Here is a 60,146-nt window from a genome sequence, read left to right on the forward strand (position 1 = left end):
GCTTCGCTTTAGGCCCAGGCAAGGGGCCCCTAGCTCCTGGGACTGCCAGCTTCGACCGTGCCCAGCTCCCATCACTGGCTCCACCCCTACTTCCTGCTATCACTGGCCAGGGCGGAAAAGGCACCTGATTCTCCGATCATGGCTGGGGGGCAGGGCAAAGGCGGCCCCAGGGCCGCCTTTGCCCTGCCCCCCAGCTCTTAGCTCCCCCCTGGGTTTCCGATCACTGTCAGTGGCAGGGGGCTTCTTCCTGCTTTCCCTTTCGCCTCCCTGCATTGTGCCTACATATGCAAATTAGCCGCCATCTTGTTGGCAGTTAACTGCCAATCTTAGTTGGCAGTTAACTGCCAATCTTAGTTGGCAGTTAATTTGCATATAGCCCTGATTAGCCAATGAAAAGGGTATCATCGTACGCCAATTACCATTTTTCTCTTTTATTAGTATAGACTAGGGGCCCAGTGCACAAATTTGTGCACCTTGAAAGGAACCGTGGGCCATGAGGCTGCAGTAGGGACAGGGGCAGGTCTGGGCCCATCCTCTGAGCCCCTGTCCAGCCCCTCCTGCTGCAGCCCCACCCTTCCTAGTCACCTGTCTGCCAGCAGACCCGCTCCCGCTGCCACCGCTCCCACGCTCTGATGGCACTGGCCCTGCTCGCACCTGCTGAAGGCATGAAGCAATTGGGGCCGGCGGGTGCAAGTGGGGCCAGCACTGTCAGCGGGTGCAAGTGGCAGCTGCTGCTCCAATCACCCCGCTTGCAACCACTGATGGCGCCAAGAGATTGGGACCAGTGCCGGGCACTGGCAGCAGGTGCGAGTGGTGGCTCTGGTGCCAGCTGCAGGTGTGAGCAGGGCTGGTGCTGGCAGTGGGTGTGAGCGGCAGCTCTGGCGCCGGCAGCGGGTGCGAGCAGGGCCAGTGCCAGCATCAGGTGCAAGCACCGAGCAGGACTGTGGCGCACGGGAGCAAAGAATTTAATCACCAGAGGCTCACCCCAATGACAGCGACCAGTGCCCCGCCTTGGTCTGGTGCCCCCATTCACCTGCTACACCAACCCGCCATGGCCAATGCCCGCCATGTTCCACACACGCCCCCTGGTGGTCAGCACACATCATAGCAACCAGTTGTTAGATTGTTCAGTTGTTCTACCGTTCAGTCTATTTGCATATTAGCCTTTTATTATATAGATAAAATATTGTACAAAAGAAGGAACTTTAATTATGGAAATGTTGATGGCACAGTTCTACCAAAACTCATATACATTTCACTACTTAATGTATATATTGTCGCGGTGGAAAAAAAATTTGTCTTTACTCTTTCAGTTTCCTTAAGCAAAAGTCTGTATAATTCCAGAGGGATATCACCAAGATGTTACACAGATTGTGGTGGAACCTTGAACCTTGGTGGAACTCTGACTTGAACTTTGCCAATTTCATGCAGATGTAATATGCATCTGATGTGCTCTTTGCTCAGGTCAAATCTATAGTCAAGATGCTTCAAAGATTCTAAGAAATTATTTGAAAACAATCTTAACAAAACGTGTATTGGGTCATGCCCACGGTCCATCCAAACTGTATTCTGTCTCTGACTGAGAAAGGTTATAGACTTTATGATAACTCCAAAAGGGGTTGGGTAATACCCCCAACTGACCCCAGCCCCATTACCCCAGCTTCCCTTAATAACCCAGACAAATTAATCATTGGTGTATTTATTCACAACTTTTTATAACTTACTTATACCTCAAACTGATTCATATGTGGGATCATTAATTTATTAAATGTACTGCCTGGATGTAGAGGGGTATTTTCTTTATTCCAAATATCTTATTCAAACAATTAAGAGAAGCATTTAGAAAAGCATTTCAGAGATCAAGAGGTTCCCTTAAAACATGAAGAAATACTAAAATTGGGTTACAAAAATATGATGCATTTAAATATTTACATTAAACCACTATTTAACCCAAATATATACAATATAATCTAATTCTGCAACTTTCAAAAGTTTTATAAAAAATGCAACAGTGTATGGATTAAAGTGGTGTGGTATAGTCTTTCTCTCCTGTATTTCTGTGACTATAGATTTTACTTCCTTTGGAGAAGACCTCAAAAGGTTATCCTGAGGCTCTTCGTGAATGTGAGGCTCAAGCCAAGAGGCCCTCCTGGCCTCCTGGATAAACTCTGACATCTCGTTTCTAATAATCTGAGATTTGGTGACACAGCCTCTGTTATCCTGATATTTGCTTTATATTTGATTCAGATTTTCCATAAATGGTAATAATTAAACTAGTCAGGCTAAGTTCAAGAACAGGGAGAGTGGGAGATAGCAGGATGCAAATGAGAGATTTACTTCATGGATCGGCTGTGTTTCCCTGGAAGTAAGCTGGTTGGGTAAACGCCAGGATACTAGGCAAGCTTAAAAAGCAGCAAAGTAGCAAAAGCGTGGCACAGTGTGAGGCAATGTAGACAGTTTGTGTTGCAGCTAAACTATTACAGGAATATCTATATGTCTATATCTGTATCTCCCCATATCTTCATTATTCAGAAAGTTTACTTTTAAAAAGGCTACTGAACTGGCCTTACCCTACCTTTAATGTCATTCACTGGTCCACGAGGGACCATAGCTTAGAACAAGCAGCTGTGCTGGCTGATTTCTTGAGGCTTCTGAGACAAGATATCTGGACCTCTGACTTGAGCTTTGCCAATTTCATGCAGATGTAATGTGCATCTGATGTGCTCTTTGTATTGACCATTTAAGTCCTAGCCAGTAGCCAAGTCCTTAGAGTGGGAAGATTCTTCTCCAGCCACTTAATATTTTTGGATATGGTTTCCAGAACAGTTTGAAAAATATCCAGATGTAATCCTTGAGCTTTAAGAGAGTCAAAGAACAGTTTCACCTGAAAAAATAAGCAAGAAAAGAATTACATGGTTAAAAAACACTTTCTCGCCGAAACCCGTTTGGCTCAGTGGATAGAGCATCGGCCTGGGGACTGAAAGGTCCCAGGTTCGATTCCGGTCAAGGGCATGTACCTGGGTTGCGGGCACATCCCCAGTGGGAGATGTGCAGGAGGCAGCCGATCGATGTTTCTCTCTCATCGATGTTTCTAACTCTCTCTCTCTCTCTCTCTCCCTTCCTCTCTGTAAAAAATCAATAAAATATATATTTAAAAAAAAACAAAAAAAACCACTTTCTCTTCCAAAGGGTTTCAAACAGCTTGTGAATTATAGACACAGGTGCAAGCATTCCTTCGCCAATCTCTAAAAGGTTATTTTCTTCTTCTCTTCTGCTTTCTTTCTTTCTTTTTCTTTTCTTTCTTTTTTTTTTTGCATAGTTAGTACTTCACTTTATCTTCAAACAATAAATAAAGACAGGAATGATAAATCCTTATCTTACAAGTGAGCACACTGTGAGTAAAAAGTTGTGATTAAGCCAAGTCATTGAGTTTGTAGTGAGCTGGATTAAGTTCTAGAATTCTGAGTTTGCGTAAAGTGTAAATAAATTCAGGATTTATTGTGGAAAGAAGATGTAAAACACCAGAATTCTTCAAAAAAAAAAAAAAAAAAGACAAGTAGAATTGCCAACAATAGGAGTTGTTAAAAACCTTTAAGAACTCTTTCAAACTTCAATATAATCATTCATGATGATACAATAATGAACAAAATAACACAAAAGGACTCATCTCTCAAGGGTAATTTTCATTTTGAATGCTATGTATTTTAAAATGTTCTAGGTTCTAGTCCTTTGCCTTCCATTTACTTGCTACATGACATTGGAAAAATAAATTATTTTCTTTTAATAAAATGAGAACTCCAAACAAGATTGTACCTGTTTACTTTCAATTCCACCACTTGAACATTTATTTTTAAACTAGAGGCCTGGTGCACAGATTCGTGCACCAGTGGGGTCCCTTGGCCTGGTCTGCGGGGATCAGGCCAAAACTGGCTCTCCGACATCCCCCAAGGGGTCCCGGATTGCGAGAGGGTGCAGGCCATGCCAAGGGACCCCACCGGTGCATGATCAGGGCCAGGGAGGGACCCCGGCCCCTCTTGCCCAGTCCGGATCTGCTAGACCCCAGCAGCAAGCTAACCTACCAGTCAGAGCATCTGCCCCCTGGTGGTCAGTGTGCATCATAGCTACTGGCCAAATGGTCAAATGGTCAGAGGGACAATTAGGATATTAGGCTTCTACATATATAGATTGGTAGCAATAGTCACAAACCTCTTGTAACTCATCCTTGGAAGAAAAGTGAGACGTTGTGCCAGAGATGATTATTCTCACATCAAATGAGCCCAAGCCAAATCTGAAAATAAAAGCAATTTAAGTAATAGAAATACTGGCCTTATGTTTATTATATCATACACTTTTTAAATGTATATCATTAATAGCTATATGACAAGCTTGTATACTTACAATAGGCAGTATTAATCACCATAAGAATAACTGATATTCACCCAGTAAAATCCCCAAGGTATGAAATTTATCAAATTTGACCATAAAATTAAAATGTAGATAAAGCTGTCCTGGACAGCGTAGCTCAGTTGATTGGAGTGCCGTCTGCATACCAAAAGGTCTCGGGTTCAATTGCAGGTCGGGGTACATACCCAGGTTGCCGATTCCCCAGTGTGTGTGTTTTCTGGGGGTGGGGGGACATGTGGGAAACAATTGATCGATGTTTCATTCTCACATCAATGTTTCTCTGTCTCTCTCTCCCTCCCTCTCCCTTTCTCTCTCTCTCAAATCAATAAAAATTTGTTTTAATGTAGATAAAGCTATTTTAGGAAATATGACTATCATATTCAGCAATGCTTATATTTAAATTTATGTTTAAAGCAGCATTCTCTACATTTCTTTTTTTTTTTTTGGCTATGCACCCCATCAGTAAAGGTTCTTGGACCAATAACTTCCCAAATTACATTTTACATATGAGTTAGATGCACCAAAGGCCAAACAAATAAAATTTAAATGGCATAATAAATAATATATGTGGTGATATTTTCTTCTTGCACTCCAATGTATTATCTTACTTCCCCAGCCCATTTTGGATACCACTGTGCTTACACATTGTATTTATTAGGGCAATGTTAGTTGGTTGAGTTCTCATTTGCAGCCACAGACTGCATCCTTCAGCTGGTGTCTTATACAGAGAATTCATACCACAGGCCAAAGGGATTCATGCTGGAAAGCAGAGCACAGATACATCTAAGAAACGGTTCCAAGTCTAGGCTCTGCACATGGTCAGGCAGGAGGATAATTTCCAGTTACAAAGGAAATCTACAGCATTGCAGAACAAGTCTGATCATTTCAGGAGGGAACTGACAGTCATGCGAACATAACCAATGGTTCCAATAGGGTTTTTATGGAAACACTTTTCCCCCCCCAGCATTTTCTAACTGTTTGGTTTCAGGTGGATGTCAACCCCTCCCTTGAAGGTCTGGGAGAAGGGTGTAAAAAGGACTTTTTGCTTACGCATAGCTGTGAGGACTCTGCGTCTTTTATGGCTAAGAAATGACAGATAAGAGGAACTGGGGGTAACTGACATCAGAGACGCTAACTGACACTGTTTATCTTAAAACAGAGAAAATTCCACAGCTCTTTCATACTGAGTATTTTCCTTACAGTATTTCATAAGTGACATTTTGGATGTGGATGAGGAAATGGCTGAACACCTTAGCAGGGGGTTTGTTGTGAGAGAAAGCAATGCCATTCTGTACATTCCTATGAAATGCAATTATTACTGTGTGTCCCCCCTAGCCCCCCACCACCCCTGGGAATATGTTAGGCCCAGGAGCATACTGGAGTGAGCTCTGGTTCTCCCAAAAATTGAAGCCCCAGAATAGACACAGAACCAATCCAAAACACTTCTAATCAGATTTCTTTCAGCCACTCTACATTCCCTGCTGTGCCGCCTTTACAGGTGAACTGAGGGTGGGGATTAGCTCTCATCAAAATTCCCCCAGAACAAAAAGCAAGCCAAATATGTTTGATGCACAATATACAGATTCACTGAAGTCCTCTGGGCTGGTGCAACAGCCAGGAGTTGGGGGGATGAGGCTGATTTAACTCAACTAGTGTTCGCTCCCAGCAATTCTTTGCCTGGGATGAATAAGAGAAATCTGTTTCCCATTCCCTTCTGCTCATTCCTCTCCCTTACACCTGGACAGAGTAATTTGTGCTAGTTAGTCTTAAACCCAATAGACTTCATTGAACCATTTGTGTGAAATGGAATCATTTATACGCTTTGGGGGACACTCGATTACAGTTGGTGTTAGGCAACTGAGACAGCTGGGTGAAAGAACACACAATGGAGATAAGCCAATACCAACTTTTTTAGGATATGGGTCCAATTTTCTCTTACAAAATTCCAGGCTAATTTCTGTCCCTCTGGACTTCTAGCAATTGCATGAAGAAGAGATGCCAAGTCCTGTGTCTTGATAATCTTTCCTTCCATTCCTAGTTCAATTAATCTGAAGAAATAAAAACCACATGAATTTTCATGGCATGTGTTATGTAATGATAATTAACTCACACTACCAATATATTAAAAGAATAGGAGAGAAAGAAGCATGATAAAAAATAATTGACCAAAAAAATAATAAATTCTCTACTGGCTAACATTTTTAATGTTCTAGTTAAACTTTTACTTTTTTCTAGCAGTAATTTTATTCACTTATTATTTCAAATAACTTTGATAAGATTGAAGTATCTCATATACAGGAATGTAGTTTTGTAATAATTTTCCTCCAAGGTTCTATAAGTAAAACTATATCAATCACATGTTTAATAACTACATTTTGCTATCTACATTTTGACAATATGTTTTTTTAAGTCAAAGCAATTAAAATCTTGACTTAATTAACATATGCCTTTAAAAGTGGTGGCTAAAATTTTAGCGACTTCACTAAATTTGTATCAGTTTACTTTTAACAACTTAGTTAAAGTAATGCACTTACTTCATTAACTTTTCCTGGTGTTTGCTGGTTGACAATGCATACAGAATTTTGTTTTTTTCAGCACCTGACATTGACAGTTCATATTGCTCCAAAAGGTAATTCCATCCTGGTGTTGTCTGAGCACCCACGGAATACACAATCTTTAAAACATCTGTTGGGATACTGCGATATTAAGCACAAAGGTAAAGAAAAAAGCTTTATGAAAGAAAATTTTTTCTTATGATTTAAAATTGCTATAACAGAATCACCCCTGACTTATTCCCAGTAACTAGGATACTAAACCTTTTTTTCTGCCAAACTTTTATAAAATTATTTTATGTAATTTTACTTTGCAGATTATTTGTATGTTTTCCTACTGATAATAAAATGTTAGCAGGAAAAATAATCATAAAATTTTAACCTGCACAGAGGAATGAATAAATTAAAGAGATGATTTCTGAAATATAAGAGCACTGGCTTATACTGAATTCTGTCATTAAATAACCTGTATTGGTGCTATATAATTTTTATAAACATGATTACTTGCTGCTTTGAAGTCACATTAAGAGTGTATTCTAATAGGCCTATCTGGAGGTCATTTTACAATTCTGTAAAAGTGATCAGATGCAATAATATTATTTTCTATCCACCTAAAGAAGACACTATACTTTTGGGGTTTTATTATCCTATGGGATATTAACTAGTTTTAACTTTAATTCATTCTATGATTTTTAATTCCAAAAATAGTTAGATCAATAATATCTGATATTCATAGTGATGGCTTGGAAAAACCACAACACAGAGATGTTGGGATGAGGCTGGAAATTTGCATTTATCACACAGCAATCATATAGTAGAGATTGCACTAGTCTTTGTACACTTTATATAACTGTCAAAGCTACCCAGTGAGATGGTGATCCTAATTTTTAAAAAGTGGAAATAAGCTTAGAAAGGTTAAATAGCTTGCGTAAAGGTGATATAACTAGCTATTTTGGAGATAGGTTCTAAACCTGTGATTCTAATGCTTGTGGAATTCCCACTAGACATACTTAAATATCCCAAGTGCCATTTGAATCATAAAACAAAGATTAAGTAATTAAATTCTAATCCACATTGCTATGATTCTAGTGTACTTGTCTGTATAATTTTATGAAAATTGGTAATGAATACATTTTAAGTTCCTTGTAGATGGGACACATAGTAGTTGTGTCCACTACTCTGTCCTTAACACTTACAGCAGTGCCTGGCACATAGGTGAAATGCAAAGTATTATATTCTTTATTCATGAATGAATGAATGAATGAATAAATTAATTAATCTATATAGGGAATTCGTCATTAGGATTAATACTAATGGTCTTAAAGTTTAGAAAAAACCCCCCAAAAAACAAACCCTACAAAATTTAATTATGTGTTCTTGATTCTAAGCATAAATGAGCTTTACCCAGAATATTTTCACAGGCATAGCATCCTACTCAACATGTGGAACCATCATATCTCTTGCACCTGGGCTATGTGAGTGGGGTCATCCCTCTTATGCCTAGCACAAACACAATAGTATTCTGTTATGTTATGGGGCAGCAGGATGCTTACATTTTACTTATAACAACCTTACTCATAACAACCAATCAAAAAGAAGAGAAAAATAGAGCTAAAGATTTTAGGATTCAATCATAAAGAGCAGAAAAGTCTCAAAAGGAGAAAACTGGAATTGCTTTTTTTTTTTTTAAGGAATAATTTGCCCAGCCGGCTTGGCTCAGTGGTTGTGTGTTGACCTATTAACCAGGAGGTCATGGTTCAATTCCTGGTCAGGGCACATGCCCAGGTTTCAGGCTCCATCCCCAGTGTGGGGCGTGCAGGAGGCAGCCAATCAATGATTCTCTCTCATCATTGATGTTTCTATCTCCCTCTCCCTTCCTTTCTGAAATCAAAAAATATATTTTTGAAAAGGAATAATTCAAGAAAATATTTCAAAAACTTGCTGAGATTTAGTTACATGGAGAGCAGTTATGATAGTATATCATAGCAATTTTATACAGGAAAAAATGACATCATTTCATTACATGGTACTAAAATGGTGAATTTTTTCTTCTATTTTTTTTAAAAAATGAATCTCCTTTAATTTACATAAAGATTTGATTTCTTAAAACATCCAACTCCAGAGTCAGAGTTTTAACAATAACAATATAAAATCATGTGTTGGTCAGAAATCAAGGCTGGCATTGAAATGATCGCAGGCAGAGTCCGTTAGTGCCTATGAGTTGCAGCCATATAATTGAAGTGCAATATAATCCACTTGATCACGGGGCATCTTTCTCATTTCTACTAACCATGGAATCAATTTTGCTACCATGTACATTCTTTAAATGGCTCAATTCATTAGTTTCCCATCAAAGTGGAAACTTGGGGCCAAGGCTTGGTCTGTGGTATTGGTTAATGAGGAAGTAAACACATTTTTTAAAAGGCACCCCCCCCTTTTCTTTCACAAGTTTCCTCAAATGATCACTGAGGTTTCAATTGCATATACATTTTACATTGCTTTTTATCTTTAAAGGGCACCATTTTTGGAGATGGGTGTCCCTCTGCTTCCACAGTCTGGCTATCTTTCTGGTGCCATGTCAATGTTTATTTTGCTCTCCCCTATAGAAACTTAAACCTCACTTTCCACAAAATCTATTGACCACTTACTATGTGAGAGCATGAAACGAGAGTATATAATTCTCAGCATGTTTTTTTCTACCTTTACTAAAAGGTTTTAGCTCTATTGTTCTGCACGATCAAAGACTTTTACATTAGTGGAAGGGACAACCTGGCTTGGCTGGCATGGCTCAGTGGTTGAGCATTGACCTATGAACCAGGAGATTATGGTTCGATTCCCAGTCAGGGCACATGCCTGGGTTGTGAGCTCCATCCCCAGTGGCGGGGGGTGAGGGGCTTGATTCTCTCTCGTTATTAATGTCTCTCTCTCTCTCTCCCCCTCTCCTTTCTTCTCTGGAATCAATAACAAAATATATTTTTTAAGTGGAAGAAACAAAGAATAGGACAGAAGTCTAGATCTACTTTAATTTCCCACTGGATTCCATCCACTGAGAGAAGAGGTCCGTTGCCTTCTGAATGCAAGGAGCATGGTTCAGGTCACAGGCCAGCTTCAACAGGGTGGAGCGGAGCATACTGTCCCAGACGGAGCCCTCGTCGCTCCAGCTTTGCGTGTCAATCACTGGCTTGAAATACCGGAGAAGGTAATGCTGCAGAAAGCACAGGCTGGTTTACAGAGAGGCTAAATTTAGTTCTTAACACAGCTCTGACCCATCCAAAGGCTCAACGCTAAACTATCTGCATGGACCTTTCCCAAAACACAGAACTACTTACATTTCTCTTCTCTTTTTTTCTGGCTCCAACTCACCATGCTTAAGAAACAAAGTTCATTTCTCCATTAAAAATATGATTTAATTTCCTCTTTGAGAGGAAACTATCAGTTGATATGAGATAAAATCACCTTAGGAGGGATGTTTTGCTCATGACCCTGGTACGACTCTTAGAATGGTGATGACAAGAAAGAAGGGGCATCCACCCATCAGGCACTGTGGTGTTAATTGTGCGATCAGCCCGTGTCCTCAGCTTCTCAAAAATTTAACCCCAAGAGTCCACACAAAACAGACCAAGTCTCACTGATCCTCCAGACCAGGGGTCCTCAAACTTTTTAAACAGGGGGCCAGTTCACTGTCCCTCAGACAGTTGGAGGGCCGGACTACAGTTTAAAAAAAACTATGAACAAATGCCTATGCACACTGCACATATCTTATTTTAAAGTAAAAAAACAAAATGGGAACAAATACAATATTTGTATTTGCATGTGGCCCGCGGGCCGCAGTTTGAGGACCCCTGCTCCAGACACTGTGTATTTACTTAATGAATTTTCCGAACGTCATACAAACCTTGAGGTTTTCAGTGACATCTGAGATATTCCTTCTGTCTATCATGTGGTAAAACAATTCTAAGTATCCCAGACCTTTGAGGAGTGCAAGGCTGCTTGTTTCATGTTGGAGATAACGGGTCAGGTCGAGAGCTTTATCTAGGGTCAACCTTCCTGCACTGAGAAATAAAACAAATGTCGGTGGTTTGTGTATATCTTTCAGTTCTTAATATTAAGCATGATATAGAGAGCCATAACAGAAGTTCATTATAGCCGGTCCATTTGGTTTAAATCCTAGCTGGGCCACTCACTAGCTGTGTGATCTTGGAAAAATTACCTAACCTCTCCGGGATTCAATTGCCTTCCTTATACAATGGGGGGAACAATAGTATCTTCTTTTATTGTTGTAAGGATTAAATAAGTTAATATATGGAAAGCACTTAGAATAATGCTTAGCATATAGTAGGAGCATTATAAATGAAATAAATACTAGCTAACATTAATATTTAGTACCAAATAACATCAAAGTGTTGATATGTTATGTCATTCTCTCATTGTTTAATTTGTGGCTTTAACTTGTTCCTCCAAGTGAATTTGGAACTTTGAGGACAGATGTCAGGACTTTTCTTTTTTTGATGTTCTTCCTAGAGCCTAACAGAGAAGCAGTAATTATTATTGCAGAACAAGTATTTCCAGCTTATACTATAATCTATTTAGATTCTAAAGTTATATAACTTCTCTACACTTTCTTTTAATGATAAAAACAAGAACAGCAAAACTATTATTCTGAATACCAAAGTGGTAGGGTCTCTCCCATGAGGAAACGCATCACTGCAACAGCACTTCTGTGAAGTGGTTCTCACCTGTGTTTCTGAGAGGACTTGTGTGCCCACGGGGTCTAGACCCCATTCTTGCCAGCATCAGGCTCCCAGACTTAGCAAAACAGTTTGAGATGGTAAAAAAGATTTCGGAACCAAGGATGGCTGTTGAATTTTTCATTAACATAATGCCCTACATCCTTTGGGTTTTAAGATTTTTAAATTCTGATCTAAAAAGAGGGAACTGAAACTAGAAAGAAATGAAATTAAAGGGAACCAACTTCTGTTGTGACTTCACTCTTCTGACATGCTGCTTTAAATAAACTAATGGAAAGTTTCCCCAAATTTTTGTCTAAAGACAGAGGGCTGGACCATATAGTCTGCTGTATTTTATAAAACACAAATGCACATAATGTCATTATTTCTTTTAACACGTATAAGCATCATCATATAGAGTGCAGTTCATACCCTTGAGCATCAGCAATAGAAAGAAACTGGCTATTATTTTCTATGATCACAGTTTTATAAAGAATGTTTAACACATAAAAAATTACTTTATATTAATCCTGTTTTTCTTTTTGGCCAAGACTACTTTATTTTTCACTAAGACAAATACCATTATTAGAAAACTTTTTATATGCCTACATTAAAAAAAAATCTTAATATTCATTTAAGAGATTCCTTTTCTTTTTATACAGTAATCTATATATATAAAAGCCTAAGTGACCGTTACGACCAAATGACTGGAATGACTGGAAGACCAGGCGACCAGTTGCTATGACGCACACTGACCACCAAGGGGCAGATGCTCAGTGCAGGAGCTGCCCCCTAGTGGTCAGTGAACTCCCACAGCCAACCTCCCGCAGCCGGCCAATCTCCCACTGAACCTCCACTCAGCCGGCCAGCCTCCATCGGCCCCTGGTGCTAAACCATTCATAGAGACCTGCTTCTGGGTCAGGGTTTCATACATAGCAGAGCAGCTCCCTCTCTGTGATCTATTGAAAGTCAGCCCTTGACACAAGGGTTTGTCTCGCTTCCATCCTCTCCCTTCTCCAGAGGCCGCCCACCTGCCATAGTGGCAACAAGGCGATGAGGAAGGAAGGAGAGGGGGAGGTGGGGAACCACCCAATGGCAGGGTGATGTCAGCATCTGGTGTCTGTTCCTTCCACACCCCAGCCCAGTGTTTGTCACCTCCTCTCTGGACCCTGCCTGGGGCCTTCGGGCCCGGGCTGGGACAGGAAACTGGGGTGGGTGGTGGTGGATGCGGCCCCTTTCCCAGGGGTCTGAGGGCTGGCTCCCTCCTCGGAGCCACCGGCCAACCTCTCACGGTTCCTCCACCCCACCCCCGAGTGCACAAATTCATGCACTGGGCCTCTAGTTGTTTAATAAAAATCCGGCTCCTCACCATCTGCACAAAATGTTATCTGAATGTTTGTTTACCTTAAAGATTAAACACATGTATAAGCATACACTCAACCCAACAGGAAAAATCTGTATCTACTTAATTGTATATAGCTTCAGCTAAATGGTATCTTTGTGGAAATACAACCGTATTCCTATGGAAGCAATTTGGGGCAAGTTTTTTTTAAGGTGTGGGGCTAAGAGAAACAAATAGTTTTTCTGTAAGGAAATTAAAATTGTCATTTTAATTCCACTCAACTCAGATGAGATCAAAGTCTTAAATTATGTTTATAAAGTATGAAAATCCAATTAAAATACATATCTATTCATGGGTCAAATTTTTTCTCCAAACTAAAAGTGATCACTGATTACTTCCTTTAACTCTTAAATAGATATTTTATAGAATAGGGAAGGAAGAGATATATATCACCAAGGGAGTCTAGCAAGTAACAATGTTTAGACTTACTATGAGAGTTTTAAATTGCCTCCTTATACAATTAATTTTATTATTATAAAAGTAATATAAAAATTTACAAAATAATTGGAAATCAGTGAAGAGGGGAGAAATACTTAAAATTTCACTACCCTACACATTTACTAACAGCACTGGAATATATCCTTCTGGGTGTTTTTGTTTTGTTTTGTTTTGTTTTTCCTCTCTCCACATTTAGCTTATTTTTTTCCTATGTAGTTAAAAGGATAACAATACACAAACACATATTTTAAATGCATTTTTTCAACTTCACATTATTTGAAATGCATTTTTCTATGCTGTCACCTCCTCTTCCTATTCAACACATGATCTTTTAAACAATGTATATTAGATAACACTAATAATGATAACAGCTGACATTTATTGGGCAGGTACTGTGCTTGGTGTTTTATCTGCCTTATTGTATGCAATCTTCAAAATACCTGTGCAATAGATATTATTACTTAAATCTGGAGTTTTAAAGACTAGAAAATTTAGGCTTAACACAGTTAAATAACTTGCTCATGTTAAACAATAAGTGAGAAGGTAGTACTTGAATTCGTCTGTTTTAAACCAAAATTTGTACTCTTAAATTAACTTCATTAACCTGTTCATTTAGTGAAGAAAAGATCATTGCTTCTCCATTGATGCATCAGTAACTATAGTGTTCTTTCTGCTAAATTTAGGCTACCCAAATAGCTATAGGTTAGAAACAGCAAAAAAGACTTAGCTACTAACGGAAAGATCGGCCTTCATTTGCTGAATTGTCAATATTCTTCATCCTTTCTAGTCTTAAATTTTTAATCTACTTTTGTGCAATCTGTGAGTCTCTCCTTTGAGCAGACAAACCTTCAACTAACAAGAAATAGCCTACTAGTCTGTTATGCATCTACTCAAATGAAGGATGGTGCTTTCTTCTAATCCTAGCCTTCGATGTGCTATGATGCTGTGATGTTCCTGAGACCCATGGGGCTGAGGATTGAGCACTCAGTCCTCTCTATTTTCTAACTCAGGAAGTCAGTTGTATGGAGAAGAAGCTTTGTCTGAGAAATGTCCTGCTGGTTGTTTTTACTCAAGTTGACCTAAATAAACATCTTAAAGGAAATAATATGTCACAAAGTAAAATGAGTAATTCTCAGAATAGGAAAAGTTACAATGCACAACACTTCACCTGATCCCTACATTTCTTTCCCATTGGCCATCTTATGATCTGATTTTTTCTACATATTATTCATGGAGGATAAATGGGAAAGGAAAGGAAATACTTTGTCGTTCCAGGAAAGTCTAAAGAGAAATAAACATAAGAAGCCAATTCTCCCTTTATTTCCCTTCCAATTTTACATTGATTTCTCTAATTGGGCAAAGTAATGAATGGATTATTGTACTAAACTAAAATCTCATTTATAATTGTAAAGGTTAAGACTATATTTATACTTTTTGTCCAGCAGATTACATAGGTATTTGGTGAAATAGCAAGCTACTGGCATAAACGAATTTTAAATCTGGGGTTAAAAGCGTAAGTGCCTAGAGGTTTCACCTAAGTGAATGAATCAAGTCATTCATGTGTACTGTCTGGGACTTGGGCATATGGAAGAGTGCAGGCCTGGCCTACAGGGATCTTCCTACTGCACCCTCCTCTAAGGTTGCCCTGTGAGAATGATGGTCCAAAGCTGCCAAATCTTCTCATTGTTAAAGAGATTCCAGAAGTCAGGATTTTTATATCAAATTCTTCACATTTTAAAATAGTGGATTAAACATCTAAGCATGTGTGTGCCGAAATACCTTATCAGTGGGTAGGCTTTGGCCTAATGGCCAGTATTTGGCTTCTGTTCAGGTCCATATCATATGAATGATAAAACACTGAATGTTTGATTTTGAAATCAGTTATTTCCTGTGAAATCAGATAACATTTTACATTACCTTACTAGCTGGAACGCATCATGGATCAGACTTGTTCTGTCCTTAGGTCTGAGGAGTGTGTGGTTCTGATTCAGCTGTTGAATGAGTTGGTCCCATCCCTGCCCCTCGTAGTGAACAATATAGTAGCCATTTGAGTTCACATTGAATTTCACCCAGCTGGTATCTTCAGGTAAATCCAGAACATCTGAGAGGAGGAAATTGGCATAGGCATTTCATTATCAGCATACATGCCAGGAACATCTCCAAAACAAAAAAATTAGTTTCTACGCTATTATTAATAAATCAATAAGAAGATAAAGTTTTGGAAGAGTTATGATGATACTGATTTTCATAGTCTACTGGATGGTTTCTGCTGGAAATAATGGTCTTATTAAATGAATAAATAAACTAATTCGTATGAAAAAGACTGCTAACTTTGTTCTCAAAAACAGTCTATGCAGGTCTAAGAGGCATACAAGGGTCCAATGAACCAGATGATGAGCATGCCTGGAATTTGGCTTGATTTATTGGTGGCCATGTCTCCAGGTTTAGTTACTAGCCATTGAAATATGTGTATGTAAATAGTTGATCCACTAGTTCAGTCCTTATTTGGAGTGAAATAAGGACTCCAGGTTGAATATGATGTTCTGATGGATACTCTCTCAAATTTCAGTGAAGTGTTTAAGGAAAAATTGAAATATTAAGTGTTTTTAATATGACAGACATTATACTTGGTGATAAAATAGCATCATATTATCTTAATAACTGAGGGCTAGTCCTCATTTAAACTAAGATGAAAAAATTGAAGTTCAGGAAGTGTTAAACATTTTTCTTAAGGCCACACATCTAATAGATGACAGAATGATGGTATGAATCCACAGACAATAAATTCCTAAGTGTATGCTTTTTTCTACTATACATGTTTGCCTCGTGGTTTCACAGCTGGATTAGTAAGTATTAAAAGACAAGACAGGATGCCATCATTTCTTGATATAAATAAAACTTATTTCTGAATGCTAAAAGCACAAGAGAACCACCCACTGAATGAAAATTTTACTTCCTAGCTAAAATGTCCTTTCTGTAACTAGTATATGGATAAATAAGAAATTTCTCAGACTTAAACTTTTATTAGTAGTATCTTTCCTCCAAATAGTTCAGAACGTATTTAATTTCAGAGTTGAAACACATGTTTGGCTAATCAGTTCATTACCTCTCTTTGATTTTAAAATGTGTCTGTGAATCACATTAGAGGAACTCGTGGTGTAGGTCAATGGGATGTGCCAAAGGTACCTATGTTAGAAAGTAAAGACCGTTACAAATTAAATAAATGACTATTTCAATTTTCACTGTCAGATTCAGATAAACTGTAAAAGGCACTTAACCACCCATCCTTTACATTATCAGGAACCTTATAAATTTTATTGGCTAAGACTAGCAGACCCTTGGGCATGCAATAATTCTTCCAAGGTGAAGAATTGAAGGTGTAGCAACATATACCTAGTTGAATTCTGTCACAATTACCTGTGCCATTTGCTGTATAAATCTCATACCACAATAAGTTCTGTTCATTGTTTTCTATAAAGAAGAAAAAGAAATCCAATCTTCCTTTCATATTTCCAAAAACTCAGACAGCCTGATACTAATGCAAATAACTGAATCAAAGCTGTAGGAAAAAGCCTTAAAAAGTCTAGATCTTATTCCAGTATGACCTTCCACTTACCCTTTTGCTCAACAAAGCTAACCACATCCAACCACCCATCGGCTAAGTGACTGTAAGTGGCCAACAGTTTAGAAACTGCAGGTCAGCAAGTCCAGAGAGCAGAAAAGAGGCATGGATAGAAGCCGCAGTTACTTTCCAATGGTCTTACTATGTTAAATAACAGAAACTGGCTATTTTTTTCCTCAGTGACTTTTTAGAAACTTCCAGAATTTACTTCTTTTACCACATTAAGCCATATTAACCATAGTAATCCAGCACATGTAAAAGTATGGGTTTGAAAACACTAATAGGTATACAATGGAAAGGAGAAAGTCCTCAAAATATATAAAATTAAAGGAAACAATATACACAGACTCCATCTAGGAAAGGGTCAGAAAGGAATTATCTACCTGCTAACCCACAAAGAGTACAGATAATTAACAAAGCAATTGAAATATTTACACAAAAAAGTAAAAATGGACATATAGATATTGCCAAGACTTAATGGAATGATTCCTGGATGAAATCTTAGCTCTGGAAGAAAGGGATATTTCCAGATAAACATATCTGGGGATAAAAAGAGGGAGATTAGCATTTCACAAGTTTGAATAGGCATGAACTAGAGAATAATAATTTTAAAACAGTAATCTGAAAGCTGCCACAGGAAGAGGGAAAATATAGGTCATTGTAGATCTTTGTAATTCTGGACCATCCACACTATTGAACTCTCTCGTGACATTTTGATAAGTTACAAAATTGTGAGTCCTGCTTTCCCAATGATGAATCAAACATAAAAATTTCCAGGCTGTGTTGCCAAGTTATAAATCGTCCAAGCTCTTTGAAGTTCAGACTTCAGAAGAACATACAGAAAAACAGAAAACTGTGTCTCAGAGAAGTAGCATAAACGTTGCTGTTGGGCTGGGAATAGGTAACTGATGAAACAAAAGGAGGAAACATTCACTTTCTATGTGCTATTCTACCTGGTACATGCTAAAGCCCTTGAATTTGCTTCTGATTCTCAGAAAAATTCTAGAATTGTTATTAGACAGCTAGATCTTTAGAAAAAAAAGAAATAACAATCATAAGAGGCAGCACAGATTCACTTGGATTGTTTCATTTTAAACTAACCTAATTCCTCTTGTTAATAGGCTAATAGATCAGAGAACAGTGTTGTGTTTCCTCAGGATAGGCTGGTGAACAAGACTGTGTGGTTAATTGGATTTGCTTTGGTTATTACCAAGGACAGCATATATTTTAAGACATTACATTTATAGTCTATTAGTGAAAATAAAAAGGCAACAGGAGGTCTTAGCATTTAATTTATCACATGGGGAATATCTCTTCTCTTCTGATGATTTGTATAGCTGTAATAATACTTCCTAGGTATAGGCCAGTCACACAACTTATTAAGGCCCAGAAATCTAGTGTTGAAAGAGTCAGGAGATATTATAATGGAAATAAAATCGACCACCTCTGCATCAGAACTGAGTTTCTAAAGGTGGCTGCAGAAGTACTTGGAACGCAACTGTGAACAACACCGTCTGGGCCACCTGCAGCTCTTTAAATGTGATCAGGGCTAGTTTAGGCCTTCATTCCTGTGAGAGACAGCATCCCGCGGTCTCCAGAGAAGCTGAAAGAAAATTAATGCCACAACAAGCAAACTGAGATGAGGTCCATTAGACCGACAGGAGACAAGCAGCCACCTTTCCTGCAGGGCCCTCCAGCCAGGGTCCTCTTTGAACACCCCGCTCAGGAAGCGCTCCTGTCGCAGTCTGAGCGCACGTCCTTCTCGTTCAACCACCACGAGGGGGATTCCTTTCTGCAGAGTCCACGTAGCCATCATCTCTTTGACCTCCACATCTTCCCCCTGAAAGGTGAGCTGAAAGGACAAGTGTCTGTGGTTAAGTCAACACCGAGGAGAGAAAAGCAAGAGAGATGAGAAACTTAGGGCCCCTGGGATGCCAGAAACAAGGCTGGGGGAAGAGGGCGGACTCGGACTCGGGCTGCCTCTGGGCGGAGCAATGCGGGGACTGGACAGGGCTGCTCTCTGCAAGGACTGGACAGGGCTGCTCTCTGCAAGGTACCAGAGGGAGGGATGTGAGTGGGAGCTTGAGGTTAACACACACAGGGCAGGGAAAGCCAAGAGGAAGGGTTTGAGATGGAGCCCTCCTCCTGCTCCCTTTCAAAACAACAAGAAAAGGAACACCTCTCCCTTTTGGTCATGGTGGAGCCCAGGGCGGGTGGCCTAGGAGAGAAAGGGCTTCCTTCAAGGGAAGCTTTAAATGTTCCAACAGAACCATGTATCAACCGAAGTATATTAAATGGAGAACAAAACCTCTAGCTTCTAGCATAGCTTTCTGAAAATTGGATGATCCAGAATCTTCCTTTAGAATCCATCATTTATGGATTATCATGACTCTGTTAAAAAAGAGTTTGCTTTTTTGTTGTTTATGATGACTTTTTCTCTCTCTCTCCTAAAGTGCTCCAGTAACTTCCCAGAAGTAAACAAAAAGACAAGCCCTCAAGAAAGCCAAAAGCCATTTGCTCTATTTCCAAACCTAACATACCCTGTTTGGCAGTTTTCAGAGCCTAGAGGATGCCAGCGCCTCGGTAAGCACTCAGCGGCATTTAAAGCTGAGATATTCTTAGCTAGCCGTGGGCCTGTGGGAAAGCTGAATTATAACAACAAAAATGTGGCAGTAACAGCATCATCCCCCTAAATGGCCTGAACATTCCTCTTAAGTCTGCTTTGTTTCAAGGAAAATCCTGGAGGCTCTCTTCCTCTCCAGTTACTTAAAGGAACAGTTGGGCTATTCTACACACTGACTCCCGGCAGGTGACTGACGGGCCAGCTCTCGTCTGCTCTGTAGATCTCTTTGTACTTACTGTGCTGCGTGTCCTCTTGGAATCGGAATAACAAAATCCACCAGATGTAAAATCACCTTCTAAACAACCCTGTAGAACAAGAATAAAGAGCACTACCATTCGGGTACTGCCAGTTGACTGAATATGCATATTAGCCATGAATGCAGACATTTACTAGCATAGCTATATGAAAATTAATTCATCTAGACCAGTGGTTCTCAACCTTGGCTGCACATTAGAATCACCTGGGAATCTTTTAAAAAGCCTCATCCGATAAGGCCCAGAAATCAGGATTTTAAAAAGATTCCCAGGTGATTCTAATGTGCAGCCAAGGCTGAGAACCACTGGTCTAGACATTTAATAATGAACTTAGCAACTCATGAAATGAATACAGTGGGGCCTTGACTTACAAGTGTCCCGACTAACGAGTTTTTTGAGATACCAGCTGTCTCTCCACCGATTTTTTGCATTGAGTTGACAGAGTAATTTGAGTTAACAAGCTCCTTAACGAGCTCCTTAATGAGCTCGGTCTTGGAACGAATTAAACTCGTAAGTCAAGGCCCCACTGTGAAAGGCATCTTCGCAGTGACCATAGGAAATACACAAAGTTAGTTCAGCAATTGCTATATTCCTTATCATGTCCAGATGAATTAAATTTTCATCTATATACTTAAAATTTGCTAAAGAAGTTCACCATGGTGAGATAACTGTTTTAGGGTTGAATCAATTTGTTGAATTTTTCTTTCATTTGTTTCCTTTCCCCTTGGAAGGGTCCTAGTTTATCCTTTTAGTCTGCATATTACTCATGCCCTTCTTTATCATTTAGGTAACTGTGTCTGGTATTAACTTTCTCCTATCACATCATAAATTCCTTGGCATTGGGGAAAACACCTTTGCCATTTCCAATGACTACCATAGTACCAAACATACTAGTATAATGAATGCACAATAAATTTTGAATTCAGAATTGATATGAGACCTAAGAAAATCACCTGCTTGGCAATCAACCCTTGAAACTAGGATTTAAAGCTCTAAGGACAACTGTAGGTGGGGAAAATGACATACACATTGTCTAAGGCTCTCAAATGCTATTAAATCACTTTAAAAAATAACACCAGAGAATGCTTGTGATTTTCAAGTTGCTATGACATGGATTTAGAACTGATGTTATGTGACATAATGATGAGTAAGTTATTTTCAGGAATTTATCATTTGCATACCACAGTTTCATTTGGCATCAGAAAGGGGTCAACTAAAATATAGGACCTTTAAGAGAAGGTTAAGTGGGAGACTTTACTGATAACTGGGAAGAAACTGTGATGTAATGGAAAGAAAGAATACTAAATTCAGAGTCAGAAAACAGATTTTAAGCACTGACTCCATCACTCACTTGGTATATGATCTTGAGCAAACCTTCCCCTTAGTGTTCGTTTTGCTATCTGTACAAATGGGGTAAGAATGCCTACCTTCCCTTCCCGATCTGATTATAAGCATAATGAGACAAAGGTTAACATAGCGGTATTTACAATTGGCTTTTAAAAATCCTCTTATTCTTGGCCAAATTTCTCCTTTAATTTCCCCCACACTACTACACACACCAAAGACAAATTGAACAAGTAGAGTTCAACCTTAAAATTTGGGCAGAGAAGATTAGTTATTATTTAATAGGAATTACAAAGTCATTAAAGATTTTGGAAAATGGGAGGATAAAAGTGTATGGTTAACCACAGCAGGGAAACCAAAGAGAAGGAGGTCAAGTGCCAAACCCCTCTGGCTAACCCAGTGTGGCCTCCCAGTTTAGTATTGAGCCAGAGGAAAAGGGAAGGTGCTGTCTTCTAAGGACAGTGGTAGTGTGGCAAGTGGAATGTTTGTTGACTGACAATGTAACTATTTCTAACCTTCATAATTAGCCTCTCAGCTTACAGGATTAACAGCTGCTGTAACCCAACATTTGACTTACATTTGACATGCTGTTCCACAAATCATCATTCTTAGCATTTCCATAGCTGAACTTCTTTAAGTAGTGAATAATTCCTTTCCGAAATTTCTCCTCACTCAAGAAATCCTTGAGCATATTTAAAATACAAGCTCCCTTAAGAGAGAGAAAAAGAAAAGAATATATAAAGGAAAAGGTAGTAGGATATATTTTTTTTAGTGTGACATATTTTTAAAGGAAGCTTAATTTTATAGAACTTATAGAATGTCTGAAAAATGAACAGCAAATAAAATAAAAAGTGAACAGGTGACAGTAACCTGGCAGCACCAACTTCAGCTGTTAATTATATAGGCCTCCTTTTAGTTCTCCTGAAAACAGTTTCTACTGCCCACAGCATTTACTACCTTGTTGTAGGAAATTGTGTCAAACATTTCCTGTATTTCAGTAGGGGTTTTTGCTTGATTGGAGATAGGATGGGATGAATTTAGTGAATCTCTTTTAATGACTTCAAAACACACTTCCAAAAAATAGTCATCCTAAACAGAAGAGAACATTTTTTTCAATTTCAATTTGACATTCTCAAAGCAATAGAAAACATACTAGGTTTGGCAAGATATTCTTAGAAGTAATTATTCAATTAATATTTCTGACAATTGATGATAAGTTTCTTTCCCTTTATATATTTCCCTTTCAACAATTCTCTACTCATAAAGGTATAAATCCAACATCCCCTCAGATATGTCATGAATGTTTACCAGCTACCGAGCCTTTGGATACAGAACTAAGACTAATGGTTTCCATTAGTGAACACTTGCTACATGCCAGGAACTTACATCCATCATCTGCCTGCTTGGGAGGTGCACTATATGCATTTTATAAGTGAGACTATATGAAGCTTTGGGGCTAAAACATGAATTCATCACATAGCAATAAGACACTGACTTTGAATCCATGGTTCTCAACCTTCCTAATGCCGCGACCCTTTAATACAGTTCCTCATGTTGTGGTGACCCCAACCATAAAATTATTTTCGTTGCTACTTCATAACTGTAATTTTGCTACTGTTATGAATCGTAATATAAATATCTGATATGCAGAATGTATTTTCATTGTTACAAATTGAACATAATTAAAGCATAGTGATTAATCACAAAAACAATATGTAATTATATATGTGTTTTCCAATGGTCTTAGGCGACCCCTGTGAAAGGGTCGTTCGACCCTCAAAGGGGTCACGACCCACAGGTTGAGAACCGATGTACTAGACCAATGCCTACTCCAAAGAGCTAATCATTAACCAGTTTGACGTGGTGTTTAGATCCCCTGTGTCTATAAAAAGACAATTTTGAAGAAATATATATATATATTTTTTTTTCGGTAAGAGAACATTTATTGGGTAAATTACAGAGGTAGACAAAGTAATTCCTAGAAGAAGTGGGTTTAGCAAACAAGTTCCAGAGGTCAAGGAAGGGCCGTTGGAGCTTGGGAGTGAGGAAACTAAAGGTAACAGGTCTGGGGCAGGGAGGGGAAGGGGAAGGGAAAAGCAAGGGTGTGCTCCCTGAAGGGAGAGCATTGAAGAAATCATTTTATACATTTTGGGGAAGTGAACAATAGGCCCTTTGTAAATTCTAGAGGACTGTGCCCCCAGTCATGCCTAATTCAGGTTACATACCAGGAACTCTGCACGGATCTATAGCCACGGGCATTATCTTATCCTATATCACTGTATATGGACAGAGAAATTTCTTCCTCTCGCTCCACATGCACACCTGAGTATTTGTGCTACTGGAGTTCTCTGTCCAAAATTTTTTTGTTTGGGGAATTTATGGTATGGGCTGAATAGTATGCCCCTCTCCAATTCCTAAGGTGAAGCCCTAGTCTCCAGCATGTGACTGTGTTTGGAAATAGGGCCTTAACAGAGGGGACTGAGTTAAAATGAAGCTGTAGGGTGGGCCATAATCAAACCTGACTGGTGTCCTTATAAGAAGAGGAAATTTGGACACACAGAGAAACACCAGAGGAAAGACTATGTGCAGATACAGCAAAAAAGGAGGCCTCTGTAAGCCAAGGCAAGAGGTCTCAGAGAAAACCAAACCTGCCGATACATTGAACTCAAACTTCTAGTCTCCAGAACTATGAGAAAGTAAATTGCTGTTGTTTAAGCCACCCCGTCTGGTATTTTATCATGGCAGGCCTGGCAAACTAATACCGTTTGCTTTGTATATCAAACAAAACATCATAGGCTCAAAAACACGATGCCATATTGTTTTCTCTTTAGCATTCACAAACATTTTAACAGTAAATCGACAGTTGCTTAGGGCACATGGTATGATGTACAAAACTGTGAACTTACGAATTGTAGCTCTGGATATGTAGCATTAACAGAGATGAGTTCCATGTACTTTGCAAAACCCTCATTGAGCCAAATGTCATTCCACCATTCCATTGTAACCAGGTTGCCAAACCACTAGGAGGTAAAAACTCCATGTTATTCAAAGTCAAAAAATACAGGTAATTGCTAACTGTAGTAAAAAATATAATGGATGCCAATTTCCTCCTTTTAGTAAAGAAGGCCTTTCCTCTATCTTAGCTACCCTTTTCTTTCTGAACAATTTCCTTCTACCTGTTTCATCTCATGGCAATATAAAATAATTAAAATCCCGTGGCACACACAAAATATATTTTTTGCCAATCTGACAAAAAATAGGTATAATTTTGATTCATTCAGACCTGACAGCTATTGTATTGGTTGTCGTCACTCTTTAATTTGATCATCTAAGGGAGAAGAGGTCAGTGCCCCTGACTAAATAGTCAGGCTTTGCATGTTTTAAAATTTCTTGCGACTCACTAGTGTTATTCAACTGAGTTCCCTGCCTTTTTGTCTCACTACCACATTTTTGTTTGCTTCACTTTTCTTTTTTGTTTCCATTGCTTCCAACTCTCCAATTTTCATCCTATCCTTTGAATACTTCTTAGCTATTAGATTCTGGAAGAAAATAAAACATATTGTTTTGGGGGGGCTGTTTGTGTCTTGCACAACTATAATCTCAGCTTATCTTTGATATATGGTGATGGTCTAAGGAAAAATATAAGTCAAAATATCCTTGGTGAAGTTACCTCTTTACTTAAGTAGTAGGTACTTAAGAGGATCCTAAGAATTCATTTAGGACATTCAAATTGTTACTTAGTATTACTGATGAGCATATTTGGTGTTAACCTCTGCCCTGACATTTCCAGGGATTAACTTGGCCACTAAAGTGAATAAAGGTCTAAGATTTTAACTGTGTACATAAAATAAAAAAGATGTATAAGGATAATCTAAATAGAATTCTACCATTGACCTATCTTTGATCTGTAGTTTTAAATATCTCTATTTTTGTGTCCTTTTATATTTTATTTATTTATTTAGCCTATATACCCGATACAGTGCATCTAGTTTATCTATTTTAGGATTGCCATCTCCAGGAAGATGGGAAACTAAAAGATTTTAAGATCCAGAAGAGCCTTGATACAGTTATAGAGAACAGCTACATCTGTAGCTTTTAGAAAATGTTTGAGCTCTATTCCTTTTTTGATGACCCTCAGATCATTTTGCAAGTGGGCACCAATCTTCCCGAGGACATTTGTGAGAAGGGACAGGTGGTGTTTCCTCAGTTATAGAAATGATGAATATGAGAAATACAGGTTGAGCTGATTCTGGCCACTTTTTTTAGTTAGCAAGAGTAGTTTGCTTATTCATTCAGCGAGTATCTATTGATAAACTATGTTCCTGGTACCAAGCCATATATTAGAAATGTGATTACATATAATACAGCCTCTGTCTCATTACAAATGATGGAGGTCAACCAGCAGACAAATAATGCAATAAAGCATTAGGGTGCCATGATCCATGTCTGTACAGGGACAGAGGGTTCCAGCAGGAAAGAATCAGTTCTGCTTGGAGAGTTTGTAGATTAGTTAGGAAATGATTCATTTCCTGAGTCTTGCAAGTGGTCTTGGGTATGTTGGGAGTGGTGTGTGCTCTGGGCAGATCAGTAGTAACAAACTCATAGAGGAGCAACACAACCTAGCATGTTCAGGAAATGGCAGTGGTCTGGGATGGGTAAACTTAGGGTGTCCGTAAGAGATGAGGCTGGAGAGGTGGAGAGGGGCTGTCATGGGGACCTTGTATGCCATTCTGGGGTCCCTTGACTCACCCAGTTGGCACTGGGAGTTTTTTACCAGGGTTTTTCACAGAGGAGTGACACGGTCAATATGGAGACAGAATAGTCAAGCCAAAAAATTCTAGTGCAGCCTGCTGCTTTATCTATCCATACACTCTGCATTTCCACAAAAGAAAAGCTATTAAAGGAAAACTCAGAGGGAGCCTGGAGCTGAAGAGCTAGAGCTCTCCGACCATTTCCCTATGAACACTGGGTAGAAAGATTAGGAATCTCTAGGCTCAGTTAAGTGCTTTAGAGCTACCAGTGACGAATATCCAAAATCTCTATGATGGACCAGCGGGGAGATCCTGAATCTGAGAAAGCTGCCCATATAGTGCAGTGCAGAGCATGGCTCCTATGTAACTGGGTATTTAGTTCACTGCTTAAAAAAAAACAAAAGACATTATTAGGATGATAATAAAAGGTAAACTTAAAAATTAAAAAGAAGAGAAATTACCAGATTCTATATTGTCATGATATTTACCTACATGGTGAAAGAGAATTTCTAGGGCTCTAAATAATTCACTGTGCTACTGGGGATTTTCAGAAATAAATAGAGTAGAAATGGTCTCTAATATCTATAGTATTAGTTTTTTGGCTCCATATTTGTATGTAAGACAGTGTCAATAAGTGGGCCTTGGAAATCTTACTCTGCAAGTAATGGTAGCAGTAGTAGTGGGCATTGTCATCATCATTAATAACTTACACTAATTGAGGGCCTACTATACGACAGGAACAGACATCTGTAATCCTCACAGTTTCAAGAAGCTTGATTTTGGAATGTCACAGTACTAAGGCTATAAGAAAAATATATTTAATATTTTTTGGAGGGTTTCCAATTCTGTGTTCTATGAATTTGCATAGTTGCCACCCTTCGCTATTAAATGACATTTGGAGGGTCTACCCTGAAGGATTTTAGACAAATAAAGCAATCACTTCTCTCATGATAAATTTTCTGTATGAGTCCCATAGTCTAGAGCTGTAGCCCTCTGCTACTTGACATATTGTGTCTAGTTTGGTAATCCATAAGGTCCCCTCTAGAGATAAAATAATACAATTTTATGCTGTTTTAGGAAGATTGGTGGTGTCCTGCATAATGCTCTTTTGGACTGATACTAAGAAAATGTCATGAGTACCAAGTACCTGGTGTGCTAATTCATGGGCTATGACTCTGGTGACCCATAGTTTATCAAAAGCAGAAGAGGTCTTTGGATCAAAGAGCAGTGATGTCTCTCTATATGTGATGAGGCCCCAATTTTCCATGGCTCCAGATCCAAAGTCAGGAATCGCAACTAGATCTAAAACATAAGAACAACCATACTTGATCATTATGGCTTCCATACCAGAAGTGGGATTTGCTTCCTCCTCAAATACATTATGATCCTTGCAGTATACATAGCAGACTTTCTAAAAACATCAAGAATATCTTAACATTGACATAGTGTCTTGCAGTTGCACTAAAAATAATCAGTGCCCATGTCAAGTAGAATATATTTTATCAATATAGTTTTAGTTGCAGTTGAAGTACCCTATTGACATTAACCATTGTTTTTTTTCAAAAAGTTTTTACCTCAATTTCCTCTCAACATTGATATTTTCTCTACCTCTTAACTAAGTCATGGGTGGGGGAGGAAGGGTATGTGTATGTGTGTGTGTGTGTATGTGTGTGTGTGTATGTGTGTGTGTATGCATCTTTTGCCGGTGACTTCATGTAAGTTAGAAATTTAAAATTTCTGGCTAATATTTGATCTTGATTTTTTTTATTTTGCCATGACATTTTGGAAGAAGTACTGTTCAGCTGAAAAGAAAGATAATTTTTTTAAGTTTGTAATGAACCACGTCATTGGTTTAAATTGCATTGTCTGGAATTAGTACTAGTTAATTCCAGTGTATAAAAACAAATACTTATAACAAAATAAGAAACTAAATTGTCACTAGTAAAGATCGGTATTCAATTAGCACTTCAAATGTGGAAATGACTCCTTTTCTAAATTGTACTGTTGATTTTCTATTAGTTGGATTATTTCTCAAAGCCATTAGAGACACTTAAATTAGCTCTATTTTTTTAAGCTGCATGCTTCTTTTCAGTTAGCTTTAAAATACATTTCATATACTCTTCAAGGTTGCATTTTTCAAGAACAACATCAGATTGTTGATTGCTGTTATTTAATCTTTCCTTGACTTTTGACATAGAGGAGAGCAGTGGATTGTGGGTAACTGAAGTTAGTATATCTGTGCTAAGGGGTATGCTAAGGGATATATAGAATCCACACTCTAATAATACAGTGAGATTCAGTAACTATAGTTATACGCTCCTGGTGTATTTTAATATTCCCTTTTATCTTCTCTAAAAAAAACTTGAATGTAGGTTGTGGGGAAAGGAGAAGGATATAAGAAGGAATATTTCCTAACGTCCCAAAGGAAATAAATGTTTTGTCACTGTCAGAAACTCTTAAAAAGTAATCTATATAAGCTACAAAATTAAATCATAGTTTTTATATGTTCTGCAATATTACGATATTTCTATCTTATTTTTTAAGATAGAAAATTAAAACCAAGATTGACTGTATTTTCTTACATAAAGGTCTACTACCACATGCAAATTATCTATCTCCTCCAAGTATTTTTTAAAAATCTGTACCACAGTCTTTCTTATTTTCTAGCCTCAATTACACTACAGATAAGAGATGAAGGGACAATTTTCAGCTGTTTACATAAATCTGTGGCAACTTTTATGAAACATTGCTGGTCTTTTACAAATATGGTATAGAAAAAAAAATGAACTCCAGAGAATTCACCAAATTAAACCCAATATGGAATGCAGCTATTTTAATTTTAAACCTGATAAAAGAATAGAGGAATTATCCACACTACTTAGGCTTTTCGTAAATACTTTTCTACACTCAAGGACCCTCTCTGAGGTACAAATTATTGCTTCCTGTACTAACTAACTTCCTGAGTGCTCATTTAAATTACATCTAAAGGGGGAAGGACTCAAAGCAAATTCTATAAGCAAAAATAAAGACACCTACCCAGTTTTGGAAGTGGATAGTAGATATCAAAGTAACGTTCATAAAAATCAAGTAGCTTCAATGATGCCTCCAAAGCATAATGAGTTTGACTCCATTTGTCTGGGGAAGCATAGATGGACACCTGCAAAATGTTGGTCAGAAAGAGTGGTCTTTGAATGACAGATCCTTGGCATGATACCATTCCTAACAAACCTTATCCAAAGAAAAGCAAACTGCATGTCTCAAGAAATTATTGAAAATACCATTAAAGCATGTTGTCAATAGGGGATCCGATATTCTGTAAAGTATTAAAGCAAAAGCCACTCGTGAAAATTATAAACAACCCTGCATCTTTCATGACAATTCATTCCCTAGGTGCTAATTGTACATTTCAAGCTCTGCTAACCTATTATGTCATGAGAGTCCACTTGAGCTCATCAGTATCATGTACACTTAAAACTAGCCTTCCAAAGTTATGATTAGCACAATTCAAATAAAACAGTTTTATGAGGTGGAAAAGCCTTTAAGAACTTTTTGGATCCCCTTCCTAGTCTAGTTTACTTTAAACTAAAAAATGACAAATATGTTCATTGACTCCCCTCAAAGCAAATAGCCATTAAGTAGAAAAAATAAAGTTAGTTTCTGATTTTCTTGGGTTTCAAGCATAGTACTACTTTCATTTCATTATCTGCTTTCATGCTCTGAACTAACTGAAGTTCCTGAGAACTTTTATAGGAAGGATATGTTCATGGCTGCCATGTTTTGATGGATTACCAGGCACTGTGTTAAAAATGTACATGTAAATATAAATTAATCCTCTCAATAACATTACGAAGTAGCTGCTATTATCTCCCTGGAAATTAAGTAACTTGCTCCAAGTCACCCATGTAGAATCTATAGACCTGGGATAGGAGTCCAAGGAAGCTGACAGCAACCTGTGCTGTGAACTAAAGCACCATCTTATCGCTCACGTGTCTATAGCTGTGCACACACAGGCCTATGTGCAGAGATGCCCTGATGTGTGTGCAGATACATGGTGCATAATTTATCTACATTTCCATAGGTGTCATTTGTATGCGAATTGTAATAGCCATGGTATAGACATTTTATGGCTATTTTTCATAAGCATTATTATTTTATGGTTCTTTGAATATGTTTTTATGTCAATCATTTGGTTCCTCGGGGTAAGGAGTTCTTGTTTATTTTAATGTGTCTATTGATGTTTGCAAAACTTATATAAAAATAAATATTGGGTATTGTAAATTTTTGCAAACAATGAAGACTCTAAAAATTATGAAGAGTTTCTTTCATTGAGAAAAATAATTGGAAACAATGTGAATGTCCTGAAATAAGGTGCTGATTAAAAAAATTTTATGGTACCTCTATGAGGTATAGTACTAAGCAATTATTAATATAGTTTTACAGAAAAATATTTAATGGCATTCAATTTTTATTGCATATTGTGGTAAAGATTGAGTTAAAATAGTCACATATTATTTTATACAAAGTGTATATACAGGATATACTGTTAATATATATATTTTAGAGGCCTGGTGCATGAAAATTCATGCACTGGATGGGGGGGTCTCTCAGCCCTGCCTGCTCACAGTCCCGGAGCCTTCAGGGGTGGGAGGCAACCCGGCCATCAGGGGAAGGCGACGCCCCCATCACACCTCTGCTGCTGCCACTACCAGCATAGCAAGCCTCGGCCAGCCCTGGTTACCTGAGCCTCAGGCGGCCCTGGGCAGCTGGGCAGCCTCCATCTGAGGCTTGCCTATGTCTCGGGCCCACCCTGGGTGGCTGGGCAGCTGACATCCGAGGCTTGCCTGCACCTCGGGCCAGTCCTGGGCGGCTGGGGGCTGAGGGCGGGTCCGGCCGCACCTCGGGCCTGCCACCCCTGGCGGGGCTGAAAGGACTGGGGGACTCCAGCAGGGCTGAAAGGACTGGGCACCACCATCTTGTGGCTATGGGCGCCGCCATCTTTGTGACTTAGTACTAATTGCATATGCTGTCTTTATTAGATAGGATACTGTCATATACTGACACACATATAGAAAGTAGTTGGAAGGTAAACATTAACATTATCAGTAATTATATCCTAGTAATGGAATTATGGGTAATTTATTATTATTATTATTTTTACCTATTTCTTGTTTGTAAGATAAGCATGATACTTTGATAATAAGGAACAAAGCTTAAGAAAATAAAGAAAAGTTCATTGTGCTCAGTACACTATTCTGTGCTGTGTATGAAATTAGATCTCAATCTCACCTTGACCCCTGATGAGGTTGTCCCACTCACAGACTTGAAATCACAAACTATGTAGGCTACAAGGTATGTACTCATTTTTACAGTAGTTTCAAAATGATCTTCCAAGAGGCCTCCTTCAAGTTCAATCGTCCTAACCTACAGGAAGGGAAAGAATCAGTATTTGAATGGAGTATTTTACACCAATGCCTATGACGTAAGCCAGGTAAGTCAGAGGAGAGCCTGACACTCTGAAGGACCTGATGCCCTTTTAGGAGGGAGTAGCATTCTGTGGTCTCTCCTCCCTTTATTTTCTTATCCCTGGACTTTCCTGAAGATACATTGCACTAATTTTGAGATCCTAAAATGTATGCCAGTCTTATTTGCTTGAAAATGAATTTGCTTATATTGCTTGAGAGCATAATAGCAGCTTAGATGCTCCTACTTTCTTGAAATGCAATAATCTCCAAATTGCCATAAATTCAAGTTCTGCACTTCTAAGGAAAAATACCAGAGAATGGCCCCCTTTCCCTTGTTATATAATAAGTAAATCTCTGTTGCAGAAGGAAATGGGAAGCAAAACTGTGCTAAATGATTTGCATTATCTTTTAATCCTGTTATCGTGTGTGCGTGTGTGTGCGTGTGTGTGTGTGTGTGTGTGTGTGTGTGTGGTAGGTGTTATTTCACAAGTGAGGAAACAGAGTCTCAAAAATATGAACTGAATTGCCCAAGATCACAAGGCAAGTTCCACAGCAAGACCAAGATGTGGATGTGACCGTGTGGTGTGACTCCAAAGGCATTGCTCATTCTTTCACCTCGCTGTGTGACAGCTTTAGTCACAGTCTTATTTTTATCTTTGCTTCATTGATTTCACAACGAAAGCAGTCAGGCCAAGGAGGTCATTAGTAATTTAAGCTCCTGTCTATGTACTGAGGAAGCAAAAGTTTTAAGCCTACAGACTCGTCAGCTGCATCTCTCAAATTCACTGAATAATTACTGAGTTCTATCTTTATTTGCACTGAAGAGCTAGTCCCAGAAATGATCTCCAATATGGTACAATACCCCTAAATACTGAATGGGTCAGATTCAGTAATCTGAAAATACCACTTTCTTCAAATTGGTGACAACTCTTGGGCTAGCTTGCTCCCCTCCTCATACCTTCTACCCCTCTTTGCAAGGTGTCAGGCTTGGGGCCGTGCTAACCAGGCCTTCTTGAGCATGTTTTATGTGTTTTGGTTAAGATTATAGTTTGCTTTGGCAAGAGACAATAGCTTGAAATATTACCATAAACTGCCTAGCCTACTTCGATGACAAATGTTTGTGCTATTAAATTCTACATAATTTAATTCTACATATTTCTATCAAAGCATTCAGTTCCTAAGTTCCTATAAAGCAGAAGACACTGACCACATACTCTAAGAAAATTAGCAATATATTCTGGGATGTAATTACTTCTTTCCAGCAAATTCATTTTGCTCAATAATAATCTCTTTATGAGTCTGATGCAAGTAGAGTTCTATGGATACATACTCCTAGCAAAAAAAAAGAGGGTTATGGAAGAGGGGGCCAGAGAGAAGGCATTGACTGTAGTCTTCTGACCAAACTCGGCAGCAAAACCATTTAGTCGGGTGTGTGGAGGGGTGAGGGAAAGAGGGGGCAAGGCTGTGGTACTATGGGGAAGTGAGCGACCGTGTCTCCAGACAGCTGGTAGCAATGATGTGTAGGAGACAGATGGGCATTCCCTCTGAGTTTTCCCTCAGATAAAGATGTACCCCCTGGAGGCTGAGTTTTGTTCAGGAATGTGGAGTGACTCATAGATTAACATTGCCTTACGTGGAAGTGTCTGGGTGTTAGTATAAGTTCATCCAGGATGGGCATGTAAGTTTCAAGCATAAAACACTTGTTGCTAGATGAGGGGTTAGCTGTTTTCTCAACACTGGCAGGACTCTACTTGCACAGCAAGTGTCACCAGCAGGTGTGTGCTCCTTTAAGGAATGAAGAGGACAAAGAAATGCCCCAAAGATAAGCTGCCTCTACCAGTGCTTGGCTGGCCTCCTCACTTCCCTTAAATCTTGTATTCTTAATTAAACAAATCGAGAACTTAGTATTTGTTGCTTCTTCCCACTGGACCATAACCCATATTAAGTGCTGTCACTGTTATTATCCAGAGAGTATGATTGTGGTATTACTTTTGGTCGCCTTTTTTTCTTGGCTACACTTGTTGGGCATGGCAGTGAGGAGCAGAATGTTAAGCAAATATTTGCTGAAAATGGCACGATCCAGAGAACTGGTCTAGTCAACTGAGGCAATGCAAAGATTCAAGGGTTGTAGGAAATATTTTAAAGCATTCACTTATTTTTCTTAAATATGAGAAGTTACTGGAGGTTTCTAAAAATAGAAAATTTAAACTCTGATTTAACAAATAGGCAGTTTATGTTTGTGTCACACTTTAATGAAAAGGCTTTATGGACTCTGTTTTTACTTTAGCCTCCATAGTTATTCATATATAAAACATATCAATAAAAAGCTGCCAGGAAAGAGACTGCACTATGCTTTGCAAGCATTTCTACCTGAAAATGAGAGGGCTAATTAAGTTGCTGTCTTCACAGTCGTGGAAAAGCTATAGGATGTGTGTTAAGTGCAATGTTCCCCTGGATCTGTGCTGCCAGTATTTCAGAGCAAATATCTTTTTTTCTATTTAAATAGAAGTCTGGGAAGTTCAGTGTCTAGCTTGTGAACTCATTTCTCCCCTTCACCCATGAGTCCAGCCACTGTTCAGGGCCGAGAGGGCAGCGGGAGGGCCCTGAGCCGGCTGCTTTCTGTGCTGCCCCTTCCGCTGAAGCACTGTCAGGAGAGCCTCTACCTTTGCCCTACATTACAAACCAGGGTGGGGAAACATTTCACATTTTGTTCAACAACGCAAATGGCAAGCACAGCATTAGTGAGGAAATACCAAATTAGCTCAGGTCCACTGTGTCTTTCAGAGTCTCTGCATTTTGAGTACAAATACAAGCCAAATAAAAGGTCTCTTTCAAATTAAAAAAGTGTATAACCACAATAAATAATTTTTATAAATGATTTTAAGAACTACCACTGCGACTTATAAAAATGAAAACGGATTTGTAAGTTCCACCACAGAAGTCTAGGTCAGAATATTTGGGGCAGGGGTCTCTCCATCTTTGCCATTCAAATGCGGTCCCTGGCCCAGCAGCAGTGGCATCCGTCACCTGGGAGCTTGTTAACAAGACAGAATCTGGGGCCTCCCTCACCATAAGACTGACTGAATCCGAATCTGAATTTTAACAAGGTTCTCAGATGATTCATGTGAACATTAAAGTTTGAGAAGTACTGCTCTACTTGATTCTGAATTTTGTCTCCGGCCAAGTAACACTGATTTAAAAGAACGTTTCCATACGAACATAAAGAAACTGTAAATCACTTTGTTTTGTTTTGTTAAAAAGCTTCTGGTGTAACAATGCCCCAAACAAAACAATGTTAAAATCTAGAAGGATTGGGGTTATTAAATAATATGTACAATAAAACAAATTAATACTGTAAGTCTTGAAAAAAAAGAAAATATTTTAAAAAGCAACACAGCAAGGACAAAGGCTCAACTTGAGAATAATTCCCCGATGTTTCTGTAAGTGGCAATACCTTTGGCATGTTGGATAGTGCGATGTGTCTGCTCTCTCTTCTTATCTTGATTGAAAAGTTGGCTTTGAACAAGGGTTCATCAAAGCAAGGGAACGCCATTCGTGCATCGGTTGGCTCAAAATCTGTCACTGCGATTGTTCTGTGAAGAGAACCACCCCCAGCCAGAATACATAAGTGAGACCAAGACAGAAAGGAATTTGTGCCTTCAGAACAATCCTGGAAGTGACATATTTGATTTCTCAAGCTATAATTTTTGAGAATCCAGGCTTTATTCCCCCCCCCCCCCAAATAAACGAGGGTAACTTTTAGTTAAGTGGCTGCCAATTGTGAATAATGCCTGGTGCTGGGCACTCCACTTACAGGATCTCCTCCATTCTCCTAGCAGACAAGGATTTAAGGCTCAGAGAATTGGCGTGACCTTACCTGGATCCTTAGCTCGTAAGTGGTTGAGAGAAGCATGCATGTCTAGTCAATTTGAGGTCAAAATTGACTAGGAAATTAGTAGGTCAGTACCATCTCTAAACCTGTTGGGATCTCAACCAGACATATGACTAATTGTGGGTCATGACTTAGGATGTGTTCCCAGGAAGCAGATGTGATTTATTAAGAAAATTCTTCCAAAAGAAAAGGGAGTGAGAAAAGCAGGACAGGGAAGGGGAAGAAGCCAGGCCACGTCCCAGCTTCAGCCTGATCCCCAGGAGCTCTGGAAAGGAAACTCCACCTTCAAGTTTCCCCCCGACTGGAGGCAAGGAGCTATAGCATAGACAAATCTCTATATCACACCACCTGGATAATGCCTGAAATTATATAAGTCAGACTATAAAGGAGACGCTATCAGGATAATCATAATAAGAGTCAGAAATAGCCTGCAGCTAATTCTGGGAGGCATTCTGGAAGTCCTCCAGCTCTTACTCCAAAAAAAATGCCCCCCTCTAGTCTCCCAGGTCTCCCAAAATGATATCCTTAAAAAGTATCTTCTTTGGGTAGGGCCATGGTCACTTGAACACATTTAAGAAAAGGCTTCACATGGCGCCCTAGTGGAAAGAAGTTGCTGAGTTTTTTATCCAGCACAACACTGGACCTGAGAACAGGCCTCAGAATTGAGGCTGCAATGAGGGGAAGCATCCCCAGGGGAGCGGGGGAAAGAGCTGGGCCTGGGGAAGGCTGTTCTAAGGGGACTGCTAGGCCTCTGGGGTGGGTGCATGAGCCCCCAGAGGGCAATGAGTACCTAAGGTGGGGGAGGGAAAAGCAGGTATGTGGCAGATGCTACTAAAGTTGCCTATTAACATATTCCCCTTCTGCAATTCCATCAGAATCCTGATTTTGTTCCGGGAGGCAATGTCCCTTTAGACTCCCTTGCAACTTGGTAGGCATATGATTCCTGACCTAGTTGAAGTCACCGGGTGGGAAAGCTCTGTGAAAGGAGTCAGATTCAGCTGGAATGCTACTTTCTGCTTTCTCTCTCCCACTTCCCCTTTTTCCTGCCTGGAATGTGGACTTGAAGGCCAGAGGTGCCCAAGTCATCTTGTATTAGGAAGGGAGCCATATGCCAAGGGAGGCTGAGCAGAAAAATGGAAGGAGTTTGAGTTCTGGATAACACCGAGAAGCACTGTAACAAGCCTGAGCTGCCCTACTTTGGGATTTCTATTTTTTTTTCCCCACGAGAAAATTAACCCCCTATGTGTTGAGCCACTGTATTTGGGTTCCTCTAACTGGCAGCTGAACGCAACTGATAAAGGGTGGGAGAGCCAGGCTCTTCTTCCCTCCCAGATGACCCAGCTCTGGACAAACAAATTATCCTCTCTTTCCCTTACCTCTTTCACTTACCTCTAGCAAATTCTGTCTGTTTTATCCTCCAAAAGAAATGCCAAGTTCAATCACTTACTCCATAAGGCACCACCTCTAGCCTGGCCCGAGCCACCATTTCTTGCCTGAACTACTGCAATGTCCTTCTAAATGATTGCTCTTCTCCTACTTTTTCCTCCCTATAATGGATCCTCCACATACACTTGAACTTTATAAGCAAAGATCAGGTCAGAACGTTCCAGTGAGCTCCACTGCACTAGAGTAAACGCCTCACAAGAGGCACTAAGTGATGTCACCCCTTTCAACTCTACTTCTCTCTCTTGCTCATGCTCTTCAAGCCACACTCGCCTTCTTTTCTCAGTCTGTCCCACTTTGCACTTGCTGTTCCCTTTTCTGGGGACACTGTGCTCTATTACACCTTCATGATTGTGTCCTTTTTAAAAAATAGTCAGATCTCAGTTTAAATGCACCTCGTTGACAGGGACTTCCCTGACCACTCAGCTAACTCCAAGCTAGACTTACTCTCTATTACGGCACCTTGTTTGTTGCCTTCATAACATTTATCACCTCATTCATATCTCACCACTATGGATTCAGTGTCTAGAACAGTGCCAGGCATAAAGCATGTAGCCAGTCAACATGAGGTGATTAAATGAACAATATTTCTCAGTTCTCCAAACATATTTGCTCCTGCCTCCTGCCTCCTGCATTTGAGTCATGCTGGTTCCTAGGTAAACTGCATTTCATTTCCTCTCTCTCTGGCCACATCTCACATTCCCTTCTGGTCCCAGATGAAGGCTCACCTCCTTTGATCCTTCCCTATTTCAGCTCTCTGCACTGAGCATCCTTTCCTGCAGAACATAAACATGTCTGTCTTATCGCAAACACACCGGCTTCTCCTCCCAGCTAGTCTCCCTCCAGCAGTTTATGCCTCTGCATTCTTCCTTCCCAGCTTTACTGCCATTTCCTTAAGAAACGACAGAGCTTCTCCTTCTGCTTCCTTTCCCACCGTTTATTGGGCTTTTCACAAATGATTGCTGAAACATGCTCTTCGCAAAGAGGTCTAACACATAAGGAAAGTATCATGAGAGACTGCAAACAGCTGGAGCGACATCTTACCTTATTTCACCACCAAGAGTTCTGTACGTGCTTTTATAAAACCCTTCAAAGCCATCAGCTAACTTGCCCTGAAAGTCAATGGCCACATAGTATTTCAGGTCAGCCATAAGTGTCTCTGGAACCAGCAGAGCAATTTGCTCGTGAGCAGGATAACTCAAAACATCCAGCTGTCTCCCCGGCTTCCTATATCTCAAATCTTCCTCTGAATGAAGGGTGGCATTCATGATTTCATGATCTCTGCTGTGTAAGATGATAAATTGGGTGGCATCTCTGACTAAGACTTCAATCTTCTCAGATGCAGCGAAGTCCAGGGAGGTGAGGTTTGGATGGACAAAAAGGTCATAGTGGAGGGGAATGACCGTGTTGGGGAGCCTTAGCTCATGCCAAGGAAATGGTTCTCCATTGGTGGCCTCTGGGAAAGCCCCAGGCACCTGATTGAACTGATCACTAGATGGCATTGAGAACCGAGAACAAATGCATATTTTAGGTAAGATGATTGCTGTACAGTAAAATCCTATGTAAACATTAAATATTAGTTTTCTGTGTGAATTAACCATTGCAGAAGAGTGGAATGTCAAATCTATTCTCTAGAAGATACGTTGCTCTCCAGGCTAACTCTCGTAGTTCTTCATAGCACTATATCGGCTCCAGTTGTTTCACATAGGATTTGAACAATGTTTTATTACATTGATTTAATCTAGAAGAAAATAAAACATTATTAGCATGAAAAAAGATTTCAGCTCATAAGTAAACCTTAAAAAATTAAAAGGATATATGGGAATAGGGAAAACCTGCTCGCTGTCAGAATCAGGCCAAATACCCACAAAATAAAGTAGAAATTGAGCTATTATCTGGTTATATGACAAACACAAATTTTTTAGAACTCTAATGAAAGGCCTCTGCCTTGAAATTGTATGGAACAAATGCCCTCTGCATTTCAGCATAATGAGCAGAAGGAAGTAAATGTGTAAATACATTGCCTGGTGAATGCTTCTCACATTTGGCTACATCATCCTAAGAGTATCTTGAACACCTGAAAGTGAACTACACAGGTGTTTCTATTTCTTTTTCTAAGTGTCAAAGAGTATATTCTTTGGATACCAGATATTACTATTAATGGCATTGAACTTTGCCTCTTTCATGCACATCTGAATCGCCTTCCTTATTCTATGGCTATTGATATAAAAGATGCTGGTCAAGCTAGACATTTACCCTTGGATTATTTCCAATATATCCAAAGCTATGGAAATACAATTTGAGTTTATAATATTCTGACATTATTAAAAAATTGTTTTTGTCCTCTGCATTTTAGGCTACCTCTGAAAACACAAATTAAACTGAATTCACTGCCTCTGTAAGCAGAACTAAGATGATTTCCTCTTATTAGAAGGGTATAGCTATCCAACATATAAAATTAGGGCAGTATAGTTAATATACCAACTCCCGCCCTGCCACCTGCCTCTCCCTGCTTCCTCCCTGCTTCAACTTAAACCCATGAATGGTTTATTTCCTTTTTCATTATTAACAAGTTCCTTAGAATTAGTTATCTGATCAATTACTTCATTTTTCCAATTTGAAATATTAATGCAGATCAATAGGTATTGTTAAATGAACGAAGACAAAGAAGAATAAAATAATGGTTAAATTATTTTTTTTGACAAGTATTAAATTATGGCTACCAAATCTCAATGTTCCAGAAACCTCTGATACATAAAACCAAAACCCGTCTATTAGCTTGGATTTCTGATATTTTGAAAAATGAAATTGCTTATTTGTTAGGTTCTAGGTTTGGGAATCAGGATGCCTGGATTCTAATACTAGCTCTGCCGTACTTACCTGTGTGAGCTGGGACAAATTTCTGATTTTTTGAGCATTAGTTTCCTCACCTATAAAATAATGCAATAATTACACCATCCTCACAATGGGAGGATTAATTGAAGAATTTAGCACAGCACAGCTACTAGCATATAGGAAGCATGTAATGCATGTTAAATATTAAATTATTATTTTGGATATTATAACTTGCATTCTCTGGCCTAAATTAAGAAGTAGTGCTGCCCCAATTTGTAGCAAACACACTCCAAGAAAGGTGCATTTTTTTTTTCCTGTAAGAGGGAGAGAAAGGCCTTGGTATTTACTCATATAGTATTTAACTTTAGAACTGGTGAAGACTTTAAATCCTAGATAACACAAGTCCTTAGTCCCCAGATAAGGTGACTTTCCTAAAATCACACAGGAAGTTTGAAGCAGAATCAAGACCAAAATACAGCTCTTGGATCCTTGATCTCACGGACTTTTCCATTATATTGCACTTTAGTTTCAGTAGCATTACAGTGAACAAAACATCCTGGGATTGGAGGTGCAAGTATTGAAACAAAGGCGGGGAAAGGCTAAACAGTCTCCAAAAGAGAGTGAGTGAGTTAAGCAGAAGATTCTTAAATCAAGCCCCACCTTTAAGCACATACTTTCCAACACAGTAGTGCCAGATTCACCCCCTTTTTCCAGAGCCTCGCCTTCAGTGGCAAGACTTCCTCAGTACAGAAGTTTTATGCCTTCATTTCTGGCCGTTAGCCTCACTGAAAATTCTGATTTAAAGACAAATTCAAGAGAAACGTTAAAGGTTACCTTAAGCCACGTTGTTGCAGATTTGAATGGAGGGGGACTTATTTTTGCTTTCACTTTCTATTTCATAAGTCTCAGAACGTTGGCTACTTCCTGTTCACAGCACTAGCTGGTTCACCATCACATAGATATAAACGGGCTTAGCACAATAGCTTTTGTTCGGAAAGCAGGAGGAACTAGCTAGTGGCTTCAGAGCAAGAGCCACACCACAGCAAGTCAGGGTAGGCACCTAGCTTTTCGGCTGCTGCTCCGGCTGCTTTTTCTTTCCCATTTCTTATCCCCACGTGTAAGCATTCAGAACCCAGCTTGAGTGTGCGTGTTTTTAAAGAGATGTTTTTATTGATTTTAGAGAGAGGACGGGAGAGGGAGAGAGAGAGAGTGGTGGTAGTTCTGCAGCGTTCCTTTTCACAGGACCCAGCCTAGTTGTGTGTATCTGTCTGTGTGTCTGTGAGTTCTCAGGATTCTCCCCTGCCCCTGAGGACAGAAGTGATGACGGAGAGTGAGGAACCAAGGTGATCATATTGATCTATGGACTCCTAGAAGAAAAAGTTGAGTAGGATCCAGGTGACTTCATAGCTTATTATCTAAAACTATTTCTCACCAGAGGGGTTTCTAACTCTTTTTTCCCTGATAATAGAATAAGCTTTGGGATGCGTGTTACTTAGGGAATTCACATACCTCACTCTCTCATGTCATCCTGGTCTTCCCAACCACCTCTTGCTCAGAGAAGCTGTCCTTGTTGGCTCTGTCTAAACAGCAGCACTCCTCCCTAAGTCCACCCCAGCCTCCACCCAGGGGCTGTCTCCTTAGCCTGCTTTACTTTTCATCTCCACATTTACCAATTCCTGACACTTCACTGTGTAAGTCTTCATTGCTTTTGTCTGTCTCCCCAATGGGACATAAGCTCCTTGCTGGCAGGGAATTTGTCTGCTTTGCTCACCGCTCCATACCCAGAGCCCCGGGAAGAGTCCGGCATATAAGAGACCCTCGATAAATATCTGCTGAGTGGGGGAAGGCATTTTTAATGTTTTTAGGTTTTCCTTTTCAGATTGCCCTTCACTTGCTCCATGCTTCAGGCTAATTGGGGAAACTCCCATTTCCAGGTGAGCCAGCATTTCCTCACCTTTACTGAGGCTGCCACTCTATATGCAGTACATCTCTCTCAATGTGTGTCATGTGTAAACCTCTCACAAGGCAAATGTCACCTCCAGGAGGCCACCTGGGAAGTGACAGATGCTTCCTCCCCAGCCCCTAACTAGGATTTGTTCAGCCAGTTCTACTGGCCCTTACCTTATGCTGCCGTATTTGTGCTCCATACTCTTCCTTAAATGATCACTCCTGAAGGCTAGGGCCGCACGCATGCCCCCGCCTCTCCCCAGCACTGCTCAGAGTTGTGCCCCTCGTAGGCCCTGAACACACAGGCGAGAATGAACGAGTTAAAATTAATTTTTCAAAGAGTTCAAATTGATGTATTTGTAAAAATGTTGAAAGATTTTTACTAATTTTTAATGGAAATCTTTCTCAAATATCTTACAAATATTTCTATCCCCTTACGGTGTTCTCAACAGATTTAAATCTCAGTGGCTCAAGTTTTTATTTTATTTTATTATACACTAGACCTAGAATCAAGAGATATGTGAATTCCCTAAGTAACACACATCCCAAGAAGCAGTAACACTTCCCTTAATTATTACAGAGGATTATTGTCCATCTCAGAATGACTGTGATAATACATATGTGGAAACAGTTTATAAATGGTTTAAAAACTTTAAAATTGTTTACATGCATCAGTTACCTTTTATTAATAATCATCAATGCTATGTTGTAGTGAAGTGCTGCCCTTGAGGCCAATCAGATGTAATAACCCATGTTGCTATATATATATTTTTTTAATTCTGTGGGTACTATACAGAGTTTATTCTAGTTTCTCCATTATTATCAGTTTTTTTAATTTACTTTCATTTGTTATCTCAGCTATTCCCAATATCCATCCTAGACCTATTTTAAGTTTATTCCTTCTAAAAGTGCTACAGGCTGACAAATTAGCAAATGAAACTAGTTGGACACTATTTCAGGCACTCAGATGCCTTAAAACTTATTTCTTAATACTGCCTGTGGCTTTAGTGTTGTGGGTGGTGAGATTTCAGTATAAACAAAATGATTAATAGCCTCCTCACAAATGAAAGATTACTGAATCTCCTTTTAGCTTTTTGCTGTTGAATTTTTCCTCTTTTTTTTTTTTTTATATATTTTATTGATTTTTTACAGAGAGGAAGGGAGAGAGATAGAGAGTTAGAAACATCGATGAGAGAGAAACATCGATCAGCTGCCTCCTGCACATCTCCTACTGGGGATATGCCCGCAACCCAGGTACATGCCCTTGACCGGAATCGAACCTGGGACCCTTCAGTCCGCAGGCCTACGCTCTATCCACTGAGCCAAACCGGTTTCGGCGAATTTTTCCTCTTAACATAGACATAACTTTGCCTTTGTTCCTGCTAGATGCTATCACTCTGAATACCAGCTAGCTTACAGTTTTAAAAACTACTTCTTCTCTGCCTGCCACTTCTTTTCAAAAGGATCTCTAAAAATCTATTGAAAGTACTTCACGAAATTATTGCTATGCCTCTGTACATTTTCAAATAAAATAGAGGCAGAGTCTATAATATGGTTTTAAAAGTTTTAACTTAAAAAATAAAGTTTATGATAGTACAAAGAGTCAGAGTCCATGAGGGGGGCAGGGAATTCACCTAGAAAATGCATTCTGTAGTTTCTTTTAAACTCATTCAGTTTCAACAGAAAATTAAAACAGCATAATATCAGAATTTTAAGTCAGTAACTGGCAGGAAGGTGGTTTTTCAAACATTAATATCTTTAATATGCCTTCCACCAACATTTACTAAAAATGAAAACAGAAGAATGTCACAACGAAAATTTTACATTGTTAATGTAAAACAGAATATTAAGTACAACTGAAATTATACTATATTTAAATTTTTTATTTAATAGCCAAATGAAAAATTATTTTGCTCCTGTCCTTTCCAATTAAAGATCACAGAAATAACTGATGACACATTTTCAAGTGGGAAAAGTAATTTAAAAAGAAATCAAAGTGATTCAGAGCTTGTTAAATATTTTGAAGGGGAAAATTTTATGCTTCCAACTGATTAAACCAAACAAGACTATTGCTTGGCTTCCCACTACTTAAAGATTTAGCTTAAAAATCTGTAAGAACTTCCACTATGGCCAAAATAGAGCAGGGCCTGGGATTTATCTCCTCACTTGCAACAACCAAAAAGAATGGACAAAAGACAGTTGCAAGGCAGTGAAGACAGTGATCACCAAAGAGAAAATATGTTGACTAAATTAATTCCCAACTCTTACCTACAAGGAAATAGAGGCTTTCTCTTTCTCCTGATATCCCTTGTTTGCACCTCCCCGAAGCCAATACTTGGTATAAAACTAGTCAGTCAGGGATGATGGTTACACTTTTTTAAACAAAACAGGTATCAACTAGAGAAGTCATGGAATACAATTTTAAGGCCATTCATGTGCATTTTAACACGTAGCTTTCTAAATTTCACTGAAATTAGCAAAATAGATTTGTCACCTTATTCTCAGAGCAAAGCAACTTTGAGTAAGCTTGGTTAAGGATTTTAAATTCCACATCCCTGTCGTCTAGTAGCCAAACAGAACAAATTCTCTCGAGAGGAGAGCAAAAGTAGCAGGAGCTTCATCTAGTGGTGACAAGTGTAACTGCAGAAGGCATTTGTCAGTACTAACTATGAAAACATGCAGCCTATGGCAAATCATGCAATCCAACAGGCAATTAGATATGTTCATGTAATACACAACACAGACCTGAGATAATCTGTTTTCTAGGTAGACTTGTGTTTCTGATATGTGAAATTGAGGGGTCAGACGTCATAAGATTCTGTTACTAAAACTAATCTGGAAGCTTTGAATGCTTTGGAAGTACAGCCTTTATTATATCAGTGGGGACATTAGAAATGGAGGAATTGGCCTTTCCCCCAAACCTGTCCTGGTTGGGTGCTTTAAAGTTAATCAGATTTTTTAAGTAGAAATTTTCTACAAGATGCAGATCTTGAGTGATTTTTCTGTATCTGTAAGAATATTCAGACACCTTTACTATTATTTAGATAAGAATGTCACTCCTTTAGGAGACATAAGGGGAATTGAGGAGGATTCATATCTGTTCAAGGGACCAAACCTTCATCATGCCTGTTGTATACATTAATTATTGATTAAAAACCCTAGAAAGAATTCCAGAAAGAGATAGCACAAAATATGCTGCTGTAAAAAAGAAGGAACTTTTACCATTTACAACAGCATGGATGGAACTGGAGAGCATTATGCTAAGTGAAATAAGCCAGTCAATGAAGGAAAAATACCACATGATCTCACTCATTCATGGATAATAAAGACCATTATAAACTTATGAACAAAAATAGATACAGAGGCAGAGCTGCCTCAAACAGATTGTCAAACTACAGCGGGAAGGCCGAGGAGGGTTGGGGGGCAGGAGGGAGGGGGGTAAGAGATCAACTGAAGGACTTGTATGCATGCATATAAGCATAACCAATGGACATAAGACACTGGGGGGTAGGGGAGGCCAGGGGATTGTCAAGGGCGGGGAAAAAAAGGAGACATATGTAATACTCTTTGTAATACTTTAAGCAATAAAGAAAAAAAACACTAAAATAAAATATTAACTTTAATCCAGGATTTGTTCTTAATGTTTATATCTCTCTGCTCAATTCTCAAATCTCTTTCAAATTACCTTAGATTTACATATATTTACCAATAAGATTCCCACTGAATGCATACATCTATATATATAAAAGGTTAATATGCTAAGTGTCTGTCCGACCAGTAGCTATGACACACACTGACCACCAGAGGGCAGACGCTCAACTCAGGAGCTGCCATGATGCACACTGACCATTTACAGAGAAACTGTGGACCTGGCACCCACAAAGCAACATTCGGCTTCCCCTGCCACCACCCCAGAGCAACACCCCACCAAATGACAGCCAATGCTGCCAAGACCCCATGGTGCAAAATGCAGCCCACAGCCCAGCCCAGCCCAGAAATGGTTGCTGTGGGCGCCGGGTAATGACATCACATAGCAACACCCAGCTTCCTCTTCCTAGCGACTAGCCTCCTTGCAGTTTTTCCAGCCCAGGAACAGGACTTGCTTTATAGCCAGGTACAAACATTTTACACTGTAACCAAATGTCTATGAAGCGTTTTCTTGTGCCTGATCTCATTTGATCCTTACAGAAGTCCTGGAGTAGGTAGATAGGAGACTCAGTAGAATCCTATTTTCTTTTCATTAGCCAGAAAATGGAGATTTAGAAAGTTTAGAAACTTGACCCAACTGAAAAGAAGTAAGAAATGGTGGACCTTGAAAATGACTTAAGGTTTTCTCACTGAGCAGAATATAGTCAAGCAGTGTCACAGTTAAATATTTTACCCTTTGTTCTCCCTGCATGATCTACAATAATAATCTGCTTCGTGTTGATATTTACTGCTGTGTTGCTGACAATTACCTGAAAGAGAAGTTGGGGTGCTTCACTGGGCTGGAAAAAGTTTAGTTAAATCAGAAAGCAGGTCTAATTAAGCAAGTTTATTCTAAATCTATAAAAGGCTAAGTTGACTCACACATGCACGATATATATAAAGCTCTCACTGGTGCCAATCACACCCATGTGTTTCGATCTGTTATTGAAGATCGTGAATTTGGTTGACACTTCTATTTTAGAGAAAGGGCGAATAGCAATATTAAAATATTTCTTCTAACTAATTTCCTTTCAATGTGTATAAATTCATGCACCAGGCCACTAGTATTTCTATAAGTTGAACCTCTAATTAGAAAATATAGCTTAATCAACATCTAAGGAAGTCACTTTGAAAAAAATCATATTGTCTTCTTGTTCAACCTGTCAAATCTTTCCCATATGCTAAGGAAATGACTACTGAACTTACACCTTTAAGAGACCCAAATCCAGAGTATCAGATGTAAAACAGTTGACTAAAAGGCAGAATTCCCTTTCAAAGCATTGTATCCCCTTCAAAGAAAGAGGGTTTATGTATGTATTTTTCATAATTAATTGATTTTTAATATTTTGTTTTATAATTATATCTTACGAAAAATAACCTTAAATCCTTCAACCACAGCTGAAATATGACTTTTGTTTATTGTTTGATTGAATATTTCTGTGCAATTTATACCAGACTGATGCATACAAATGTAACAAAATAAATCTGAGACTTTTCCCACTATCATCTTTTCTGTAGTGAGAAAGGTATTATTCTCAATGTGCATTCATTTTCCTTGAAGTGCTCAGAGAACTCTGAATGTTACTTTTAGAGAGAGAAGTGACCATTTGCCAATCTAAGGGCAAACATAATGACACACAGCTTTGGCATACTTGGCATCAATTAAGTAATATTCAGCTCAGCTATTATGTTAATAATAAGGCAATCTTATTGCTCTCTGAGGTAACAATATCATATAACCACCAAACCTTATTTAAATATAGGTGAGAGTGGCAACATTATTCATTCAATAGAAGTTGGTTGTGTATATATTTTGGCAAAGTGCTATATTAGGTGCTGCCAGGGAATAAAACAACTTTTGCCCCTGTTTGAAACACCTTGCGTGCATGTAAATGTGAATATATCCATCTTTTAAAAATCACCATAATATATGCACACAGTAAAAAATGAAATAGTAGAAAAATTAGAATGAAAAGCAAGAAAACCTCTCCCTACTCCTTCCTATTTCCCAGAAGCAACCACTTGTAAGCTTTTTTGTTTTGTTTTCTGACAGTTATTTCCCTAATTCTAAATAATATTCTGGACCACTGTATCTTAACATAGGGTCTGTTGACTCTCTGGTTTGAAATATGAAAATTTAGTTCATTTCTACTTTCTTCAATTTTCCCGCCTATTCCAAAAGTTTTTTAAATGACTTTCATTTTAGTTTCTCTGTTACCTTTATATCTTTTTACAATACTAGAGGCCCGATGCATGAAATTCGTGCAAGGGGCTCAGCCCTCGCAACCCCGGCCCTCTAACCCGGCTTTGCCTGGCAGGTCATGCAGAAGGACATCCGGAAGGTTGTTCGGCTGTCTGGTCTAATTAGCATATTACACTTTTATTATTGTAGATATGTAAACCTTGTTTTCTGATTCCATCAACTTTAGATAATATCTCTTCATGCTTGAATATGTAAGATAACAATGACTTAGATTTTATTGGGCATTTTCTGTGTGCCAGACACTGTTCTAAACATTTACATGAATGATGTTATTTAATCTTCATAGCAGTCCTATCTTTCCCAATTTACAAATGAGGTGTGTGTGTGGGAGGGGGTGGGGTGGGACAGGCTTGCCTAAGGTCTCAAGGTCAGTAAGGTGGCAGAGGGACCAGAAAAATCTGAATCCAGATCCAGAAAGCTCTACTGTCTTCCACATGAGGGTATCAGTGTCCCCTACATATCCTCCCCACTTCCACTCCCACCTTATGTCAACCAGACCTGCATTTTTACAGCATTAAGATAAATAATATTTACAGTCTGTCATGTAATCACATTTAAGTCTGCTCATTTTTTGTAGGTCAGTTCTAGAGGTTGAAAATTATTAAGTACACATACATTGTGACTATGTAACTATTCCCAAGAAAACCAAGAAATGTGCCACGTTTACCTTTTCTTCTCCCAAAATACTTGCAGTCCTTTCTCCATTCATTAGTCATTCATTTTTTTCATTTATGTACTCAAGAAACACTTTTTTCAACATTCAATATTATTTTATATTAGTGTCAGGTGCACAGCGTAGTGGTTAGACAATTATATAATTTACACAGTGATCCCCTGATAATTCAAGCACCCACCTGGCACCATACATAGGTATCACAATATTGAAAGCTTACTAAGTGTTGGGAATTGGGGAGGGGAGGTGGAGATGAATACAATGAGAAATACAACGTTGTCTAACCCATGCCTCTGCCCTTAGGAATTTATAGTGCAGAATTTACACTATACCTGGGGTCAAGCTGGATTTGAGAAGAGGGAACATAAACTGGAACTTAAAGAATGATGAGAATTTGAAAAGGGGAAGAGGGTACATGAGGAAGTGATACTAAATGGACAATGAGATTGTGAGTGAGCTGAGATTTTTTTTTTCCTTAAAGAAATGAGATTTTTGAAATGAGCGGCCTGCTGTGAAGCAGGGGTTTGCAGTAGTGAAGAGTGGCAGCTGTGATTAGATCTCATCTGCATGTTGAGAAGGGTACCACTCTGATTGCTGAATGGAGGATGGATTTGAGCAGGATAAGACTTGACATTTATCATTAATATACACACCCAATTTTGCTGTTGAAAATGTGATCAGTGAATTCTTCAGCGCATTCCAGAGCACCAAGTGGTTTGGGGGGATCATAATTTGAACTTGGAAGTTTAAGAATCCCACTCCACATTTCTTAAACTCCTGAGTACTGTATCTAAGTGGTTTATAGAAGTGCTGATGTACAGTGGTACCTAGTCAAGTGGAGTTTGGCATCAGACAGCTTTGGGTACAATCCTTAGTTCTGCCATTTACAAACTATGATCTGAATGACCTCTCTGAGTCTCCAATTCCTTCTTTAAAAACTACAGATAAAAACTGTTTACCTCATTATGTTGTTATAAATGCTAATGAAATAGTCTCAGTATCTCAGTAATAATCATACAAGGACCCTCCCAATTGTTTTTCCACATTCTTTGACTACCTAAACTATGATTTGCTTAATATTTGTTAATAGTGTCCCACTTTTAAAAACTTAAATGTATTCACTTAAAAAAACATATTTTTTTGAAGTGCCAAAGGTAGAGAGTTTCATGACTCCAATGAGAAAGGGTAGCTGGGGGAAAAAAGACTCTAGAAGTGTGAGGTCAAGACAGAGACATGTGGGTCTGGAGCTGCTGTGACAGGTCCCAGAAGATGAAGACAACAGCAGGAAGGCCCTACCAGATGTGAGGGCAGTGGGACCCTGGTGTCTGGCAGCACAGGGGAAAGCAGTGTGTGCCGGCCTGGGAGTGGGTGCAGGTGGACTGGTGACAGGAACCCCTGGAGGCCATGGAGGCTCTGCAGTCAACAGAGGGCTACAGTGAGGGTTGTGGAAGGTAGGATGAGATGGGGGTAGGGGAGAGATTAAGGCAAAATGGTGGATTTAGAGAGGAGAGACTCCAGGAGATAGTGGGGGTTGGTCTTGAAAAAAGAAATATTTATGTAAAACAAGTGAATCATAAGGTTCTGAGAAGCATAAGTTAAGTATCAATTGTGTGACTCATTAACTACTAAAAAGTCAACCATTTACCAGATAATGATGGAGTCTCTTTTAATACCTTTTGTTCAGAACCACTCAAATTTCAGATAATTTTTGTTAAAAGCTCCAAATCTCAGGGCTGGCTGTTACACACTGTGATACTTGCTCATAGCTGCTTGGTTTAGCCTGATTCTCAGGTCACCTTTACCCTGGTCAGTGGCTTCAATTTCCCAAGTAAAAAGGGATAAAGGACTTAAATGTAAGATGGGAAACCATAAAAATACTAGAGGAATCCAAAGGCAACAAAATCTCAGACATATGCCGAAGCAATTTCTTCACCAATACATCTCCTAGAGCATTGGAAACTAAAGAGAAAATAAACAAATGGGACTACATCAAAATAAAAAGCTTCTGCACAGCAAAAGAAACAATCAACAAAACAACAAGAAAGCCCACTGCATAGGAGAACATATTTGCCAATGTTATCACCAATAAGGGTTTAATCTCCAACATTTATAGGGAACTCATACAACTTAACAAAAGGAAGATAAACAATCCAATCAAAAAATGGGCAAAAGATCTAAATAGACACTTTTCAAAAGAGGACATTCAGAAAGCCAAGAGACATATGAAAACATGCTCCAAGTCACTAATCATCCGAGAGATGCAAATCAAAACAACAATGAGGTACCAGCTCACACCTGTCAGAATGGCTGTCATCAACAAATCAAAGAAAACGACAAGTGCTGGAGAGGATGCAGAGAAAAAGGAACATTCGTGCACTGCTGGTGGGAATGCAGACTGGTGCAGCCACTATGGAAGACAGTATGGAGTTTCCTCAAAAAGTTAAAAATGGAACTCCCATTTGACCCATTGATCCCACTGCTAGGAATTTATCCCAAGAAACCAGAAACACCAATCAGAAAGGATATATGCATCCCTATGTTCATAGCAGCACAATTTACCATAGCTAAGATTTGGAAACAACCTAAGTGCCCATCAACAGATGAATGGAATAGAAAACTGTGGTACATCTACACAATGGAATACTATGCTGCTGTAAAAAAGAAGGAACTCTTACCATTTGCAACAGCATGGATAGACCTGGAAAGCATTATGCTAAGTGAAATAAGCCAGTCAGTGAAAGAAACATACCACATGATCTCATTCATTTATGGATAATAAAGACCACCATAAACTGATGAACAAAAATAGATACAGAGGCAGAGCAGTATTAAACAGACTGTCAAACTACAGCAGGAAGGCTGGGGAGGGTTAGGGGGTGGTGTAAGAGATCAACCAAAGGACTTGTATGCATGCATATAAGCATAACCAATGGACACAAGACACTGGGGGGTAGGGGAGGCTGGGGAAAAAAAATATAGTCAATAGTATTGTAATAACAAAGGTGTCAGATGGGTACTAGACTTAATCAAGGGATCCCTTCATATGTTATATAAGTTATATAAATGTCTAGCCACTATGCTGTACACCTAAAATTAATACAAAGTAATACTCAATGTAAACTGTAACTGAAAAATAAAATTTTAAATAAATTTTTAAAAAGGCAAGTTTTAGTTCTTCTTCTTCTTCTTCTTCTTCTTCTTCTTCTTCTTCTTCTTCTTCTTCTTCTTCTTCTTTTATGTTTTATTGATTTTTTTACAGAGAGTAAGGGTGAGGGATAGAGAGTTAAAAACATCGATGGGAGAGAAACTGAGAGAAAAACTGAGAGAGAAACATCAATCAGCTGCCTCCTGCACACCCCCTAATGGGGATGTGCTCACAACCAAGGTGGTACATGCCCTTGACCAGAATCGAACCTGGGACCCTTCAGTCCACAAGCCAACACTCTATCCACTGAGCCAAATCGGTTAGGGATGCTTCTTCTTCTTCTTCTTCTTCTTCTTCTTCTTCTTCTTCTTCTTCTTCTTCTTCTTCTTCTTCTCCTTCTCCTTCTCCTTCTCCTTCTCCTTCTCCTTCTCCTTCTCCTTCTCCTTCTCCTTCTCCTTCTCCTTCTCCTTCTCCTTCTCCTTCTCCTTCTCCTTCTCCTTCTCCTTCTCCTTCTCCACAGAACTTGTATGACAATGGAACTTAGTAATAGTGATAAAGCTTTATATAAATTGATTTAGTCTACTGTTTATGGGAGTAATTTGCTGGTTCAAGCCAAGAATCACAATATAGATTGATTCACAAATCACACAAGTTATTTCAGAATGAGAAAGGTATTGGGATGCTTTAAGTTGCAAGTGTGTTTTGATTATAAAAAAGTAGTGGGGAAAATTACCGCAGGTAAATGCCAGCAGGATTGTCACAAGGGCATTGGCTCTGCCCCACTGATCTAATAGAGTGTTGAGCCCATGAGCTTTGGGGTTAAGTGCACTTACTTCAGTTAAGTTCTGTCGCCTCAACTTCCTTATTTGTGAAATGGGGATGATGAATGTACCTACCTTGAAGGGCTGTAAAGCTGGGATCAAATGTGATGGGGCCTGGTACACACTAAGTGCTCAATATATATTAGTCATTACTGTTATTGACGGTGACTAATTTTAGCAGTAGCATCAGAGGAAACATTGCCAAACTGGATTAAGGCTTTCAGAAATAACTTGCAGTATCTTTGGTGCTGCTTATGAACCTGGAGACTATCTCCATGAAATCCTTAAATAAGCATCTGATGTATCAGTTAAAAAACACTTAGATTTTTACCTAATTTGCATTCGGGTCCTCCAATGATATTGCTCTCCAGAAATCCTCCCTAAGAGAGCTCTTTGTTTTGCCTGAGAGTGAGTTGCAGACTGCCTGGCTGAAATGTCTTACCTGTGTTCATTATCTCTGGGACATCAACATGTTTGCAGAGAAAACTCCCACTGAAGCCAGCTGCTTCTGGAAGCTGTGGCAGGTATGAAGACCAGTAGATTTCACGGTCATGGACCTTTCTCACACCTCCTATGCTGTGATATCATTGGATGCATTATATGTGAGAATTTATTAAATGATATTTGTCAGTTCAAAGAATGATTAGGAGGGCTGTAGAAATGGATTGCTACCCTTCCGGGAGGACAACATCTATAAATCAGCCAACGAATCACGTCAGGATTGTGACCGTACGATGACTGCTCTCTTCAGTAAATAGCCTCTGCCTACCCTCTTGTTTTAAAGAAAGGTCAACTCAATGAAAGTTGCAGCAAATATAATTGTCTTCATTATGTGACATTTCTAGTGATGTTTCAGCTAGGGGTGTTATAAAAATATTTAATAATCAGTACTACAGATGCCACAGACCAATTAGAATGGTGGCTGCCTTAGTTCAGAGCATGGCCTTGGATGCCCAGCCGGCCAGGCATTAAACCGTTGGTTTCCGGTTGGTGAAGAAGCCCAGAGCAGTGGTATGAGGTGAGATAGGGGACTTCTGGAAGACCCAGGGGAGACACTAGGGAGACCAAGATGGTGGTCTAGAGACTTGTGGGCTCAGGAAAACCATATGGAAATACTTCAACATTTTAGCAACTGGAATAACTATACTGTGCATATCTGTTAACTATCAGCCCTGGTTTTGACACTCATCAAAGTTTCATGACCTGGAGAACTACACAGCTCTCCTGTTTCTGAGTCCAGCTCTGGGTTTCAGTGATAGTGAGAGATCTACAGAGGCTGAAAGGCAGATATGTCCATATGATATGTTCTGTTTACACTTGAGAAGGAAACATGCCACACACACATATGTGTGTACACGTGTGCATGAGTGTATATATTTGCACTAATTACCAGAGAACTGAAAATTCCCTTCCTCTGCATCTTCCTATTCCCTTATACCTAAAGGGGACTCAGATTCACTTGATTGTGAATGCAGATCTAAGTGTGGCTCAAGCTGTTGAGTAAGTGGTAGAGAGTGGAAATAATCCAAGGGGAGTCAAAGTTCTGCTGTAATCGTCTCTGATAGGGGGCCAAGGTTTAAAGTGTGTCATCACCCTATTTTCTTGGAGCAAAGTGCCTGGTTTCTGTGAGTCATGGAAAGGAACACAGTCTTTACCCTAAAATCAGAGGTTACTATGCAAGGGAAGCCCCATGGGGAGCATTGGTCTGGTCACACCTCTGCCCACTCTGTTGGGTTGACTTTTCCCCCAAAGCCTTCCCGATAAATAATTTTTTCAAGAGTGAGAGATACAGTGCATCCTATAAAAGTAGTTTTGACAGAATTGTATACATTCCCGGAGGTCACTGTCAATGGATATTTATTCAATTTTCCTCATCATTGATATTTTTATTGTTGATTCTATTATAGATCCCCCCCCCAATCCTTTGCTCCCCTCCACCCTGCCCCCGCTCCTTTTAGGCATTTACCACATTATTGTCTCTGTCCATGGGCTATGCATATATGCATATATATTTTTTTGGTTGATCTCTTTCCATCCTCCCCACTTTCCTCCCATCTGAGATCTGTCAGTCTGTTCCACTTCTCCATGTCTCCGGTACTATTTTGTTCGTCAGTTTATTTTGTAGTTTTCCACAGAGAAAAAGGCTTAGTGGTTAGTATCATCATTAGTTGTTATAATAATGATGACGCAAACATACAGTCTGTTCTTCTACAATGTGTGTTTTTAATGCTGATTTGAGCATGTGTTGAAAGAAAAACTAAAGCATAGTAAATATTTTAAGAGTTCATTTGAGCAACAGTCAATTTGAATTGGGTAGCATCAAACCATTGGAAATAGGAGTGCTCCACCAACAGAAGATAGTGGAAAGAGTTTTTTTAGAGAAGAGATGGAAGAAAACAAAGAGATGATTTGATTGGCCATAGCTTAAGTGGCTACCTTATTTGGAAAGCCTAGGTAACTGTTTGTGATTGGTTGTCCTTAGAGCTCGATTTCTTAATCTTAAGGCATTTACAGGCTTAGGTTTTGGTTTGCTTACCTCAGTTGCTCAGGTATTAGAACCACCCCAGACTAAAAGACTCCTTGTTTAATTAATTTAACATATGCGCCTTGTAAATTGGAGAATGAGATCAGTGTATTGTGGAAGAATACACTGGGTGGGTTCATACACAATTTTGCCCAACATGTCAATGTTTTAAAGTCATTAGAGGTAAGTTTTCTCACAATTACAGAAAAAGCTTCACAGTATATTAAGACTTTAAGATAAAAGCTAAAAATCCTGCAGAAATGCCTTTTCTTTGTGCAAAATGTGACTTATCTTCAATACCACTACATTTTCTACTATGTTAAGCTCTCCAGGGAGTTTCAGGTAGAGATGAAGAAGCCTAAAATATTTACCCCACATTAAAAATAGAAATTAAGGATAAAGAAGGCTGCTCTTAGATTGTATTTTAAATTTTGGTTAAACTGATTATTATGGGTGTGCCTGTCTTTAAGGCTCTTTATTTTGAAAGACAAAGGAAGCATGACTCCAGAGTAATAGGCCACAGGTTGGGATAACTGAGATTCTGTGGCAAATGTCCATGGAAATGTAACCATGCTAGTATAATGTCTTATTAGAATTCTAATTGGTTTTATTAGGAAGATGACATAAAAGTTGTACTGATTTTTAATACTCTGCCCTTAATACTAGTTTTTTTCCATAGATCCTGCTATTTTTAATGTGCAATTTTTACAAAATCTAAAGTGTTTCAGGAACACATAAATGATGTTCTTGTAAGGGTCTATACTGTATTTATCATTTGAACAAAAAAGATGAAAAGAAAAACCAAGAGTGCTCAGGGTGACAATATTGGCCTTCAATGATTTAAGTGTACAAATCTGCTTAATTTGATTTGCTTATAAATCCAAGTAAAATTGTGGGCTGCAGACCACTTCCTCAGTATCTGTTGCTATGTATTTGGGGTGTCTATAGAATAAAAAATACAGTATTAATTTGCATCAATTTTGCATCAATGACCACAACCTTCTAGTCACCTTTACTACCTGCTAGATGGCCACTACACTGAGTGCTTTGAATCATCATGTCATTTGTTCTCACACCTAGGAGGCCAGTACTATTACTCCTAGTTTATAGATTAGGAAAGTAAAGTTTTATATGTGTGTGAATATTCAAGACTAGGGGTCAAGGGTTAGAGCAGGATTATTTCATTTAGGACGAACTCGGAAATGTCTGTGATTATAGATTTCTTCCAGTGTGTTGATGTCCTTCAAAAATCACCTTTTACTGTCCTTTGTAAGTGAACACTTCCTTCTCTTTGGGCACAAATGCAATTGCTACCACTACTAACAGTTTGCTTACCTGTCTAAGATTATCCTTTCTCAGAACTTTTAAGTACTTTGAGGTTGACTGGTCTTCAGACTTGTAACATTGCCTCTTATTATTTTAAGCACTCTGCTCATAAAACAAATGTTAAAATACTATATGGAGAAAACCATCTTTCCAAAGCCACATTTTATAGTTACTTCCAAATTCACATCTTCCAGTGGCCTGTGTAGGAAAAGAGCTTTGCCTTTCTAAGTTTGTTCCCTAGTTTACAACCTGAATAAATACAACTCATATTATCCAAACCCTTGCCAGGGGGAAAATGGGCCCACTGTGCCAAATTAGGTTGATTATAGCTGCCCCTATGACCTAACAGGTGCCTTAATATCTCCAGTTCTTGGCCTTTGTCCATTTGCACACACTTCTAAATAGAGTTAAGTATACAAGCCATTGAACTGAGCTTTGAATAACTTTTTGGACTCTGTAGTGTACATGTTCTTAATATGTATGAGACTAATTGGTAAGTTTAGCCTCTCTGTTTTAGCCTCAAATAATCAGATGTCTGATCTATTTCTACTATAGTCTAGACCCTGATCTAGATCCCTACCTTCTACCCACAGGTTATGGAGAGCAAACATCTTCCCTGGAATCAGTGACCACAGTCCTGTCGTTGGAGCATACCAGTTGGCCCTTCCTTTCTCTGTGGACTTCTAGACCTGATTTTCTCTTTTCTTATAGCAGAGCCTCTGGTCTTGAGCCCTTATCTATTTAACTCTGTACTTGTCGAATGAATGAACAAATACCATACTACCAGCTGAGTCCAGTCTCCCACCCCTGCCCCTGAAGTGAATCAAGAAGCATAATTTAAAACAGTTCACCCAAGAGAATATTTTCGTAAAATATCTCTAGAAAATCACATTTAAAGTCATCTACAGCCTACTACATATCATTCTGCCTTATTGTGAGTAGGGTACATTCATTTTTCAAGGTAGATGAATCATAAGGTAATTTAAAAACAGTTCAATCCCTGCAGCATTTACAGAACTAAGATTAAATGAAAGGCAATAATAATTCCCTGTCAGGAGAAAATGAATCTACTCATCTTTCACATTGCCATCTGAACATTGTAAAACTTAATTAAAAACAATGGGATTGTAATATAGCTTTTGAAAAGGCCTATTTTAATTGTCAGACTTAAATATAAAACTTTGCATCTAAAATAAGTTTTTTTTCCCCAAAAGTAACAATGCACTAAATTTTATTTATGGAAACACAATACCAGTTGTTGTTAAATATAGGTATTATATCTTGCCCTAAAATTTTAACTAAAAATTTTTGGATTTTTGGGAATGAATTTTTTTCAATAGTTCTTGCAAAAAAACTTAAGAATAGAACTTAAGTTACAAAACTAGATATATGCAAAAGTTGTACTTTTATTTCTTTCTATAATTGATTTCTATCTTGTGCCCAAAATCCAGCCAGTGATAGCAGTCAAAGAAAGATTTTTCTTAGTCAATTCTGAGATTACATGTTTATTACTATCTGGAGGTGGGGACAGCTTTATGTTACACTCAGATAGGGGAGGTTGGGGGGTAGGGATCTGGTCCTCAGAAAGCATTTATCTTCGCTGACATTCCCTTCTCATAAAAGTAGTATTATCCATCTATGTTTCTCTGCCAGGTTTCATGCTCCTGAGTATATAAGGCCAGAAAAAAATTATCAATACTCTACCTGTTGGAGCAAATCAGGGAATCTAATCTCCTTGGCCCATTGTAAAAAAATTAATTAATTAATTAATTTTAAAAAAAGTGGGGGTTTGTAAGTGAATCAAGTTTAGGCTTCTTCCACAGAGAGAACACAGTCAGTACTTGTTGATGGATGAGTGAATGAACAAATGATGAATGAATCAATGAATGAATGAATGAGTTAATGCTGCCATTGCTACACTGTTGAGGAGCTTCTTTGATCCTTTCTCCACATGGCAGAACCACTCTAAGCCTATTTTCTTTTTTAAAAATATATTTTATTGATTTTTTACAGAGAGGAAGGGAGAGAGATAGAGAGTTAGAAACATCGATGAGAGAGAAACATTGATCAGCTGCCTCCTGCACACTCCCTACTGGAGATGTGCCGGCAACCAAGGTACTTGCCTTTGACCGGAATCGAACCTGGGACCTTTCAGTCCGCAGGCCGACGCTCTATCCACTGAGCCAGACCGGTTATGGCTCTAAGTCTATTTTCACTTGCTCTCTTCTCAGCTGTCAAAGGACTTGCTGCTTGCTCTTCACACCACCATTTCTAATCAGTACTGTCCTTGACATTGGTCTCCTTTGCTCTTCCTATTCTTTTTGTCTTTTATATTTCCTCTGGTTCTTGTCCTTTTTCCTATGTGCCTCTCCTCTCCTGAGAAAAGGTTAAAATGTCACTGCCATTTTCAGCCAGAGTGATCATGTGCTGCTGGCCCCAGCACAAGGCACACATGGTGTTCTTTGCCTGCGCTTGGCTGTGCACCTGCTGCTCTGATCCTGGAGTGGCCTGACATTGCAATCTCTTCAGTTCCAAGGTTCAAAAGGTGAACTGCCAGAAAGCAGAGATCCACTCACCATCCTGGCTTGCATACAAACTTATAGGACCCTGGAAAAGAAAAAAAGCAGCATCAGAAAAATGTAGGACATTACCTATCAGTCAAGCAGTCCAGGCTAACTACGGTAGTAGACCATGCTAAACACTGATCTAAGTCTGCAGAAGGCTCCAGACTTTTGTTTTCCTCGTTGTCTATTTTGTAATTAATTCATAGATTCTGGCGTCCCTGTTCATTCCTCACCAGTGAAAAGAGCCATGGGCTACAAGGCCTAATGCAGTCTGATTAAGGAAACCAAGTTCGCCCATTTCTCAAGCTGATGCTTCAACAGAAACAGAATTATTTCGTAGGAAATTACTTTCAGATAATCAGCTCTCAGAGTCATGCCTTCAATTAAAGGAAAAGTTTAATTATTATAAAGCATTAATTAAATATAGACCATAATTTAATTATGCTGGACTTTTAACAACCTGAAACCTTTTTAATCAGAAGTAATTTTCATAGGTGCTATTTATATATTCAAGTATGTATTTTTGAGGGAATGTAAAGAAAACTGAAAGAAATTTAAAAAGATAGTTTTGAAGAAGAAAGAAAAGTGGAGGAAACTGAGCACAGCAAAATGTTTTCTGACTCCCTCCAACTATGATTAGTTCTAGGACTCTAGAGTAGCATCTTACAAAATGTGGGCTGCTCATGTGTGACGGACGGGGGGAGGTTTCTGTGGGAAATAGGTTGGGAAAACAGTGGCCTCAAAAGGGTTGAAAAGTCTAATTTTGAAGTTTTATTTTTTGTAAGCCTTTAAGTCACATACCAACCAATATATAGTATAAATCCCCAAGAAAAAGAAATGCATGTAGCATTTCCCAGGGCTATTCAAACAGAATGGTAGAAGATCTTGTTGTGTTGGTGTTCTATGGAACACACTCTTGGAAGTCTACACTATATATATCATAAAATTAATTATCAGGGCACATTGAAATGTGGTTTTTACACTACAGGGACAGTTAAAAATTGATAACGGAGCAACACAAGGGCATAAAGAAAGAGCTGTACTGAAGCAATTGCACTTGGTACAACTTCATCAGAATCCATTTACACATGTCTTGCTGGTGTTACTAAGTTGCTAGATAATTATGCAATGTTGATGTGTACATTTAGCAGAAAATTAGATGAGTTGTTTTTAAAATCAGTGAGATTTAATGCACATAAATCTTTCTTAGATCTTTATTGTTCAAGCAAGTAAGGGTTTATTTAAACATATTAAGGGAATTTCTATTTCCATATTACAAAATATAGTAATCAGAACGTTAGGCTTAAAGAGTCCAAAGGAAACATCCCCTAAATTTTGAGTCTTTATTACCATAAGAAGGTTTCATCAGGAAAAAGTTTCTCATAAGCATCCATTTATTTCTCTCAACTCTTCTTATTCACAAATACTGGCCTTCAGATTATCTTTA

The 60,146-nt window shown here is 38.9% G+C and overlaps 1 protein-coding gene across 1 annotated transcript; it reads right to left on the reverse strand.

Annotated features, from left to right (window-relative positions):
- Positions 1-1,147: 1,147 nt before the first annotated feature.
- ERAP2 (endoplasmic reticulum aminopeptidase 2) lies at positions 1,148-40,683 on the reverse strand. Its single transcript, XM_059694036.1, has 19 exons — positions 40,584-40,683; positions 37,959-38,655; positions 35,034-35,172; positions 31,404-31,538; positions 29,154-29,274; positions 27,265-27,419; positions 24,273-24,386; positions 22,324-22,455; positions 21,944-22,075; positions 20,005-20,073; positions 18,822-18,997; positions 16,630-16,709; positions 15,441-15,624; positions 10,852-11,008; positions 9,977-10,161; positions 6,939-7,100; positions 6,312-6,452; positions 4,207-4,288; positions 1,148-2,884 (listed from the first exon to the last, which is right to left on the reverse strand). Exons 2-19 carry the CDS (start codon positions 38,513-38,515, stop codon positions 2,741-2,743), a joined length of 2,865 nt encoding a protein of 954 aa, XP_059550019.1. The 5' UTR covers positions 38,516-38,655; positions 40,584-40,683; the 3' UTR covers positions 1,148-2,740.
- Positions 40,684-60,146: the final 19,463 nt, after the last annotated feature.

Source organism: Myotis daubentonii, chromosome 4 (genome assembly GCF_963259705.1).
Source record: "Myotis daubentonii chromosome 4, mMyoDau2.1, whole genome shotgun sequence".
Classification (NCBI taxonomy): Eukaryota; Metazoa; Chordata; class Mammalia; order Chiroptera; family Vespertilionidae; genus Myotis; species Myotis daubentonii.

Coding starts and splice junctions, on each gene's coding strand:
- ERAP2 (XM_059694036.1), bottom strand. CDS start 38,515: ATGGTTAATTCACACAGAAAACTAATATTTAATGTTTACATAGGATTT. Junction 20,074..21,943: donor TGTGGAACAGCATGTCAAAT/GTAAGTCAAATG, acceptor CTTGTTCTACAG/GGTTGTTTAGAAGGTGATTT. Junction 6,453..6,938: donor CACCAGGAAAAGTTAATGAA/GTAAGTGCATTA, acceptor TTATTTCTTCAG/ATTAATTGAACTAGGAATGG.